General features: G+C 36.4%; 4 protein-coding genes across 4 annotated transcripts; 1 reads left to right on the top strand and 3 right to left on the bottom strand.

The window, feature by feature from the left end:
- The first annotated feature begins 622 nt into the window (after positions 1-622).
- LOC110774872 (THO complex subunit 1) lies at positions 623-18,160 on the top strand. Its single transcript, XM_021979467.2, has 21 exons — positions 623-776; positions 895-978; positions 2,003-2,077; positions 2,465-2,558; positions 3,168-3,313; positions 3,412-3,483; positions 6,025-6,097; positions 7,361-7,426; positions 7,533-7,579; positions 8,453-8,524; positions 8,639-8,764; positions 8,859-8,924; positions 10,121-10,162; positions 12,632-12,748; positions 13,041-13,117; positions 14,598-14,664; positions 14,793-14,864; positions 14,961-15,011; positions 16,966-17,025; positions 17,128-17,277; positions 17,567-18,160. The coding sequence occupies exons 1-21, from the start codon at positions 774-776 to the stop codon at positions 17,816-17,818; spliced, it is 1,812 nt and encodes a 603-aa protein (XP_021835159.1). The 5' UTR covers positions 623-773; the 3' UTR covers positions 17,819-18,160.
- Positions 18,161-18,993: 833 nt separating this feature from the next.
- Positions 18,994-25,698, bottom strand: LOC110774879 (tRNA (carboxymethyluridine(34)-5-O)-methyltransferase). The gene is made up of 3 exons (XM_021979473.2): positions 25,454-25,698; positions 23,112-24,193; positions 18,994-19,357 (listed from the first exon to the last, which is right to left on the bottom strand). Exons 2-3 carry the CDS (start codon positions 24,188-24,190, stop codon positions 19,270-19,272), a joined length of 1,167 nt encoding a protein of 388 aa, XP_021835165.1. The 5' UTR covers positions 24,191-24,193; positions 25,454-25,698; the 3' UTR covers positions 18,994-19,269.
- A 3,483-nt stretch (positions 25,699-29,181) lies between these two features.
- On the bottom strand, positions 29,182-57,227 carry LOC110805982 (protein HUA2-LIKE 2). The gene is made up of 19 exons (XM_022011620.2): positions 56,572-57,227; positions 53,960-54,036; positions 49,210-51,390; positions 48,567-49,089; positions 47,802-47,910; positions 47,528-47,640; positions 47,216-47,403; positions 40,752-41,244; positions 39,965-40,364; positions 39,742-39,866; positions 39,604-39,659; positions 39,393-39,512; positions 36,734-37,935; positions 33,403-33,581; positions 33,198-33,274; positions 33,029-33,090; positions 31,716-31,834; positions 29,596-29,766; positions 29,182-29,481 (listed from the first exon to the last, which is right to left on the bottom strand). The coding sequence occupies exons 1-19, from the start codon at positions 56,692-56,694 to the stop codon at positions 29,449-29,451; spliced, it is 6,351 nt and encodes a 2,116-aa protein (XP_021867312.2). The 5' UTR covers positions 56,695-57,227; the 3' UTR covers positions 29,182-29,448.
- Positions 36,580-38,112, bottom strand: LOC110774885 (divinyl chlorophyllide a 8-vinyl-reductase, chloroplastic). Its single transcript, XM_021979481.2, has one exon. It carries the CDS (start codon positions 37,971-37,973, stop codon positions 36,693-36,695), a length of 1,281 nt encoding a protein of 426 aa, XP_021835173.2. The 5' UTR covers positions 37,974-38,112; the 3' UTR covers positions 36,580-36,692.
- Positions 57,228-60,948: the final 3,721 nt, after the last annotated feature.

The following is a 60,948-nucleotide window of genomic DNA, read 5'->3' as shown; positions in this document are numbered from 1 at the left end:
TTTGGTGGGTATGGGGCAGATACATCGCTGGTTACCAGCGATGTAGCCTCCCTCATAAAATCATCTTATTTAGAGGGAGGCTACATCGCTGGTAACCAGCGACACAATTACCCCATACCCGGGGTAAAATGGTAATTTTCTCTCATGAGTTGAAAAGTCAAATAAAGTACTATATATGAGCAACAATGACAGTAATTAGTTCAACAATGACAGTATTTTAATACAACAATGACAGTATTTATGCAAACGATGACAATACTTATATAACACTTGTATACATACTTTTACCCATTCATTTAATATGCAACACTTTTATCCATTCATTTAAGTGGTCTCTTTACTTTTTATATTTCATTACAGTTGTATACATAATTTCCTTTTTTTGGGTGATTGTGACAGTATTTTAATGCAACAATGACAATATATATACAACAATGACAATACTTATATTAGAAATGACAGTATATAACAAGTTAACAACAATTTTACACATTTATTTAAAGGTGGGCCATATTTCCAAATTTTTGTATTTTTTAAAATGAGTATGGGGTCCTTATTTCGCTGGTTACCAGCGATGTAGCCTCCTCATCTTATTTATTGACATTTTCTTCATTAAACTTTTTTTATCACACACACTAGAGGGCGTTTTTTAGTAATTGCCACACTTTGTTAAAAGCCGTATAGCCCAACCCCCCAACTCAACGCAGCGAACTCAGTTGCCGGAGTTGAGATTTTGATTGGAACCTCCTCTCTGATTTCGCGAACCAAAAACCATGGTAAGCAATTTTCTGCTTCAATTACTTCGATACTACAACCAAAATTCATATCAACTTATTGTTTTAGGGCAGTTTCCAACAAATTTGAAGTTCTGACAATTTTTTGGGTATTTATCAGGAGATTTTTAGGAAAGCCTTGTTAAATTTGGAGCCCCCCGAAAAATTTGCTCTTCAAACTGTTCAGGAAGCCATTAAACCCCAGGTGATTTTATTTCCCCACATTATTCAATTGCATTTCTTGTTAACAGGGTTATTATTTCTGCAACTTTCGATTTTTTCCCATAGAAATACTTGTTGGAGCATTGTATTATCTATGTGTTTTAATGGGGAATTCATACTTTCTGCGAATCGTGTAGATTAGCTTTTTTGCTACTTCAATTGATGAAAAAAAAGAAAAGAAATGCAAAAATGTTATTTGGTTCCTGCTGTGTGTAACTGGCAATGATTTAGTTTTTATCCATTAAGCTAATTAGAATTTACAATTTTTTTTTTAATGTCCATATCAATGGTGACTCATTATTTCGATGAATCATTTCTTCGGGCAGAAGAAGATTATGTAAACACTTACTCGAAATCTCACTTATCAGATTCCATGGTGGGAGAATTTTCTTTTTGTTTCTTGGTGGAGTTTGGCGAAGTACTAGCTTTCGGCATGTTGCATTTATAAAATACACATACTCCCACTGTCCTAAGAATAGTCACCTGTAGTAGTTTAGGATTTCTGGAAGAAGTCACTTTTCCCAGTGTAGTGTTGGCTTATCATTATTTTACAATATGCCACTACTTAGGATTTCTTGAAGAAGTCACTTTTCCCAATGTAGTGTTGGCTTATGATTTATTTTACAATGTGCCACTACTTGTATGAGTGACGGGGAGATGATGAAAATGGTTCAACTATTTCCAGATGGAGGGATTACTTTTAGATTGTTAAGGAGACCGCCCTATAAGGATATGAGAACAATTTAACATTTATCTCCTTTGTAATATATCTGAAGTTCTGAACAATACACCAACTAGTTGCTAATGTAACTTTTGGAATGGTGATGTATTTTTTCTTTCTTGAATGGTTAGTGGGTAGACTAAATTGCTCTTACTCATGTTTGCCAATGTTTAGGCTATCAAATTAGTGTTTGTTAGATTGCATTGCCTGCTCACTTTCACAGGTATTTGTATTTTTCATGATATGTATGAATATGCTTAATTTTAGTTAAAATTGTGCTTTGCAGAGGCAAACAAAGTTAGTTCTGGATGAAAATCAGTTGCTAGAAAACATTCTACGGACGTTACTCCAAGAGTTGGTGGTATGGATACTTTCAACTTGTTTGACATTATGTTCTCTCATTTACGTGGCTTCTATGGCTGCAGTTCTATATTTCATCCTCAATTCTTTAATTAATTCAACATCAAGTGACTAGGTCATGAATCATAGATGAAACGATTATTTTGTTTAGGTAGAATATGCAGCTGAAACTTTCAGTTAAGTTCCAGATAGTTTAATGGAAAGAGCCATTCTTCTTCTCCTGTTACTCTTTCAACTGCTGGTATTCAATCTTCCATGGGGGGACAGATTGTTCACTTGTTTCAAAAGGAACACATAACTATTTGTGATGATATTAGTCTGTAAGTCTTTCTTATAATTTTTACAAGTGTTACAGAAGTTTGACTTGTATGCTGGTCTCCTGATGCAGTCGTGTGCAGTACAGTCTGGAGATCCAACCATGCATTATGGCCAATCCATTGCTGACGGAGATAATGCAAACGGTCAAATTCCTCGCCTTCTGGGTATGATCACACTTTTGCTAGAGGTTTTGTTTCAGATATATGCATTATTTTATTGGAATACTGTTAATGTCTGGCCTTTGATATGCAAATTGTTGATGCTTATCTGCTGTCTAATTTTGTTATCTTCAGCGTATCTGCAAAATGAATGTGTTGTGCTGGATACTTTTGAGTTTTGTCCATTGTGAGACTTGAAAGCCTGCTTTGATATAGCCAGTTTATTCTGTTTGGAAGCTCGGTTGAATAATTTTCTCCATTTCAAAATTGATTCCTTTTTGGAAAATATAAACATGAAGAAACAATGCCTCTTACATTTTTATGCGCTTTGATCTCTCCTAGTATGTGCTTGAGGCTTTAGGAAAGTGTTATATGTGTAATATGAATATTGGAGCGGCTTTCAATACTCGTTTGTTTCAAGAGATGGCATAAAAATCAACTTACGCACAATTTGGTACTTTTGAGGGAAGGGATCATATAAAGGGAGTAGGGGACTTGTTATGAGATAAGGGGGTACATTTATTTTTTTACTTAATAGTTTGTTTTTCCCTCCATCCTGCTATGGCTTCAATTTTAGTTCTCATAACAGACTTTTTGTTTGCCTCTCCAAAATAGATATCGTATTGTATCTCTGTGAGAAGGAGCACGTGGAGGGTGGCATGATATTTCAGCTATTGGAAGATTTGACAGAAATGTCTACCATGAAGAACTGCAAAGATATTTTTGCTTACATTGAGAGCAAGCAAGACATACTTGGAAAGGTAATTTTATGTTGTTGTCACATTTGTGATTCAAGTTACTAAAGTGTATTACCCCCTGCTTAATTTTGTGTTAATCAACTTCATGGTTGCTTGAACAGCAAGAACTGTTTGCTCGTGGCAAACTTGTGATGCTGAGGACATGCAATCAACTGCTTCGTCGTTTGTCAAAGGTTCTAATATCTTACTTTGGCTGTCCTACATTGTTCTAAAAAAATTTCGCAGCTTAGATGCTTTAGATTTGATCTTTGTTTTTGCAGTATGTGATTTGTTAAGGAAGAAAGAGGGCTCTAGTTGTTTTATAGTTTGTATGATTAGTATGTGATCTTAACTTCTGCAAACATGCGAACTGACTATATTTCCTAGATTATAAAATCAGAAAGCTATATAACAGTTTTAAAGGTTTAAAAAGTGGATTTACATTTGGATGATATGCTCATTGCATATGAGTATGTAGGTCTCTTGCTAAATCTAAATATAATGGTTTGTTGTGCATGCTAGATTTAGAATAGGTTTATGATTATGTTTCTTGGGATTTTGATGTCAATTAAAATCACAATTTATTTTTTGCAAATGGAGGGATTGGGTTCTTTTTTGTATTTCTACAACTCGTTTTTAGTGTTAGTCTATGGCAGCCCGCAGGTTTCTCTTCGAGCTCTTGTGGGTTGTGCTAGGGAGATCCACTCTCTCCATTTTGCTTCACTATTGTGATGACATCTTTGAGTAAATTGGTGATGAAAGCCATTGAAGACGGACTCTTTTATGGTGTACGTATTGAAAACAGTGCATCACAGCATCTCATCTTTCTCTTATCCTCTTCGGTGGTGATACTTTAGTACATTGAAAACATGATGAGAATATCCTGGGTTACCTAAGGCGCTCTTTTAATCATTGGAGCAATGTGAGTCTTGAAGGGTCAATTTGCAGAAGGGTGCACCAATTCCGGTTGGCAAAGTTCCAAATTTGGAGTCTTTAGCTGATGTCTTTGGTTCTGGGGATGGAGTTTCTTTTTTCATCCTATTTGGGTTTTCCTCTTAGTGTTCTTTTCAAGTGCATTTCTGTTTCGGATCCTATTGTTGGGAAATTTCAAAAAGACTTGCACCATGGAAACCAAAGCTTTTATCAAGAGGAGTTAGATTGGCATTGGTCAGAAGCACTCTTTCCAGATACCTATTTACATTATGTTCATGTTCACTACCCTGGCCATTGTGGCTTCTAAGCTAAAAAAAGTTTGATTAGGTCTTCCTATGAGCTTATGATATCCTGGTAAGAGTCTTCATTGGGTGAAGTGAGAAGATTTTCTCCATTAGTACGATGAATGAAGCTTTTAATTCGATGTGGCTTTGGATACCTGAGAATGAAGACAGCACATTATGGAAGAACATCATCAAGCTCAAACTCTCAAAGACAGTGGTGGAATCAGACATCTTCCCTGGAGTTCACATAGGAAACCCATTGTTAAGGGTTGCATGTTTTTGAATTTTGAGTCCTTGGTTAGTTTCAAGATATAGAGTGCTCCAAGGGGTCTGTTTTGGCATGACATTTGGTGGGATCCACCCTGAAAAGCTCTGTTTCCAGCTATATTATGATCTATTTTTTTATGAAGGGTACTGTTTCTGGAGGTTTGTGCGAAATGATTTCAGGAGCAGCGTAATATTTCTTTTTTGGGACTTCTTAATGATTGGAAAGAAAATAAGCTCTTGAGGCTTTTGGAAAGTCTCTTTGTTGAGGGAGTCAATTTGGAGGAGAATTACAAGATGGAAAGTCTCTTTTTCTGCGTTTGTAATTTCCTTGAAAAATTAATCTTGTTTTCTTGGCATGGGCATTGTTCAGAGAAGGAACCTTCTCATTGCAGACTGTTCTATTTTGTCTTTTAAGGAGAAATAGTCTGTTAATAGTCGTTTACTCTTATATATACGGGTCCTTTTTCTTCGACGCTTTATTGGCCTTGTTCGGGATGAGTTGGGTGCAGCCTTCTGTGAAAGATTGTGTAGCTTGGGAACAAGGATGAGAAAAGGTTGGCTTGATGAAGCGCGGAAGATGGTTCTGTGAGCAATCTGGTGGTGGACTTGAAAGAAAGAAACCAACAGATTTTTGAGGGATAAAGCTTCCTTGTGTCAAGGTTTAAAGTCCTTATTTTTATTTTAAGGCTTTTGTATAGGAGTCAAGTACTGCGGATCAAACATCCTTATCAATAGTGTTCTGAATGATGCTTGACTTTTCTTTGCTTTGTAGATTAAAGTCTTCAATGATAGCTTTAGGACTTGAGTTTATCTGTTGCTAGCCGTTCTTTTGTACATGACTAACACCTGCTGGCGTCTTTCTAATATATGTCGTCATTACTTGTAAAGGGAAAAAAAGAAATTCAACGTTTTTCACTTGTTAAGGAACTAGGTATCTTCCTGTGCAACTGTAATTAGAAGGTTAATGAAATTCAAGCTTCCTTTTCTCATTAATTTTAGTAGAGTACAAATAAGCTTAAATAACCTTGACATTATATTTGCAAATCCATCTGTAAATTTGGCATTACTTGTCTTATTGAAAATTTTGAAGGTTGGTTGGTGATAATACCCTATTTTGTTGAGCAATAGACCTTAAAACTATATTTAGATCCAAATGAATTAAGTTTGAAGTAGCTGTTCATATAGTGGATGGAAAGTGACTTATAACAATTGATTGTGATGGTTGAACTATTTGAGGATGTATTATTGCAGGCAAATGATGTGGTATTTTGTGGACGAATTCTTATGTTTCTGGCACATTTTTTCCCGCTATCGGAGCGCTCAGGTATGTGCTTGTTGTCTGTTATGTCAGTTGTTTTGTTTATAAGAATACTAACATTGTTAAAACTGCACAAACAAAAGTAAAAGTACATCAAGAGGACAAGATTTTCTTAGAAAGAGACTGGAAATCAGAACTACAAGTTAGCCAATAGAGTAAGTTGGGAAATCCCCGACCGCCTTAGCCCATAAAGAACCTAACAATGTTACACTATTGCACAATAGATCACGTGGGGAAACAACACCATTAAAAATACGACCATCCAGACTCACCACAAAGTAGCCATTATTGCATTTCGCCTAAGCAACTTCTTCGCCTTCCTTGAATTAAACCCTGCAAACGTATCTGCAACCATTCCAGTATACTTGAAGGTCTGATCCATACTCTTCTTAAACTTCAAAGAGTATCATAGTAAAGGACTTAAGGAAGATATCTGAGCACTACTCATTATTAGCCCCATAAGAAAGCAAATATCAGGTGATGTTGCCGTTATTGGCCACTGCTTATGGAACATATAATTCGTATCCAGCCTCCCCAAAGCTAAAGTCCTCACCAAAGCTCTCACCTTCTTTGACTTCCAAATGAAATTCACTGAAGGAAAAGAGCGATATCGCTGAGATGTAGGGCCGTAGGGGTGTAAACTGAACGAATTAATAAAGGATATTTATGAAAAAACCTCAGAAGTATCTCCTATTGATACTCTTGAACCTTCACATCCTTTAATTGAATGTCCAAAAGGTTATACATAGACATGATCTCCTCTATCTCTCAGTCATTTGGTGGTCTCCTCAAGTGTAACTCCCACACATTGCCATTATTAAAAATTGACACTGGAGCATTCTGCAGAGAAAGATTAAGGCGAGGATAACGACCACAAATAGTCTGCTCGCTAATCCATTCATCTTCCCGAAACTGAATTTGCTTACCGTCCCTTATTTTGGATTTCACTAATGGTTAAAGTAGAGTAGAAACATACGAAATAGATTTCCATAGACAGTTGTTAGTTACAGAACAACATCCTGAAGACCCCACCTATTTTGACACAAGCCCTGCATGCTTTCGATGACATTGTACCAAAGAGACTGGTGTTCAAGAGGAAACCTCCACCACCATTTACCCAATAAAACAACATTGAAATCACCCTTCCAAACACCAACCCTCCCTCTGATTTTGGACAACATACTAAATCCCAGCTTATAAGATGATCTTTAAATACCTTTGTGTTGCTATGTTGACGTATTTGTGAAATGTTCTTTCTGATGTATACAGCTGTGAATATCAAGGGAGTTTTCAATACATCCAATGAAACAACGTTTGAGAAAGAAGCACCTAAAGGTATCCCAACACTTATAAGAACTGAATCTTTTGTTTTATGTTTTTAACTATATAGACGCTGCTGGCTTTTATTTCATTTTGTTTCTTTTTGCTTTATTTCTCTTAGGAATTTCTACTGATTTCAACTTCTACAAGACGTTCTGGAGTTTACAGGTGAATACTACATAATTTATAATGTTCTTGAGTGGTGGTAATATGTTTTCTTTGTTTGCTAAGACATTCTTTCCCCACCTTGCGAACTTTCACTTCTTGATAGCAGAAAAAATTTAGTTGAACTAATATCTGAAATATAATATATGAAGTAATAGATAACAGATTTTATTGAAGGGAAGTACAACTTGCATGAATTACTATAAGGATGGTGGCCAAAGTCATTCAACAAACCTGAAGTCAGAGCTCTCAAACCTGTCGAGAAAAATGTACTAGAAGAGTCTAGAAATGACAGTGAAGCATTGACTTAAAGTTGTTTGGTTTGCTACACATGTTTGACTTGATTAGGTTCACTCAATAGCTTGTCAATATTGCGATTTATCTTCAAGGTCGAAAACATTAAAGTTTTTTGTTGCCTCCCGGATAGCTTTCTCAGATCATCGGGGAACTTGGATTGATAAAAAGGAGGGAGAATACATTTTGTCAATGAACCTTCAATCTGGTTCATTTCTCAATAGGATGATAAATGATTTTTAGATTAGATGATAAGTATGTATACCTTATTATCTGTTTGCTTCTGTGCCTTCTTTCCATATTCCATGGTCTTTGCTAATGACAAATGGGATTACTATGTACTTATGTTCACTTGCCGGCTGGCTATCTGCTGCTGAAAAATGATGCAAAACCATGATATATGGTGGATGTGGAATTAAGCACTTAAGTGTTAAGACAAATCAAGTTTAAGTAATTCTCACAATTTTATATCAACTTTGCAAACTGTTAACAATTTTATATTATTACTCTGTATAATTTTGATCAAATTCCATGTACATTTCTCTTCATTGTTATCAGCTGAATTTTTACCATCTTTTTCAGGAGTATTTTTGCAATCCTCCATCCTTGACTGTTAATCCTACGAAATGGCACAGATTTACATCAAGCTTAACGGTATTGTTCAATTTTTTTTTTTTTTTTTTGTGTTTTGAAAAATTATTGTTTGATTCACACTAATATCATCAGTGCTGGAGTTTCATTTATCTTTTTTTGACTTTTCTTTATTAGGTTGTACTCAATACCTTTGAGGCTCAACCCTTGAGTGATGAAGAGGGAAATGCTAATAATCTTGAAGAAGAGGGGGCAGCTGTCAATATCAAATATCTTACCAGTAGTAAATTAATGGGTTTGGAGGTAATTCTCTTCACCAAGTTAACAAATAATAGAAAGGAATAGAGGTCACCATATTCTACCGTGATTCACTGATCTGAACTTTTCTTTGCTGCAGCTGAAAGATCCTAGTTTCCGGCGTCATGTTCTGGTACAATGCTTGATATTGTTCGACTATGTGAAGGTAGGTAGTAGGTACTTACTGTAGGCTATGCTTCCAAGACCATTCTAAAACACGCCCGTCAGACTGATACTTTACAATCTTGTATGTGTTGGCATTAATAATGTATGTGAATGAAGATCAAATATGCGTGCAGAAGTATTAGCTGTAGTAGATATCTCCAGTACCTTACGTTATTGGTTGGGGCCTTTTCTCTTCTTTCTTCTCCCCTTTCTGTTCTTTTTGAGAGGAGGTGGGTGCTTTGTGTGTGTGTGTGTGTGTTGGGAGGGGGGGGGGGGGTGATGATCAATTGGATACTGGTATGGACTCTTACTTATCCATTTGTTACTGAAGGATTGAGCTATTGCTAGTTTCAGATTATCCTTTGCTTATCTGAATTCTGTAAACTGTATAATTATTTATCTTTCTGCACCTCACTGGTCACTATTCTTAATGTTTGGAGGAATTTCAACTTCAACTGCATCTTTTTATTTATTTATAGAAATACCCTTTTGAACGTATCTTAATCTTAATATGGTCAACAATACATTATTTATTTGCTTAAGGTTCTTAATGATAATGTGATGTTTTGTTACAAGTCTGAGGATTTTGATTTTTCACCCCTTTCTAGTTATCTCTTCATTTTTCTCGTCATTTGTTAATAATGAGCTTTGAGCGTGAAGGGCACTGTTTGGGTCATCAGGGAAGATAGGTTATTTGTGCTTTTGAATGTAGGAAAGAAACATAGCCCACTAGGGGCTGTATAAGATTATTCTTTAAAGACCCCTCTCAGGCACGTTGAGGTGGGATTTAAAGTGTCACAAACATCTAGGAACGAATGTAATATTCAGCAATAATATATTTCGGGAGAAAAAATTATTTGTGGACAGATTGAGCATTGAGCGCTGTGAGAAGCTTTGACTTGATGTTTAATTTATCATCCACTTCTTCGTAACTTTCTGATGTTCATGCATCCTTAAGGTCTTCCTGGTAAAAAAGCATGGGCAAAAGATCAAGATTGTAATTCACTGTGTGGATTTCAGTGCATTGGTTCAATTCATGCGGTTTAATATGTTTGGATAACAAAAAGTGAATCTCTCCTTAATCTGTTTATGCCTTTATTCATGTCTCTAGTCTTCACTATCTTTTGTCGTGGGTTTATTAACCTAAAATAGGTACTTTCCCGACAAGTAACATTTTCTTTCTCATGCTTTCTACAGGCTCCTGGAAAGAGCGACAAAGATTTGCCATCAGAAGCAATGGTTAGTATCTGTTGATAGTTTTTGTGGCACCCTTTCCTTTCTATCCTTCTCCTTTATGGCTCTAATAAGTGGTATCTGAAAAAGTTGCTCTCACACGAGGGTAATAGATGGGAATTTGAATTTTTAACAGAAATTGCTGTGGCTATTTGATTTGCTTCAGTATTAAAAATATAATTGGAAGTGGAAATAGGTAATGTAGAAAGTGGTGTGGACTTATTCTCCAGCTTCTACTGTTTCCCTATTTATCATTAGAATCCCAGCATCCCCTAAAAAAACAGTCGAAAGACGTCATCTGGGGTCAGCTTAAGATAATAGATGATATATTTATGTGAGTCTTATTTATCTAGTTAAGCATAGCATCTAGCTAGTTCTTGTCCTAAAATTGATTAGTAATGTTCTGGCTGGTGTAAAAGGCAGTCATGCATTACCAAGTGGGAAATTTAACCTTTTTAGCAGCATAGTTAAATTATGGTAAGTAATTTTACAAATGCTGAGCAACAAAAAATTGGTATAAAATCTTTAACCAAAGCGAAGTGGTTTTAGATTTAAGGAGGAGGTTGGAGTATTTTACTTTATCTTTTATGAATCTAACCTGCTACCTGACTCTCAAATGGTTGGTTAGTTAGTTATGGGATTTTGAACAACTTATATTCAAATGTAAAAAGTAGCTGAGCTTAGGTAGAAATGACAACTCTTCTAGTGTCTTCTCTGCTCAGATCATAGGTGATTGTGTGTGTGTGTGTGTTTTGCTCACATCATAGGTGAATAGGTGATTGTGTGTGTGTGTGCACATGTTAATCATTTCCATAGCGAGTCAGTGACAAACTGGATTGCTATCTCGACAGCCATATTTATTGTAGGTAACATGCTTGCTGCGGTTTGCTACCAAACATTTAATGAAACAAAGGATTGCATTTTTAATAGAGTCTAGTTCAGTATTCAATTTGCTTTTACCCCATAGTAGTCCTACAGGCTACAGGGAAGCTACTGTATAATCTATCGTTCACTGCTGTATGCCAGCATATGAGATTCGGAGTGCATGAAATTCCTTTGCTGGACTGAGTATTCTGAAGGGCAGAACTCAAACCAACAAAGAACTCCTTTGCAACTTCTTATTCCACGATAGTAACCTAAGTCTACTGGAATTTATACATTGTAGCTTATGACTGATGTTCGTCAAATTACTGTAGCTATGGGCTCAATCACCTCGACAGTATTTAAAATCCGGGAAATATAGGTCTTTTTACTTTTGTCTGAGTGACAATTGTTCCAAGAACTGTGGGGAAGTTGATCTCATATTAATGTGTCACCAACTCCCTGTAATCTGCTTTTATATGCCCATTCCCGGTTTTTCCGTTTCTGAAGACCAATTCTATTTTGCTATAGTTTATATTTCCTACCTGTTGTACTTGTTATATAACTCTTTTGTACCCCTTAATATTAGATTAGAAAAATCAGTATACCCCTGAAGATTTCGATATCCTTTACTTCGAATTTTTTAACCTTAAGGACAATATATTCAATCAAGTAGATCATGTAGTCACCAGCTCATCACAATGTAACATGGTTCAGTAATGGCTATGAAAGAAGAGTTATTGTAACTAATCTGTTAGCTATGAATTTTTGAAGTTAGCGTGCAAATCTTTAAGAGAATTACGAATGAGGGGAACTTTTGGTGCACAAAACAAAACTTTTGCTGTGCTTAGGGTTTCACATCATCCACATTCTGCAATTATGTGCATGAGCTTAGCATTTTTTAATCTATCTTTTCTTTTTACATTAAAAACATAACTTGTTCCCCTGGTGGTCACCGGAGTAGTATATTTTAGGTTCAGGAATATATAATTGTGTTGTTCTACAGTCCTTTAAAAAGAAAGTGATTTAAGCTTGGTTTCTCTTCCTTCATGAGATTTGGAAGATGGTTCAGATTGGGCCTCATGGGTAAGATGGTACTATGCGCATAAGGTTTGTTTGAAGTTGGTAATGTACTGGTGCATCAGTTCTGAAGTTGGTAATGCACTGGTGTCTGGTGCATCAGTTCTGATGTTAATTTATTAATGCCTTCTGGCTAATGCCATTCCAGTCCTAATAACCTTGCCTTTTACACCGGCTTTGTTCTTATGTCTAGAAGTGATCTTTTCTTCTGATATTTACCCGTGAAATTCATGCTTTGGTGCTTTAGGGTTTGTCTGAATGTTTTTAGGGATCTTAACATAAATACTTCGTATAATGGTTGAGTGTTCTTTGTTAGGAATGTGATTTAAATTTTTGCTACGAGGAAGTTTTATAAAAAAAGTCTTTGTAGTTGTAGCCTTTAAGCCTTAAATTTTCCGTGGTGTTTTTTATTAAGTGCCAAACTTCCCAGTTTGAAGCTATTTGCAATGGATAAAGTTTTGCAATCATTTTATGTATAGCATTGATGCTATTACTAATTTGAAGTTTATGACATAAATTTTGTGCTGAATGTAGAAAGAAGAAATAAAGACCTCTGAGGAGCGTGTAAAGAAGCTTCTTGAAGTGACACCTCCGAAAGGGAAAGAGTTTCTCAGCAGCATTGAGCATATTTTAGAACGTGAAAAAAATTGGGTGAGCAGATCATGATTTCTCTTGGCAGTCTTGACTTAACTTGTCGCACTTTTTACCTTCTGTAAATGAACGAAATAAAGAGGAGGTTAGTGGCAAGCTCCTCACTTTGCAACTTTGAGGTCACAAACTCACAACCTCGCAGGGTTCTACTGCCATTTCTCTCTCATGATTGCCCTTCCCACTTTCCTCTCCCCCCAAGTGAATGGCCTTTTGTTTCGGAGGTTGAAAATTTAAGTCCCCTGTGTAGCTTTCTCCAGAATAAAGAATTTTGTCCTATCTATTTTTCTTCCAGGTGTGGTGGAAGCGTGATGGTTGCCCACCTTTTGAAAAACAACCCGCGGAGAAGAAGGTAGATGGTACAAAAAAACGGTATGAAATTATCTTGAATGTTATAAATGTTAATGCCCTATCCCAAGGAGTGGATCTTTCTGTGTGTGTGTGTGTGTTTAGACATTATGTACATTTTCCCCAGTGACAAGGAAGAAGGGGAAGCCTTGTCATAAAAAATGCTCTAATTGAAGTTTTTCTTTTGTGATCTCTATGGTTATGAGTACATTGAATACATCGCTGGTAAATGATGTGGTTTTTTCACAGGAATGTAATTTGTTAACAAAGTGACTGCATCTTGCTGCATAAGGTATTCTCAGAATAAATATTAAGGTAATAGCGACACAAGGGCTTCCATAAGAACTAGAAGAGGAAAGAAGTGATAGGTTATGTACAGCAGTCAAGATTTAGCTTCATCTCAAGCATAGGAATGGCCATCAAGAGAGTAGAAAAAGTCGTAAACCTAGGCTCTTAACGAAGCTATTCACATAGACTTGCGCCATCAAGAGAGTAGAAAAAGTCGTATACTTAGGCTCCATTTGTTTTGATGGAAAATTAAACATGTTCACGGAAAATGATTTCCCCATTTTCCTTTGTTTTGTTAAGGGATGGAAAACATTTTCCTTTTGTAAAGAAGGAATGCCACATTTTACTCTCTACTCCCTTACTCATTTTTTTCTCTCTAACTTTTCTTGTAAGGAAACAAACGAAGGAAAGATATTTTACAATTCATTTAAAATGTTTCCGTTGAAACAAACGGAGCCTTAGAGTGGATAAGAGATAAAGCTAAAGGAAGCATGAGAAGAGCTATTTTCCTTGTTAAACAAGCTCTCATGTAATCCCTTATTTTAGGGTGTTTCATAAAGGTCACGAAAAGGAGGGCATTTGTGATCTCTGCTAAATAATCTGTGAATACCTGTTATAGTATTCCACATGTGTTTAATGTGGATTTCTTTTTCCGAAGAACTTTGGCTGAGTAAGGCAATAAATGCACTTTTTAATGTTTCTGCCCAAAGAATTGGGATACTCCCTTACGCTTGTACAATTAATTCATCCCTTTTTGCCACCAGATTATCCATGACCTATCTTTGAACGCTGTTGATCACATACAGATATGTGAGTATGTGATCCTTCATCATTTTGATAGAAGATAGACTAGACTGGACAAGTGTAAGATGCCTTCCATTACTAGATACCACTTCTCTTCAGTTTGAAAGTTGAAACATTGCAACACCAATACTTACGCTCAGAAGTTTATTTCATATGCCCTTTTTGAGACCCTGACATCTGAAATTTTGTTCATTTCATACTTCAGATCAATTGTAATGTACTTGTTTGGAACCAGGATTGACCTCTCTTCCTGATATTAATCTTTGGCTTTGACGGATCAAGTTACCTTGGGCTAGTTAGACTTTTGGATGCCTTATGAAGTGTGATAGGCTTATGTTTATCTTTGAATCTCAGTGGTTAATTATGGTTGTTCTGCTTCAAAATGATCAAAACCTTTTATCTTTCCTTGCAGTCGGCCAAGGTGGAGATTAGGGAACAAAGAACTTTCCCAGTTGTGGAAATGGTCTGATCAGAATCCGGTCTGTCTGTTGCACATAAACCTATGATAATGTTTTGAAGAGTGTTCTGTGTTGCTGGTTATTATTTTTTTTCTAGCTTTCTTTTTCTCTGCTTATATGCTATAACTAAAACTTCATCTTCTTTCCAGAATGCTCTCACTGATCCGGAGCGAGTTCGTACTCCTGCTGTCGTAGATTATTGGAAGCCAATGGCTGACGATGTAAGCTTTACACCTATATATTATTTCTATATTCAAAAGTACTACGAATTTTTCTTTTGTTGTGTTATTGATAAACTTTTTGTTTGTTAATAACAGATGGATCCATCTGCTGGTATAGAAGCTGAGTATCATCACAAGAATAAGAAGGTAGCTTACACTTCCCTTGTGATGAGAATAGTTGCGCATAAGATGCCGCATGTTTTAGTTTGCATTAACTCTAAGAAATTAGGAGTACAAATTATAATGCTTACGGTCAAACTAAATCTGAATTCGATATTGTTACTCTTTCAATTTTCAATGTTATCCAAAAATCCAATTGCAAATCTTTATCTTGAGACGTCTAAAATTATTTTGCTGACTGTTCAGAAGGTCAGCCAGTTCAGTAAATATCACTCGGTCTTATTTGACTTGCATATTAGCTATTTCAACGTGATGACCAACTCGCACTGTATTTTCTCATACTCATCATTGATCACTACGCTTCTGATGAATCTATTTACTTCATTTATGAGTTAAAAATAGATGAGATTGTCGTAATCTCAAATTTAGCAATGGTTAGGTTATAGTTTGGCTATCTGGATGGCTTTAGCTCGATTATAGTGCATACTAGGTTGATATTAAGTCATACAAAAAAAGGTGTTCCTTCCGTTACTTAATGGTGTACTCACTTTTTTTTAGGGTGTTTCATAAAGTTCTACCCCACCCTCTTTTCACTCACTCTTTCTTACTTAACCTTTTTCTTACACCCACCTACATTTTTACTACATCTCTCTTACTCTGTCCACCTTTTCTAACACCCACTCTTTTTTTACAAACTTTTCTAGAACAAGAGTCTACAGTAAGTAGAATATTAGGGAACGTTGGAAATATAAAGATTGATATTGCATTTCGAGGTTGTTGTTTTCTTTATTGTAGAGTTAAACACTGCAGTACGAGAACCTTGGAGAGTCTTATCTTCATACACACAAATCATTTGAAAGTGAGATTGCATGGAGATGGAACTAGAGTTTGAGAGCTCTACAATGAGTGGTCATATGCGCCCAATTGATAAAATAAATAGGAAAACAAATATTTGGGTATCTGATGGAGTGATATTACTCATATTAGCCAAAATCCAACTTCAGTGACCTTTTATCAGGTTTAAAATTATTCACTTTGTTTTCCTTTCTCCTGCATTCACAGTTAACTTTTCAACGGTTAAAAAAGACCAAGTTTCATCTACCTTTCTTAACTTGGAAAAACCACATAAAAAATCCCCACATGAATGTGGTGTTAAAATCTAATTTCATTTGGTTACAAGTTTCCAAAGTGAAACAATTTTAGAAACTTTGACTAGAATCCCAAAATTTGACAAACATCCAAAATAAACTAAAGATTTCAATTTTGTTCACGGGAGAACTTATTTAATTTTCAGTTAAAAGAACTGGAATATTTGCTTCAGTTATTATTTGATCACCTGTGCGACAACATAAAATCACTTGGGAATTGGGATTATATCAAGTCGGGATTCCCTGATCTATGATGAGTCAATGACATTAACCCTGCCGGTTTATAGCCTTGATACCTTGTTATCTAATCTTAGCCACTTATTACGTAATCTGGGGACCATTAATAAGATTCGTACCAGGGTCTATTTTCTAAGTCGTGCAGCCTTATAAATAGGATCTTGATTTGAGTTTCAGTTTATTTCCGGTGAAGAGATGAGTTGAATGTTACACCTCTTTTGGACCCTTGGGTTAAATACTTAAATCTGTTTGTTTTTCTTTGTTTTTCGAATCCTTTGTGGAAATTATCATATTTTGCCGTCATAAATCCTTCCTATGTGCCTAGATTATTAAGTTTTGTTCTTTCTTGGTGCTATTTGTTATCTAAGTCCATATCCCGTTTATTTCCCTTCCAAAAACAAACACAATGAACCTTATAATGTCATATTTTCGGTAAGGAATTTGGCTCATAATGTTGAACCCCCGTTACTTGGGCCTATTGTGGACCTTTTAGTAGTAAAGCCACGTAGGAGATTTGTATTGGTTCATGATTAAGGATTTGGTTAGTGTGGATCACTTTTCTAAAAGTATTATACTGCTTTATTGTCTTCTCGTAGGTTTATTGCTGGAAAGGTCTTCGGTTATCTGCTCGACAGGACTTGGAAGGTTTTTCTAGGGTAAGTTTTGCAGCCCTTTATTATATTCGATTATTCAAAATTTTGAAACCACGTTATTAAATAAAACGTAACCTACTGTTTATTTCATACTTTCATTTGCAGTTCACTGAATTTGGTATTGAAGGGGTTGTGCCACTGGAACTCCTGCCTGCTGAACTAAGGTCCAAATATCAGGCAAAGCCAAATGAAAAATCTAAACGAGCGAAGAAGTCTGGAACTAAGGGTTCTGTACCTTCATCTGAAGATAATCAGGTATTTTGACACGCGTTGTTTCGAATATGCTTGGAAGCTCAGTATACTCTATATGTTAAGGGAACTAATTTCTGTCCACATGACTGCATATTGAAGTACATATATTCTGGTCAATTTTGTATGTGAAATATCTTGGGATTAGGTTGATATGTCCGGCAGTGTAACATAAACCATTTATAACGGTTATCAAAAATACGACAATTTTTTTTAATTTCATTATATCTGAATGTTTTCTGAATTCTGAGTTTCTAATATTGCTATATTTTGAAAATATTTCCAAAACTATTAGGGCACAGCCTTGGAGTGTGAGATGGACGGTGAAGGAGGCCAAAACGATCTTGAAGCTCCATCAGCTGCAATGGACTTGGATTCAACACCTATTACTGGAAATAATTCTCAAGCTGGCACCCCAACACAAGATGAGCTTGAAAAGCAAAATTCTGAATCCCCAGATGCACAAGAAGCTGGCGAACTTGACGCCGAAGAAGATGTTGAACCGGGGTTGATTGATGGAGAGACAGATGCTGATGTTGATCTATAGTCAGTGTTGATTTTGCTTTTCTAGATGCTTGATCCTGTGTCATATTTTCAAGTTTATGACTTGAAACGGGAACTACAGTGACTCTTCTATCATCCATAGTTCGAGAAGCAGGAATGGCGGTTTACATCCATATTCAGAGAGCTGTAGCAAGCTGAATACAACTTGTTTTTTTTGGCTTTGCTTCAATCACACATGTTTAACATAACTAGGTATATCTACAATGCTAGTTCTTGAGATATCTTTGGATTATTGAATATAGGGCTCGAGAACGTTCACTTATTTGTATATATCTTGAATTGTGTAACTTTGTCCCCGATTTTGTGATTATTTCTCTTTTTGATTCTTCGTATCTTTTTATACCTTTTTGTGTTCGTTCTTCCAACAGTAGAGTTGTTTGAAGAGTGCTTGAAGAACGCAGTAGGCAGAGGAGTATGTTTGTTTATAAACTCCGTCGAACTGTAGCACTGAAAATTAGGCAGAGGGGTATGGTGGCGAGATTACAGCCGCAGTTGCTGATGTGTTGGTTGCAGTATGTGCAAGAATTGTCCATGAATGATGGATGAGAACAATTTCAAAGTGTATTTTAAAGCGAGTAGTTTTAACGCAAAACTTTAAACAATAGCCAAACTAGAAGTGCTAGTATGAGTGAATAAACATCTCGTCACCCGCTCTCATAAGTTTTAACACAAAACTTAAACTCGATTTATTAATCTCAACATAAAAGATCCTTCATATCGGCAATATAGGAATCCTAAATGAAGTAGAAAACAAACAAACTCATGCAGAGTTCTAATAGAACATTAAAAGATACGACTTATGCCCTAGTTAAATTAGACTAAAATTAAGCTTAAAGAGTGATACCAAAGAAATGAAGAACATATACATACATTTTAATCGATGCCCTAATTAATATACAAAATCTACGAATGGAGTCTTAGCCTGTTTGTTAAGACTGAGAGTCTGCCCACGTTTGTAATTTATTATTGCCCTTATAGCTCATTTGGACCCAAAAAAAAAATTACTCCGTATAAAATCTGTTTTGTTCCCACATACAGCTTGCGCACCCAACAAGTTCTTATTTTATTAAACCTGTATAGGCTTAATCGTAGATTTCATGGTACTTCTTGAATAAATTGGTATGGGGTATATATGAAGAAGTACGAGAAAACAGGAAGGACAGTAATACGTGTATATATGAATATCTTTACTATCCAAAATCCGCAAAACAATGCTGGAACTTAGCTCTAAAATGTGAATTTCACTGCATCGAAAAATGATGATACAAACATGCAAGCACACAGATAAACGACACAGCCTGCTTTTCTGAGAAATATATGCTGACATTCCTACAAGGAGTGATTCACTCACTACATTGGCAGCTTCATGATTTACTCCCTGATCTCATCTCAGCAATAAAATAGGACATATGCATTTTGTGCGTCTTCGAATTATCATTCTTTTTTTTCAAGAATAACACACCAATTTGATTTATCAAAGAAGCGATCCACGATCACAGCATTGCTCATTCCAGACACTAAACTGAAAGTTCATCAAAACCGAAAAAGTGGGTCAGTTACTGAAAAACCATGACTAAATCACACCTAGATAAGAAACAGTTCAGGAAATATTGCTAGTATTAGTGAAGCAGGGTGTTCTTTAAAGAATCAAGATATACACCAATCTATAATTGACATAAAGAATCACAATTTGCATAATAGGCTAAAATTAATTCTCAAAAATACTTAAGAAAGAGTATTAAGTCACCTAGGGTGCGCAAGCTGGAATTTCAAAACCATAACGAACATAGTTAAATTTTAAAGAACAAAGCAAGAGAAACAGTTTCTGGATTTGACATACAGATGATGGACCTAAAGGAAACATGCAAAGCAATAAGTAATCATGTACCAAAAGAAGTTTTATTTCGATGATGAGCGGAAATTAGGAGTCCATGGAAACTAAGCTAAAATGGAACCATATGAAGAGCTGGTCAACCATTAGTGACGTACTCTTATGTAACTGAGAACAGGATACTAACAGAAAATAGGAGTATCAGCCAACAAATTTGAGCTAGTAGCCTAGTAAGATTGGATAGAAACAAGCAAGAACTGGTCGAACATTAGTGAAGTACTTTACATAACTGAGAAGAGGATACTAACAAAATTAGGAATATCAGCCAACTATTGAGCTAGTAAGATATTTGGAACAATTGAAAATTCAATTTGAAGTTGATGCAATTATGCAATAGGGAACCACAAATGAAATCATATTGATTTGAGTCAAAAGTTGAGTGACAGAGTAAAGTGAAACAGCTTCATGAGAAATATTACTTCCTAGAAGCTCCTGAAAAAGATTTCATTGTATTCAAATTTAGGTCAATAAGATCAAAGGCGCATCCACGGATCTCAACAATGTTCATAATATAACAGCTTATTTGGTAGACAATGGTAAATGGTGGTACTGAAGTAAATATGGAGTATGTAATTTGGTAAAAAGACAGTCATGCACTCATGCCAATGTCCATAGTAATGATTGTCAACACCTTAAATCTCTTGTCTTTCATAAACTTACATTACCATCCGTTACCACTTTAACCACTTTAGAGGTGGTATTGAGCGGCTATGTAAATTTATATTTATGTTTTGGGGTTAGAGTTCCATTACCATTGACATTGGCAAGGGACTTTGTTTAATAGTCATAACAAATTCATCACAATTACCGCATACCAAATGGGCTGTGAGAAGTATACTCTTTAATTTTTCAAAATGTTTATCAAAAGGCTGCAAATTTATATAGTTTTTGAAGGAAAACATCTGGTTAGAGGAGCACTGAATATATTACAACACAAAAAGGTCAATTATGCAGTGTCATTGAGATCGGACTACTGACACTACTCTAAATAGCCATGGGTAATATTCTACTTGCATAGACTAAGTGCAAAATGAAACATAGTACACTTGCAATCCAAGTGGTGTCAACTCACAAGCAAGAACACAATACCCCCTAGAAGCTACTCAATAAGACAAGTTCAAGTGAGACAATGCAACAAAACAACCATGACACCACCAATTTTACAACCGAAGACGAGAAATTCAATTCATCCCCAACAACCAAACCTAACTAAATCTAATAAACCACATCACTTTCATAGATATAAATTTTATTTTCAATCTCTTATACCGCCTGAAAAGAAACAACTATTATTCAATTCGTCAGAAGTGAAAGAACATTTTACTTCGCTAACGACAGGAGAGGGCTTCCAGTTTTTGTTCTGCACTCTTTTCGGGGAGCAGAAAATGCAACTAATCAAATATTTTAATTTCACAGGCTCTTTTAAGTTATAAACTGATGGTAGCTCCAAAATCCACTTAGAAACTCTCAGACTTTTTGCTCCAGTTGTCCTTTGGTCTTGCAATACCTCTCCAGTAACTGGCATGTTTTCTGGATTTTGAGCTGCCTAGGCGATTCCTCACAGTGGCTCTTCAAAGTTCCATTCTGATAGTCCTTAAATACGGGTAAATTACAAACAAATCCGCCAAGTCATCCTATAATGCTCATACGATCTTTTAGTTGCAAGATCAAACCTCTTCTTGAAACTCGCAAATATTTGTGGCTTCTAAAAACTAAGACAGAATCTGTTAGAAACTACCATTTTTCTTTATACAGGTGTTAGCAACTACATAGGAATTCCTGGTTCTTATCCTACCTATTATTTGGGGCAATAATATAAAGTATTAACTATCTCATATTTGCTTTTAGGATGGACTAATTTAAGCAAATTATGAAACTCTTCTTCAGCGTATTATTAGCTCAAATTTTGAGTTAGAGGATGTGCACATAACCAAGCAACAGAAAAGCTCCAAAGATTTAGAAATGCAGAACATCCTGTTACCAACTTGAGGAAGATGCTCAATGGAAAAATATATTTTAAAACCTTAAGAAAAACAAAAAAAATGGCGTAACTGAGACTTGAAGACAAATTTTCTGCAGTCAATAGCACATTTGTCAAGCGCCAAGCTGACAGAACAGAAGAATGATTCTGGTTGGAAATGGCTCGCTATTTCTAAACAGTAAGAACTTACACATGAAGTGCATCAAGTGGATAAAGAATAAACTGCTATGTTCAAAACTTAATATTGCACGAGGAAACAAGAAACCAGGTTGGAGAGTCATGAAGGCTGGTAACTAAAACGAATTGAACTGGGCCCAGTTTTTCGAGGACTCAAATGTAAAGAAGGAATTTCTAATGACACCACTCAAAAGTCAATAGTACTCAGGTTTCATTTTTCAGCTGAGAATCTTGGAGCCCCAAAATACAAGTCAGGAAAATTTGTCAATTATTACCTACCTTATAGGTAACTTTGTCACTTACTACCTAAGATTTTTTTTGTCAATTACTACCTAGAAAACCTTCACATAATTAGTGTTGCTACCCTATTAACATTCCAGTCAAATTAGCCGAAATATGACGTTATAATAGCGTAAATTTGCGAGAATTTGCTCTAAATTGGCCGACTTAAGAGAATTATCGATAAAGTAAGTTATAAATCAATTGGTCTGCAGGCATAAAGTCGCAAAAGCGAAGCTTTTGGGTGGTGGGGACTTGGGTTGCGGTAGGTTCGTGGCGGCCAAAACAAAGTCACTTCTTCTGGACATGAACCGAATGGGAATAAGGCTTGGAAGAAGAATAAGGATTATTTAAAATCAACTTAAACAATTTTATGATGTCATATTCAAGCCAATTTGGCAGGAATCCTGACTTGGGTAGCAATAGTAATCATGTGAAGGTATAGTGGGTAGTAAATTACTACTTTTTTTTGAGGTACTAACTGACAAAGTGACTACTAAGTACTAACCAAGGTAGTAATAGGCAAATTTTCCTACAAGTCAAATGTCTCATTTATTGATGGTCAAGATTCATCTAAGACTTGGGATGGGAAATGACGAGAGCTACAAGCTAAGTAACTTAAAGTCAACTTGTGTCTTTTGACATTCACTCAACACTCAAGTACTCAACTGGTAACTTTGTACTTAATATTAACCTACTCCACAAGCAACTTTTTAAGATACATTTACCCGTCTCCGCTAAGTTATTTTACACAATTGTCAAGCAGAGTCAATTTCAGTTAGGGGCTTGTTTCACCCTGTTTGTGGTACTACTCCGATTCTAGACAGAAAAATGCATGATGTATCCTAGAGGATGGGTAACAATACAGCTACCTATAACACATTATGTTCAAGACAGAAAAGTAATAAAACCAAAGGCAAGGATCATATCAAGGAAACTGTATATTACCTTTCAAGTTCACCCTCACTAAACACATGATAATATCGGTTATATACCACAGCACCCTTTTTGTCATCTTTTCTTGCCAGACCATTTGCAACAGCAGAAGCAGAAGAACCACTAATTTCAGCTCGATGATAAGGTAAATGCCATGGAACAAAATACTCTTGGTTTTCGTTACATTTATCACCAATCGAGGTAGTTGATGTGTCGTTTTCTTGGTCATTTAACTTCATTGTTCTATCCAGCTTTTCACCAAGGGACTCATTAGAGACTGTGCATGACTCTTGAGATCCATTCTCGCTTTCAGGAATGCTTTGTAAATTAAATGACCTGGAGCTATGCACACGAGGACTACCGGGTCCAATCCACTCATCCAGGTACCTACGGGACAATGGAGTCCATTTACTCAACAAACCTGGATCCTCTTGCTCCACAGCCCAAACTGTTACTAACACCAAACCTCCCTTCCTAACAACTCGAACCAGTTCTTCAATGGCTTTTCGCCTCCTACTTTCAGTACTCAGGTGATGTAACACAGCAATAGAGATTGCTGCATCACCAAAACCACTTCTATAAGGCAAAATTACAGCATCAGCAACCAATGCTTCATGCCCTCTCTCTGCACATATACTGATTAAAGCTGGACTTATATCACATCCTACGGAAACACATTTGGGATTGAAACCTAAGTATTTCCCATTTCCACATCCTGCATCCAGGACAAGAGATCCTTGTGGCAAGGAATCTAAAAACGATGCAACCTTTGGCCATTTAGCAAATCTGGTTGAACTAAAGTGGGGAGCAATTGCATCATAAACCTGATGGACATACGTCTTCTCGATTTCAGGGGTATACTGAACATGATTCGATGAAAATCTATCCTTACTTGTCAATTCAGATGGTTGATCCCGAGTTTCTCTATCAGATTCAGCAGTCGAGAAAACAGAAGGGTGGCCGACTCTAATATCCTTCATCTTATTAGACACTGTGGAGTAACACTTGCAAACAGATATGAGAGGAGGTGAGTGCAATTCCCGCAGTATTTGATAAGAAACTCTCCAAGATTCTATGCGACCAAATATCATTACCTGAAACAAGATTACAAAGAGTAGTTGAATGGTTTGACTTATATTAACAGAAAAATGAGGTTTGGATGCTTCAAAGTCTTGGAACATAATCTCACATCAAGTAACTAGCAAAAAGGATCTTTAACATTAAAACCAAAATTTCAGAGCACAAAGTTAATAAAATAAAAATCAAGCACTTATATAGATTTGAAACTGTTAAAACTTGAAAGTATAGAAGAAATGAAGGGAAATCTGAGTGCAAGTCAAACTAAGATCAAGCAAATAGGGCGCCGTTCACGGTCTTACCTGAAGAGAGCATTAAAAAAATATGGTTTGGCAGTTTCAATAGCCTACCATTATCTAAAAATTTTAGTCCACATCACTTCACAGTTAGTTGCTCAATTGTGCATAGTTTGCAATCCCCTTAATAACAAATGACAAAACACGATTCACAAAGTAACCAAAACTTACAACCCAAGCCTCACCATACAAGGTTAAAAACATGGAAAGAGCATGCGATGCCTACACCGATGAAACCGTGATGCAATATGAATAGACATAATTCAGGAAAATAGATCGTGTGACTAATCTGACTATTACAATAGATCTACCCCTACTTGACCGCTATTCCATTTACCTAGAGGGAGACATAATTTTTCTAAGGAGAACCAACACTAAATAATGTACAGTTTATTAAAGATTCAAGAGGCAACATTCCACCAGAGAGCCTGTTCCCCTATTAGATATACCCCTGCCTAATATACTAGTATAACACCAAAGTATCAAGAGCTCGTTTAGCTACGGATGCCACTTTCAACAACGAAAATGAGACTATTGGAAGGTTGCTGATCACGCCTAGCCTCAAAACGCATTTCTTTAGACAAAGACTCCGTTTTCCCGTGTCTCTAGAGATTCCTCAACTGTCCCAATTTTTCTTTCGTCATAAAGGATAGAAAAAGAGTTTCAATAAGGCTAAACAAAGAGAATACACAGTACACACACATAAACCCTAGCTAAATGGATGTGACAGCTCAAATCTCAAATTCTAACAAAAATCAGTACACACTTAAACGAAATTATTCAAGAATTTCAAACTAAATACAATCAGTCACACAAAAAATTAAACCCCATTTCCCAATCACTCTGCACTTATACTGAACTAGCATCCAGAAGTTCAAAGCTTTAGTGAATACATAATCCAGAGAATTAAGCAAAAAAAGAGATCCAAAAACATCAATTCATTTCCTTAATCAAATCTAAGAAGGAGAGAAAGAAAGTTACCTTGAAAGATTAAGTGGGGTAGAAGCCAAAGGGAACAAGCTGTTGCACATCATCACAACGCAAAGATGAAAGCTTGAAATTGGGGATGATGCCAGGCGTTGAGGACGATTATTGAGATATGAGATGCCAACGCGCCGCGTCTTGCACTCTTGCCTTCGATCTAGGGCCTTGGCCAAGCTCGTTGATGTGTGAGGGTGTGGCCCGTGTGCACGTTAAGGGAAAACTTAGCCCCACTCCTATGTTTAGTGGGTCGAGCTCTTCTAGTGACAATTTTTTATTATAAAATAAATTAATTTTAATTCTTTTTTTTTTCTTTTATGTGAATGAGTCGTGAAGACAATTTTTGATTTAAAATATATTTAGGCAATACGCGCCTATATCTTAAGTGTTTGATGTGGGTGTCCATTTGTGATTTGTACAGCTTTTTGAGCAGTTTACCAACGCTCTATACTATCTATATTACTTTAATTAATGTATTGTTTGGTCTTTATTCGAGCGCGAGAAAGTTTGAACATTTCAAAAAACAAAAGTATAATTTTATTTACGGATTTTTCATGAAATACCCCCGAATTTTGGCGTAATTCACCAAATGCCCCTCGACTTTCAGAAATTCACCAAATGCCCCTCACAAATGACTTAATACCCAAAATACCCTTACTAATGATGCGCCGTTAGTCCTCCGTTAACCTAATTTTCAAATTCACCAAATACCTCTATTTTAATACTTATTTCACCAAATACCCTTATTCAGAAACTTAATTCACCAAATACCAATAACTTAAAATTACTCATTTTGATGCTCAACGACTAGTTTTTGTGTTTGAAAATTAGCCGTTGCTTATTGTTTGCTTATAAATACTCTTTTTCTGACGATTTATTGTAGTTTTCCTATTATTTTGTTAATTTCATATCATTTTTGTTATGAGTTTTCTTTCAAAATCATCATCCACACCCAATGAGTCCACATATGTAAGAGTCCCAAATAAATTTTGTTATCATGGGAGAAAATTTGACATCCGAATATCTGATACAACACTCAATCTGAAGCTCCGGTACAACACTAAAACAGAAAACACTCCTAAAAACACCTCAAAACGTCGCAACTCTTCAAGAAAATAGCTACTTCTTTTGTACCTTATTCTTTATGTGACCAATTAATTATATTTACCACGCAATCGGAAGGTATTCCTTTTTCAATATGGGAAATATCTTTAACATATGCAAACAGATTAAAAATAAAGCTCTTATTAATTTTATTCTAACGCATATGTTCCAGCTACCTCGGCTTCTATTGCTTCCATGCCACATATTTAACGTTAACTCCCTTTTGTCTTCTGTCTCTACTGCCTCCAAACATCTTTCTTCAATCTCCTAACTTTCTCTCAACCTTACAGTCGAGGCATAAAGGTTTTCCCACTTTTCTTTTGAGCTAGGTCCTATTGACATGGTCAGATTTATGGACAAATGTCTATTTTTGGATTTGAGGGAACAAGAAAAAAAAATGAAACTAAGGTATGTTCCAAAGCTCATGAACCAGTGAAAAAACATGAATCTTGGCACAAAGATTTGCCTCCAAACTCAAGATTTTCACATCATGAATCCAAGTTGAAATCGAGGTTGTGATAAAAATGTATGTGTTATTGAACTTGATTTCTTAGTTTCTTTACCATTCGGACAATAAGAAAATTAAGGTGTTAGCTTTAGATTGAATTACTTCAGCTTCACTTACATAAGATCCCTTTGAAAATGGGGTTTTTTGGCCTTTTGCTCAGCTAAAGTGCATTGTCTTTACTGGATGAGGCCTGAACTTATTGGATCATAATTGAAACTTACTGAGTGTTGTATCGGAGCCTCAGATGGAAATTTCCTCCCATAATATTAGAAATTGTTTGGGACTCTTACATATGTGGATTCATGGGTGTGGATGATGATTTTGAAAGTAAAACTCATGACAAAAATGATATGAAATTAACAAAACAATAGAAAAACTACAATAAATAGTCAGAAAAGGGGTTTTTATAAGCAAACAATAAGCAACGGCTTATTTTCAAACATAAAAACTAGCCGCTGAGCATCAAAATGGGTAATTTTAAGTTATGTGTATTTGGTGAATTAAGTTTCAGAATAGGGGTATTATATGAAATAAGTAATAAAATAGGGGTATTTGGTGAATTTAAAAATTAGGCTAACGGAGGACTAACGGCGCGTCATTAGTAAGGGTATTTTGGGTATTAAGTCATTTGTGAGGGGCATTTGGTGAATTTCTGAAAGTCGAGGGGCATTTGGTGAATTACGCCATAATTCGGGGGTATTTCATGAAAAATCCGTTTTATTTATTACTACATACTTCGAATTATGTTATTTCTACTTAGACATAACTTATGTTGTACGTTTGATCTAAAAATGTGTTTGGTTTCATGCAGATCGTAAAAGACGTCATAGTCATCGTCATACTAATACTAATGTCATTCTATTTTGAAGAAGTCGAAAATTTCTCATAATTCCAATCCTATCCATCAGGAGTTCCCTAATCATATTCCACGAGAATTGTCAATCTCATTCCTCGTGATTTTACCTACTCCTATTTCTTAGGATTTCTCAATCCTATTTCTTCGGGCTTCTTCCAAGTTTTATTCCTCAAAATTTGTTTTAAAATTTTATCTTATTTCACAAAATTCTCCCAAATTTTATTTTTTTAGGGAAAAATTCTCCCAAATTGTATTGCTCAATTTTTTTTTCAACATCTTATTCCTTGCGAATAGAGTATTTATTTAGGTGAAACATTTTAAAATATTTTTTTAGAAATAGCGCATGTCAACTTTGCAGCTAGTGTATTTTCGTAGGGACAAAGTTAATGGAAATGAAAGACTATAGTCCCTGTTTGGCAATTGGTTGTTTTACTTGGCTGGTTTGACTGGTTGTTTAAGTTGGCTGTTTGACTATTGATTGTTTAAAAATATGTTTGGCAAAATCAGTTGTTTGCTTTTGGCTGCAATTATGTAAAATGACATTTAAGGACATTTAATTGTTTTATTTATTTTTTAAATAAATACTCCGTATTATGTACGGAGAACAAATAAATTAAATATAAATTAAAAATAACTTACTGTATGGAGAGTATTAATTATTAGTTATTAGTTATTAGTTAGTTACTAGTTGTTAATTGTTAATTATTAATCACTAATCACTAATTATTAATTATTAATTATTTATGGAGTGTTAAATTATTAATTATTAGTTAATTAGTAAAACCAAGGATAAAAAAGTAATTTAGATAGTGAGAAGCCAAAAGCCAACTCCAAAAAACTAGTAATACTAGCTTTTTATTTTTGGCGGAAAAACTGGCTTTCCAGCAAGCTAAAAAGCCTGTAACCAAACATATTTTTTGGCTGTTTGACCAGATTAAAAAACCAACAGCTAAAAGCCACTCAAAAAGCCAGTAAAAAGGCAGCAACCAAACAGGGCCTATGAGTTGTTGGATGTGATAGAACACTCGGGGTGGTTAGAAAGAATTTGGGAACAAATTCCACCTACATTATTATCCTTTGCAAATTGCAACTCTTGCATGCATTTAAAAATTCAACTAAGTTGGCAGCAGTTTGCTTTCCAATCACAGTTACAACTTGCAAGCTTAAAAACGCTTCTGGCATATGATGCTTCAACACTCAGTGATGTCTAATTTGTTATACCATTACCAGCTAGGACACACAAACAGCAACGGCTTTCAGTTGGTTGGTATCTGGGAAACCAATACATTAAGAAATGTAAACCATGAGTTCTGGGTGCTTCTACAAAGGTCTGAGGAAATCGTATAGCATCAACGAAATATCATACACGTAGTGCCAGAATAACGACAGTAACAGAATTTATTGCTAAACAAGCAGCAGCTTTCTTTCTATACACAAAAAAATATTAATCACACAATCTTTTTCAGGAAAAGAAGAAAAAAGAATCATCAGAACTTCATTCTCTAGCCATTTTGGTGAATTGGTCCGTCACATATCCCCTAACGCTTTTTTGATATCTCCCTGCAGGATCATATCATATCAGATCAGATGTCAAAGAAGCATTCAACAATTACTTAGCTACTAGGATATTATTGGATAAAAATAGCTAGGAAGAGGAAGAGACTTGATGAGTACCTCGATGGACAGAGGAGAAGTTGTTGTACCATATCGTTTAATGACTTTCCCATCCTTGCCGATTAGGAACTTTGTAAAGTTCCACTTGATACCACTTCCAAAAATAGATGAACGTTTACTTGCTTTAAGGAATTTGTACACATCTGCAGTCTTAGGTCCATTCACGCATACCTGTCACAACAAATTGAAATTATTCAAACAATAAGGGAGTGGCCGAAATGTGATACTTCAAAAAGATTTAGAAAAATGAGAATTGATCTGTAGTGTATGTAGTGTAATGTGTGTATCCATAACTGTCACGAACATCTCTTCTGCGTTCAAAATTTTTAATACTGTAAGACGGTTTCTGTTGGGTCTGTCAAATGTCAGCATATTAGTTTGGGCTAGTCTATACATGGATAAATCCTTCATGCTCAAATCCTAACCTAAACTGTGCCGTAAATGTCTATACACTAGCTGTTAGAAGAAAAATCCTGGAGGGTTTTAATTAGAACCTCTTTACTTCTTAACAGGGAACAAATGTCAGCCAATGCATGACACCGGGTGATGATTATAAGTTTTTCAGCTTGCAAAAGGATGTTTCTCAAATTGTTAGGGCAGTACAAATCTATGTCGGAAATATACAAATTGTCATTTCACAATGCGCCAAGAAAGTATGTTTTTAGACTCGGGGGTGCCAGAAGTCGGAACTGAATTATAAACACGACAGCATACAGCACAAAAAACTCACAGTTTCAGGCATTGAGCACAACTTTACTGATATAAATCATACTCTTTAGAAAGCCATGAAACACAACATTCATGCGCGCAGAAGCATCGGAACTGTGCTAGATTAATTCTACAAAAGCATTATTGTCTCAGAATACACCAGCTGCAAAGGGAAAAAGAGATCATTGTATGTTTCCTCCTTTGTACCCGAATTTCTTCTTCAGGAAAAGAAAATTGAAGACAGTTCAAGTTGTAATTGTTGGATAAGCATGCCAGTGAGCCAGTCAGTCCTATAACATCACTGTTTTTCATTCTCATCGTCAAGCACATCCATCTAAATTTGAGATTGTTGCTTGGGCATGACCTTTCAAAAACTGATAGGATTTGGTTTTAATAGCCGTTTTAGATAAAGAAAATAATATTTGTACTTCCTCCTTTAATTCACTCCCTATTATGGAATAGATCTACTAAGATTTTATTACCCCTCTCTTCCCAATACCAAGAGGACATGAAATCCTCTAAACCAAAACAAATGTAAAATCACAGGCTCATTCAGCATCAATTAGACCTAAACCAGGAAATACGTCCATCAAAAGATGCAGGAGACACAACTCTATCCCACAAAACCCTCTAACTAGATGTTCCTCCCATGAAAATCCTATCATTCTTTTTCAACAACAAAGAAAACCAGAGAGTAAAGCATGTTGCCTGCTATAAATGTTTCCTACCGTCATACTTCCAAAATAAACAATAAATACCCACAAATTCTCAGACCATGACCAAACCTATCAATCCCAACACAATTCACAAACAGTATGAGGTATGCCAGCTCACTATGCAGGGAAATATTGCTCTCAGATTACACACCACATGCTGAAAATACAGGTCTGTGACATGATACCATAGAGAATCAAGGTGAAATCAACCAAACCACATACCCACCAAGAAAATTTTCTAAGACACCAATTCCGGCAATCTAGCTGTCCTTCCAAGGCCTGCAGACTTTTTATCCAACTACTATAAAGCATATATTATCTCTTGTATGCTCACCGTTCTAGATTAAAGTTTCTAATAATGGTTATAGCCCATTCAAAATATGTGGAAAGAGGAAGCCTATGCAGAAACAAGAAATACAAAGGGATACCAGATAAATGTAGCACTTGTGCCGGAATATTATGTCCCAGAAAACAATATTTAACATTTTACTACAATTACATGCATACTGATTCTAGAAATTCTTCAAAAGCAATCCACAACAGTCATGTGTCGAAGGTATCTTATTACATAGCATAAACAGGCTACACATTCAATTATAGAAAGCCATACATGATTTATTATGAACCTGGGAATGCTCAAAAGAGAACAAGTAAATAAGTTTCACAACAAAGAGAATCGTAACAAAAAAAACATACCTTTTGAAAAATGGGGTACTCAGCTTGGAATCTTGTACAAGCAAAATTTGCAGCATCTTCACTTGTCCCAGGTTCTTGTTTGAGAAATTGATTGCAAGGAAAAGCCAATACTACAAAACCTGAAATTACAGATGCATAATGAAACCTTTTTTTTTTGTTTTTGAATTGACAAAAAGATTCAATTGAGCATAAGCGCAGGATGAGAAAATACCTTCATTGAATAGAACACACATGACTCAACAATACTTGAAACAATTATGATTCACTATCTCTCCCCTACCCTACCCTACCCTACCCTACCCAGTATCTCTTTATGCCTCCGTTCATTCACATGTCTAGCTCTCAAGTAAAGGAATACCCGAGTAACCCGAATGCATTAAATTTCCCTTATATCCAAATGAAAGAAAGTACCAAGATCATACAGATGTAAACAAGAGAAAGTACAAAGACTTCCCTTTATATGGTCATACGTGATGTGACCTATATCGTCATCAAATGAGAAAAAGAGTAGGCTCGCTTTCCCTAATTAGCTCGAGTAGGAAGTAGGAACTACAAATGATAAATGACAGTACAATATCAAACCTGTATAATACGCACTGTGTCATCCTAGAAAAATCAGCCATTTCACGCACTTCCCATCAGAAAAAGGAGTAAGCAATAACCAAAACTAAATGAACCTCATAAGTTCTTTTAAATTTTAAGTTCTAGTCTAGCAACAGGTTCCAAGAATTTCCGGACCACCTACATAGTTATGAAGGAAGTATTAAGTCAATAACACAGTCAATAGCGCAAATGGGACGAAAGAGTCCAGCACACCCCTAGAATCAACATTGTTGCATACGAAATGAACAGGCAAACCATGTCGAATTTTCAGACATTGTATGTGGCAACCTTGAAAAAGACACTATAACAGGTATATATGAATAGGATTGAGGCTCTTATTACACAATACCGGATAGTAGCCAGCAGGTTGTCATCATACTGTGAGGCGCTGATCCAGTAGTAATCAAGTCTACCACACAACACTAATTCTAGTCATTACTTTAACCCCTTCAAAAAAATTCCTTGATTTATAAAGAGTCTAGCACATAACTCATTCCATCTCCTTAATTTTTTCGCCATTTCGCATCATAATGACCATCTCTCATTCACAACATAAAAACCTCCAAATTCTATACAACATTTGACAAGGAAACAAATTTCTAAATCTAGTCATTTTCTCAATTTCTCACACTTCGATACAAATTATTATAATTCTAGCAACAAAAGAAACTTAATAATCAGTTAATCACACTAATAAGCGAAAACCATACCTTCATCCTTATTTTTCTGGTACAATTCGGTCAACTGGGTATAATTCATATTGGTAAACCCACTGTTTAAATCAACAACAACAAAATAGACACAAATTCTTATACACTATACAACAATAATTATACCAAAAATGAACAAATCAATGTAAAAAATGTGAATCAGAATTACCATTTTGAAGCAACGTTTACAACCAGAAGAACCTTCCCTTCATACATACTTAGATCAACATCTTTTCCCCTGTTATCCTGTTCATCCATTTCAAAAAATAAGCAATACCCACATCCTAATTTCAGATTTATTAATGATTACGCATATTTTCATGAAAATTCCAAAAACAAATCTTTGAAATCAACGAAAATTATGAATCGAATACCTTGACAGTAAACTCATGGATGGATTGTTGTGGGACTGATTCAACAGCACCCATTTGAAAACCAAAAAAAGAAAGAAAAGTAAAACTCTGTTCCTCGTCAAATACTTTGGCAGTGAACAGTAGAATGATTTTGTGTGTAGTTTGGCAGCTGTTAAAAGAAACGCGGCAAACGCCAATTTAGTTGCAAAATTTATCAACGAAAGATGAGGTATTGGGTCCTAGTCTAGATGAAGAAGATGCGTTATTAACATTTCTGGTGGTGGTTGAGTGTTTGTTGCGCTTTTATTAGGAAATTTGTTTCGAGTTATTAATGACTCCCTAATTTTTTGAAGTAGAGTTACAGTTAGATAGCTAATTGAAGTTAACATGAGTAGTTAAGGGTCTCTTGCGTCTTACTCGAGACTATGGATATAGAAAAAAAAAATTAATCGGGGGATGTTGTCCATCGAAGTACTCATGCAAACTCCAGTAGAAGATTAGTCCACTCGCTAAAGATGGTGGGTACTCCTCGGAGTAGAAACAAAAAAAATTAGTTTGATTGCTATAGAGTTTTAGAAAGGTGCATTAAATTTATTAGTGTTAGAGTGAGATGCATGTGGGGCTGATTGAGCAGTAAAGAATTGTAAGAAAGATATTGCGATAATAAATTATTTAAAATAAATATTAGTAAATTTCAACTCGCTCAGTTGGTAAAGTCTTGAGGGCTGGTATTAAGACCTGATATTGAATCACGTCTACACCATTAGATAATTATCAAATAAGTAAGGTTAAATCTTATTAATAAAAACAACCGACTATAGACTCTTATCCCAAACCTTTAAAATGCATGTGTTTTGAGTACTATGCTTATCAATAGTGATATGAGTGAGGATTCCTTGAAATTCACTATTCATAAGGAGCTAAATTTCCTAACCTTCCCTTTGTAAGCTCTAAATGCCTGTTTCTTATGGTCTAAGGTTCAAATCCTACCATCAACATTTCATTCCATTTTTTTTGTTCTTTTTCTTTCTCCTTCTATATGATGACTTGATCCTTTTGTCATGTTTTTTTTTTTCTCTTACGTTCTTTTCAATAATTTATTTATCTTTATATGCGAAAATTATATATTTATATAACAAATGAAATATTAGACTCTTTCATTTGCAAGGTATTATTAGCAACCATAACACATTTACTTAACATTTGATAAATAATTTAGTCATCATCTAATTATTCAACCTATTGACTTGGTTATTTTTGCTAATGAATTCCAATGTCTCGCGCGCTAGCGCGTGGTCCAAAAGCTAGTTTGAAAAACATAGGAACCGTAAGTACCCCGTACGGCTGTACCTAGTAAATGAAAAACTTTGAGGCCTCGTTTAACATTTTTTTTGTTTTCAATTCTGTAGACAAATGAAAAAAATCTCCTAGTGGCCACCACTTCAGGCGAGTTTGAATATCGATAAATATTTTAGAGACTTGCAAACCTTATTGGCTTCACGATTAGGACACGGTAGGGATAAGATTGAGCCATGAATATGATTAGTCTATCATGAATTCATTACATATATTTTGGTAACAAAAACGATGGTCAAATTGAAGTATATCAATTTCGGAACAGACGGAAATTCAAGACCTTGTGCATATCTCAAACTTCCCTGTCATTCATTTCCTGTACATTATACAATTTAGGTTAGACATCAATTGTTCTGTCGCCCCTCCAATCCATAACACCAAAGTGGACAGGTAAAGGCGAGGAGAAATCGAGTTTGTGGTTGACTGGCTTCCATTTAATCTGTGTGATGCTGTAGCATTAGGTTCAAAATTACTCCACTTCTTATATCTACCCAATACATATGTAACATGTAAGTATAAGCAATACATAATCACAAATAGTATACACCATTAACATAATAACACCTATGCTAATAAAGACCATAAAACTATTAACGTTAAGCAGCAGAACTAAAAGCATAACAATATTCTAAACTGCTAGCTCCTAAAAAACACAACCGGAAAAACAAAAAACCCAACAACCGTGCTAGTGGATATCGAGCCATTTGTGCCACAAGGGATACTTTCAGAAGACAGTAACATAAACAGAGAACCAATTTGTGGTTGCAAAAAACTATCAATTATTTTCATGGAAAGAGCATACTTGGAGACCAGACAAAATAAAAACAAGTGTTAATAACAGTCTCATACATTATGAACTCCTCAAGTCTCATTTTCCCCTTCACTATTTAAATAAAATGCTTCATCTGCTTTCTTATCACAGTCAGTCAACCAAATTATATCATCTAAATAAGCTACTTCCATGACATTCTGAAACCAGCAACAACAATCTTCCTCAGTTCCAAAAAGATGAGTTCGATAAATGCAAAACAAAAATACCAAATTAACAATTCATGATTCTCTATGCACTATAGCTTATTGGCTTAACTATTTGGTCCAACTTTTTAGTTAGGAGACACTAGATCCTAATTCTCTGCATAAAACCATTACAAAGGCATAAAACCCACATACTGTCCAGTGCCAGGAAGCAACAACTTCTAGTTATAGCTATGAATTGTGAAACAATCAAAGGAAAGAGAAGTTGTTGAGAATATTACCTGTGGTTGAGAAAAGAGGATGAGCTTTGCAGCAACCAGAAGCCAGCAGAAGCTCTCAAGTGGGAATAGTGGTGGTGCCCAAAAATGTAAACAGTTTGAGTATTTTGGGGTGAGGGGTATAAAAAGCACAAAAATATAAGTGAAAGGCAGCAAAGTCCAAAAAAAACGTAACGAAAAAATGAAGTAGGTCTAATACAATTGTAGCTATGTACTGCAGTTTTGTAAATATCTATGTATCAGACTATCAGGAGCTGTATAGTGAACATTTTGGCACATTGCCTTTGATTGGATTTCACTCATGTCATCAGCCGTGTCAGTGGAAATACATTGACACTAAAGGAAGACAATCTAGATCAACTTTGAAATACTACAGATTTAGATATGACAGTGATAGATTTACACATTAGTTAAGGTTTAAGGTTATGGAGAATAGTGATCTTGTAATGGTGAACTAAGAATAAAAAGACATCTTATCGATTGATTTGTAAAGGGGACACAAACATTTGAAACCAACAATTGATTCATCAAGTTACTTTTGGAGCAAAAGTGAAAGGGACTCAACTCAAGTATTATCAAGGTCATGCAATACAAAAAAGTCTCACTCGTTGTTTTATCATTGCAAATGCATATAGTTATACATAAGGTAAGAACAGGATGTACATATATAATGAATATAGTTATACATATGGTAAGAAACAACTAGATTAATGTCTGGTCTCCCAACTCTTGGCCAGCCATACCTTCCGTAAGAACCTTCTGGAAGAACTCCTCCAAAGTGTCTCTTCCATAGCTTGGAGTTTTCTCAGCACTGTAATCTCCAGTCTCAGGATCCAAAACCAGCATACTCTCGGCAGCATAATACCGCCCAATTTTCCCAAACTCCGCTGCATCTTCCAACGAAGGGAACACCTTAACTAGAAAATCAAGAACACCAATTGCGAAATCCATGATCTCAATAGGAACTTTGATAAACTTTGGCTCTTTCCCCAAGAGTTTAAACAACATTTCTCCCTGCTCTAATGGGGTAAGTGCTTTTCCTGGCCCTCCAATGGGTAAAACCTGATTAATCTTATCCTCATGTAAGACAGAATCCACAATAAACGAAGCTAAATCAGGCTCACTCATTGGTTTACAAGCACACAATTTCCCATCCCCAAACATTACATAAGGCTTCCCATCTTTCACAAGCTCAACTTGCCCTCCTAAACTCTTGAAAAACGCAGTAGGCCTCACAATGCTATAACTAAACCCCTCATCTTTTTCAGCTTCCTGCATCAACTCCGCCTCGAATTTCAATTTGGCTCTCTGAAACTCCAAAAGGGGTTTTTGCACACATATTGCAGAAAGCAACACAAAGTGAACAGCCCCGAATTTCCTTCCAGCAGTTAGACTGTTCTTTGTTGCCTCATAATCAATCAACCACGAGTCCTTAATCCCCCCATTTCGACTCGCAAGGCATGACACCACCACATCAATCGAACCAACCCCAAAATTTTCCAAATTTCTCTCCAATTCATCCAAATCAGTAACCCCAGAGAAGCACACATTAGCTCCATTCAATTGACTAAGAGTCTCTTCTTTACCATACTTACCCTTAATCCCACTTTTCTCTCTAGCAACAGCAATCACATTAAAACCCCTTTTTACCAACTCTTTTACAACAAATTTGCCAATGTACCCAGTTGAACCCACAACCAATACATTAATATCCTTTGGATTTTTGCTTCTAAATGCCTGGTTTGTGGGAGATTTTTCTACAGTTGAAGTGCTACTACTTGTAATTGAAGCATTAGTTGGTTGTAGCAGTTTGTTATTCTTGCTAAAATTCTTGTACAATTTTGATGAACAAGAGTGAAATGGGAGAGTGTAAGGAAATGGGTTCACCTGAATTAAGCTGAGATTTTGTGGGTTGCTTCTGAAATGATCTTGTGACTTTGCTAAGCTGAAAGTGTGGCAAGGTGAACTTGTAGAAATTGACATCCTCTGCTAGAAGGCGGAGCAACGACGGTGCTAACGGCGGTCAGAAAGAGTGGATGTGGAGGAGAGAGAAAATTATGGAGATTGAGTGAGTGGCAGCGGGAGGCCGTAAAAAATCAATATGCTGAATCGTATTCTTGGTTTTTGTTATTTGTCAACTTATTTGGTTAACACTGGATCGGTCTAGACGTATTGGACCGGTCTCTGATTAGGTCTATAATTTTTCAAAAACAGGTTTGAATTTTACCGTTTTGACCATGTACATTGCGAATGCATACTTTTAACTATTGATACTTTTAATTTCGTAGTAGTAAAATTATAAATATTTGATATTTTTAAATCACTAATTGAGATGAATCAAACAAATGAACAAATGACTGTTTTTTACTTTTAATTTCACACATATATGACTGTTTTTTCTTATATGTTAAGAATAAATTAGTAGATTATTTCAAATTCTAAATAGTTGCAAGATTCCAAACATGAAAAATTAAGAAACAGATGAAACAAAAAAATTTATAGGAATAGCTAATTTTGATACAACCAATCCCGATTTTGGATCGATTATTCTACTCCACTTCCTTCCAACTACAACTAGTCCGATCTCCGAGTTTTAATTATTAAAATTCCGGTCCTCTTTTTTCGGTCTTGCACCATTGAACAACAATATGACGTGACACGATATAAACTAGTTCACAATTTATACGTGTGATTATTAAAGACATGTATTGTTCAAATGAGTGAAAGGCATGAAATATCCTGTTCCTGATGGAGCTCTAACGTTAATTTAGCACACCAACCCTTCCAACGAGAAAATTACGCCATAATTACTCCCTCCGTCCCTTAATACTCGATCTAAAAAAGATCGAGTATTAAGGGACGGAGGGAGCAATTGCTATTATGGACCTCTGCTAATTCGTGGACTACAGACACGAGTGTACAATACTCGTGTACCAAAAGAACACATTAAACATAACTACAAATTGTGCCATAAAAAACATCAGTTACCCTTGAATCTCAATTGAAATTAACTTGAAAATGATCAAGTTGAAAGGACCTATAAATTCAAAAGAAACATATCCACTCATCTACCGGAACGGGATTGGAATCTTTAAGAATACATTAAAGGCATCTAAATATTTATAGACAGCAAAAATTTCTTTACAACTGTGCATATATCGGACGGCAAAATAGAGAAATTGGATATGTATTACAGCAGCCCCAAAAAATTTAACAATTTCCTAAAAAGGGCTTTCTTCGTATGACAACACTATCGCTAATTCATCTTTGGGAGAGTAGAGGGGGGAAGAGGGAGAATTATGATGATACATGCTAAGCAGGCTCGGATTCAGTCTATATGTCATTGACTGTCACAGGCGCAAAGAAATAATCAAAATGTTACTCAAATACATGTTTATATACAAGGAAATAGGCTTGCTACTCATCCTCAGTATTTGCAACTTGGAAATTCTATTGCACATCAAGGAGTCCCTCAATCCTTTGCACAAAGCCGGATTATCTGGACCAAAAATTCTGCCTAACCTGAACATATATATTATATAGAATAAAATTAAGAAAAATGTGTTCAGAAAAATGAAATTAAACAACTTTCTGAAACTATGCCAACACTTACCGCCGTTGCCAAATGGCTATACTACAATGCTCATCTTGGTCGCCAGTAGCCAGGACCTGCAACAACAGTTTTTTTTAAATGAACCAGCTTGAAAAACAAAGCAAAAGGACCGTTACACCAAGTAAACAACGAAAAAACAATGGAATGAATTAAATGGCACAAACCATCACAAGGTGGTCCACTAGGAATATGATTTCGATGGTGCACTTGATGGGGAGGAAATCCCCACCCATGGTTAGGAGGTCTCATTGGTTCACAAGGACCTAAGAATGGAGGACATAATAAGTTAACATTTTTGCAAATGATAATGCAGAGTAAATCATGGAATATCAAAACCAAGGTACAAAAACATTGCAGTTACCTGGATATGGGGGTCTAGAATAACCCCAACCGTCTGTCAACTCATGTCTAGGCGGTCTGACATTATCTTGGTCACCATAAAATTGACCACCGTCTACACTCTGACCAAAGCGGGACCGGTCATAGTAGGGTGGGGGTGGCGGAACCTCCCTTTGTGGCCTGACTTGTTGATCTGCCTGAAGGTAAGAAAACTGATTGGACGAGGATGGGGGGTATGGTGGCCTCACGTTATAAGGTTTGCCATACAAGTTACCATCCATCGGTTGCAGATTATTCCCCGGTGCTACAGGATTATGCATTACAGGATAGGAATTGTAAGAGCAGCTTGTTGATGTGGGCATCTGCATTGGATGGTGCATTCCAGAAGCCGGCGGTCTTGATGACATTGCTTCTTGCATACTCTGCAACCAAAGAGTCAAATAAAAGCAGAAAATCAGTAACACTAATCCATCCACAGAATAATTTGAGAAACAGAAAGAGAAATGAATAGATTCCCCTCCAAAGAAGGGTAGGCCAATTAAGGATCTGGAGTGCAGAAGGATCCTCATAACTCCAACACTAAAAAAAATCCACAAAATATTACATATTCTAAGGGTTCCCATAATCTTCTATATCCCTCTCAACAACCCCCTCGCCCCAACCCAGGAAAATAAAATTCATATAATTGAACTCTTTTGATGTCAAGTAACGAGGGACTGCAGGCCACTAAACCCACACTGAGGTGATATAAGAAGCCACAAGGGGGGTGGGGGGAGTAAAAAGCATCATAAATTATAGTTCAGACATACATTTCGACCAGCATAATGCTGTGAATCCCCATCGACATGAGGCATTGTAGATACAGATGGAGGAAGTGGAGGAGGAGGCGGAGGTGGTGGTGGTGGTGGTGGCGGCGGAAGAGGCGGCAGTGGGGGTGGGGATGTCGGCAAAGGAGGTGCTCGAGGAGGTACATCGTGAGGTAACGGAGGGACAAAAGAGGTAAACTGCTCTTTACAACTGTGTGCATCAAGAGAAGCATCAATAGTAATAGCAGCAGTTGGATCCATTTCAATATCACTTGAGGGTGCCACATCCTCCATTTCAAGCTCGCCATCAACATCCTCTAAGATATGTCTGTGCTTCTCGGTTGCAGCCACAGCAGTCACTTCATGTGGTTCTTGATCTTTAGAATCATGCTCCGGAGTAACAGCCTCAAAACTTCCCCCGTCAGAATCACTACCATCATCTTCTTCCTTAAGCATACGGGGCATGCAAAATCCAGGAAGCTGAAAACTTGAATTGCTGAAGAAAAAGAAAAGGAAACCATTTTAAATATCTATACTATTTCCAACAATTGCAGCCGAAAGATTAACTAAACTCCACTCTGTATAAAAGATAGCAGAACAATCACCAGGGTTGTTTGAAGAATGGAGGGGTGGGGGAGATAAAAGAAGTGGGATGGACAATTTAGTGATACGAAGGTAAAAGGTTCCCAAACTAAATGCCAATATGCAGTACCACTCTTTAACAACATTTTCAAGGACCAATACTTGCAAAAGTTCAAGATTTGGCCAGATATCTCACTCCAATTGTACACAAATTCCATTAAAATCAGCATAACTCCAAGGTAATATAAAAACCAATTAAAAGGGAAATGAATTATGTCATTTTCTTAACTATTACCCCTCTTCTATATGAGCACAGTGATTTGTGAGAAAATACAATGCCTGTGTAGTGTTGGTCTAGAGTTTTCATGAGATTACAATGACAACTCCATATCATACTTCAATGCAAGCTCTGTTTAGACAAAAAAAAAAAAAATTGAGCATAACGGGCCATTGCACATAAAAGCCATGTACAATTTATATTTCCTCTGTTCGTTTATTATTGCAACATTAGGAGCACCATTCACTTACCAACTTTGACCATTTGTATTACAAATAAAAATAGAAAATGCCATCATGTAACACTTCCACCGTTTCAAAATATTTGCTACCTTTTCCTTTTACAAAAAATATCATATTACTTGCAATCAAGCTTAAAATGGAAAGTTTCTACACATGTTACAAATATACCCTTATTTTGTGAGTGAGTGGGTCTTTCACATCTCTCTTTGCACTTCATCAAATAATGACATGGTTTAACATACCCCTTTCCGTTTCATCTCCGTTGTTTATGGTCCAATTCACTGGGTTGCAAAATACTCCGTAAATAAAAACGGAGGAAGTATATTGTCGGATTTATCTCGAATATATATTTTCAAAATATCAAATTTTTATAATTGCTAGTTACAGATGCTCAAGAATACTAACGGAAAAATTATGAGCTGGCAAGTGAAAGTCCAAAATGTTGCAATAATTTAAAAAAAAAATGGAAGTATAATACTGCAGAAAACCTTTTTCTGAGAGCTATAACCAATAGCAAGAGCACAATTTTTGTTCCTCAAATCTCAACTGAGAAAGCAACAACCAAAGTGAGGCAGGAAGCACAAGGTGGTCCTGATTATGTCGTATACATAATCAGTATCGATCTCCAAGGAAATTAGCTTTGCATGTATTTATCTTGATATCTATCCTAGGTACTAAGCTTTGTATTCCTTGTAATTTCTTACAAACTCTGTTTGATTGATTTGGTTCTTTGATACTCTCGTCTTGCGAGCTTTTAGCATTCTTCTGTAGCATTGTTTAGCAGTTGAGTTAATAATTTGTTTTTTTTCCCTTAAAAAAAGACGGCTAATGAGGTTAGGGTAAAATTGAGGAAGACGGGAGGGAAATTAAGAAAGAGGGAGTAATTGCAGAAGAAGACCAGAAGAACAGAGGAATAGGAGAAAGGGGGTAGGAAACCAAATGAGCTCAATAAGAATAACCACTTGATAGTCAATGCCGGAAACTTGACTTTGACTCGTTGGATTCCGTCATAATATATGGCCTGATAATAATGCATACCAATATAAAAAGTAGCTTCCGACAAAGATAGATAAAAAATGGTAGTTCCCCAATCCCCACAGATCAACCCTTTAAGAAAAGGAAAAATTGACACCGATACTCCAACCTTTATTCAGTCTGCTTAAAATGGTCCTAACTCCCAAGTTTAATTAACTCGAAATACACCAACCTTTTTATCTTATATTCTTATATTGGTCCAGAGACAGGGTAACCGGTTCAGTAGGTAAACCAATTGATGATGTGGATTACTTTCCCTTCTAAGCAATGAAATATCCCTGCCTACTTCTAATAATCATCTTCAACCTTTGAAAACCACCCCTCCATTACTGTTATTCAGAGTTCTCTCTCGTACTGCCAGTCATCTCAGTTTCATCTCAGTTTGGTGATGCTCAAAATTCTCATCTCTCTTACACCACCCCCCGTATCGTTCTCACCTTTCCTTTTCCGGATGTAAAATCTCTGGCTCCTCTCATCTTCCACGTCATCTCTGAAGATGAAATTGGATAATTTGTGGGGGATTAGGGAGGTTAATTTGACGGCGTGCTTGCTCAAAATATCGAATTGAAATAACATGTCCAGATTCAGCATTGATTACATCCATTAAATGGTGGATTTTGGAGAAGATTTTTGCCATTTTTGATTTCGAGGTCGTGGACTCGTTTCTTCTTGCTCATGTCTTGCAAGTGCTTGCTTGTTCATTTGACTAACTTGAATTTGGTGGTTGTTTAAATTGAGGGTGTGGTTGTAAGAATTTTCTTCCACTGATTTGTTTGCTGGGTTTGAGTTTGTTGGTTAATCGACTTATATGTTCAAAATTCAGCTATTTAATTGTGCAAATTAGGTGATAATTTTTTGTGAAATTGCATTCGAGTGCCCAGAATGTGTTTCATGGTATGCCTCTTTAATTTGACCATGGATGGTTAACATCAAATGTGTTCCACTGGAGATTTTATAAAGGATAAAAAAAGAGAGAATAGCGTGAGGAAGGACATGAAGAATGAGAAAGTTAATCAAAAGAGATAGGAACAGAGAAGGAAGGGAAGGTATTCTGATAATGACAGAGTAATAAGGAGGGAGAACAGAAAAAATACACGAAGTATTAAAATAAACATTTAATAGCTAACGGTCATTGACACGTAGGACGGTTACCTATTTTTGCAGGTCATTTATGACCAAGGGATAATACAAGAAGATAAGATAAAAAGGTTGGCACCATTTTAAGCAGACTGGGGAAAGGTTGGAGTATTGGTGTCATTTTTCCTTTTGAAAATACTTCTTCAAAATTTTCTTGATAATTATTGTTGCAAAAATTTGTGATGGTAACTATAACAATTAAAACTAGAATAACTACAGATACTATCACTAATAAGGAATTTTCACCGTAACGCCTGAAATTTCAAAGATGCATGGGGTAAAATGAATCGCACTATATTCCCCTGAGGTTTGCGAACTTTCACTACAAACTCTTAATGAATGATGGACATTAACTTGTCAAATATAAACCCCAAATCTACACAATAAATCTATCTTCCCCATCATCCATCTCTTCCCTTTCTCTTCACCCATTCACCAAACCTTTCTCCGATTATGAGATTTCACTCATTAAAACACCAAGAATTCGTGTAAAAAATACTTTTAAGAGCAATAACATAACAAAGGAAACCTAAGGGAGATCAGATACAAAAACAATTTCTCTCCTCTCTAATTGTCTCTCATTCTCTCAAGTTCAAAAACACAATGTTTACAGCAGTGGAAGTCCTACATGGGCTATATCAGTCATGAAAACCAAACAATATCCTCAGCACCAATGCCTTAAGACCCCCCCCCCTCTCCTTCTTTCACAAAAAGCTCAATTGAAAAAGAAAACAAGAAGAAATTCAATTGAAATGTACGTTCCAAAAATTAAGGAACCCATATTTTTTGGTAAAGAAGCAAGGGAAATAAAATCTCAATCCTAAATTGAGAAACCACACACCCACACACATACACAAAATCCGAACCTTCCAGCAGCAATGGCAGCTTAGAAATAGGACAATGGTCTCACTTAGCATCTAAAAAGCTTTGTTACAATCCTTCATATCTCGACGTGGCTTGACTCTTAACATTTTCTTGGTTGACTGACAGGCATAGAGAAAATGGCAAAGAGAAAGGAAAGAGATAGATTAAATGGGTTGTTTGGAGTTAATTAACTAATTTGGGGTTTTTGGATTCATAGAGTTAACTTCTATCAATCCTTCAGGATACACTTGGAATATTAGCAAACCTATCTGGAAACAATCATGTAAATCCATAAGAGGAATGGTCTTCAAAAAGGAGCTAGAGAGAATTAAGAAAACCAAACCATATAAATCTAACTATTCAAGAGAGGGGTGTGTCTCACATACACGCCTAGAATTGTTGGAGGCGATGAAGCCAGCGTCTCACTGCATTAAAACTAAGATTGTGCCACTGCATAATCCTTAACCCACAGAACTTGTAAATTATAGATAACCATAGATGATTCAACATGCATACTATATATACTCCCTCCTCTCCCCCCCCCCCCCCCCCCGGCTAACTTTTCTTTCTTGTCTCAATGAGTTTGCCCCATACCCTTTTTGGAGGAGAGAAAGAAACGAAAATTAGGAAAACCGACAAAAGAACAATCCTAAATGACAAAGATAATTGGGAAAACCGACAAAAGAACAATCCTAAATGACAAAGATAATTGGGACTGATCCTTGAAAAATACTCCCCCCGTATTTTTTTAAGTGTTACACTTTGACCGGCACATAGTTTAGGAGGTTTGAGTTGACCTTCACATAGTTTTTAAGTATCATTTATGGGAAGAAATTGATTGTAATTGAATTATTTATGGTGAGAAAAAAGATGGTGTGACCATAAGGGAGAGAGAAAGATTAATATAATTGGAAGAGGGAACCATGGATGGAGAGAGAGAGATGGTACTTTAATGTAGAAATTTACTAAAAAGGGTAGGGTAACTCCTAAAAAAATACGGCATGAAATAGGAGGTGTAACACTTAAAAAAAATACGGAGGGAGGATGAGAAAATACAGAAGCTTCTAATATCCGTATGAGATTATTCGGACAATTTTGACACATTTGAAGAATCCAAATAACCATAGGTGACTCTTGTCCTTTAGCACCAATTACAAATAGATGGTATGTTTGACGGGAAGTTGAAGAAAGCCCAATTGTTCCTATCTCCTTCCATGTATCTTATAATTCCAACTCAATTCAACAAAAATTCTCCCTGAATTCCTAAACTCACTCACTTTGTTTCCCAAATTCAAATATTAGAACCAAAGAGGACGTGGAATCAGAATTACTTTCCCAACAAAAATCGAGATCAAAATATGAGGTTTACACCAAAAAAGAACGTGTATTTATTCCAGTTGAGGGCTGAAAACTAAAAATTTGGATAGAAGTTGATATAATTCAGAGAAAGCCTCAAAACGGCGACCAATCAACGTGACCAATCTGTTATATTACCACTGAGTACTACTAATGCTGACAATGAAGATGAAAACTATAATGCTATATGCAAATGTGACAATGCTATGTAAAAAGGCCATATGGTTGTCAAAGTTCATGCTTGCTTCTGCAAGAATTTCCGCCACCTCTAGTAATGTCCTAGGAGTTCATTTTACCCCTCATAATGTTTCAATAGTCTCACAAGCAATTTTGGACCTGCGCTCATTCTGGAATTAAAGAACGGAAAAATGCACATCAAAAGCATTTATGTGTAGCATAACCTCTACTCAACCCCTGATGGACCAAATTTGCATTCTCTGATATCATAGTCCCATTCGAGATTAGACTGCTTTAAGTCTTTAAAGTGTAGCTTAGACCATAATTTATTCCAATAAAGTAACATAAAAGTTAGAAATTTTGATTAAAATCAGACAAAAAGATTAGTATTTGTCATCTTAAAAAACAAGATTGTTATTTGCAATTAAACATTGACACAGTGTACCACATTACCACTGAAACAACCACTGTATTGGGAGCTACATGGGAAAGTAAGGGAATCCCACCCCAAAAGTGCCCCTATTGAAGCTTGATCCCATAACTTTGAAGTCATGAGGCCAAGCCTTGATGGTTGCTTGTTTACGTACTTGGGAAAGAGTGTAACGAATGGAAGTTGTAACAAACTAACAACGGTATTAAGACATGCATACAGAATTTATGTAGGATTTTTAACAATTCACTCTTATCCAAAGACAAAGTTGAATACAACAAAAGTATAATCATCCAAAACGTCTAACGAACCGCACTAAGTTTATCGTACGTAGGCATGTCACTGGTTAATAGAGAGAATGTATTACCTCCCATACTCGTCAACTAGCATCCCTTCCATGTCTCGTAAAGGATCATCAAAAGATCTCTCTGTCCTTGACATGCGCCGAGAATAACCGCCAGTAGAAGAGGAACAGTTAAGTGAGTCAAGCTCCCGTATATGTTGACAAATCATGGTTTCCGGGAAGATCCTTCTATCTAGCCAAAGTCGTAAGACCTGAAACAAAGGACAGAGGTCAATACAAACCGAAATGACCACAAGTATGACAGTAGCATAACTGGAGATAACCAGATCTGAACTCAGTGTAAGCGAGGGAAAAGGGGTTTCTTGTTACACTTGCCTTCAAACATTGCCTACGGTTTTCTCTTCCGGCTTGACCAGGTGGAGCAGCAGCTGATAAAATGCGTGCAAGGTTCTCCTTGACAGCTGAGATATAGGTACCACCTACTTCACCTGGATATCATATTTTCAGTTAAAACAGCCACAAAATCCATATTCAGTAAGTTCTTGCAATCAGAGACAATTCAGTAAGGCCTTGCAATCAGAGACATGCTGAGTACAAAAATGGAAACAATCATGAGTATGGCATGACAATCATAGTGATGCATGTGTACCTTTTAAACCTCGAGAGCATTGGGCAATTGAATCCACAAGAAAAAAGAGATCAACTCGCCGATACATGCTTGACTCTTTCTCCAAATAGAGTGCAAGAAGGTCTACCACCTATGCGCAAATCGTTATCAACATTATAACATGTCTCATTTCAACATGTAGAAACATAATATATACCTCCATCCATCCTAAAGTAAACAATATTAACATTTTTTGTTTCTAAAAGAGGAGTTGTTAGTTAATAAATATTAACCAAAGAAAAAGACTCCAGTCCTTCATACCTTTATATTTTAATGAGCTGAATATTTGCGAAAATACAGCTGTTAATTCACCCTTACATGGCATTAATGCATTACTATTGCACAGTCCTTTTATGATTGATTATTGAGCCGGACGAGGGACCAAATATTTCAACAGAAAAAGACCATAAATGTATTGAGTTTATTATACAATATAAAAAATGGAAGTAGGCTTCTATCATATAACTGTGTTTCCCCAGCTATCATATACTTCTTATACCTATATTTCCTTGGCTTGGACTTCCAGTTTGGAAATAGCGAATCCTAACTAATAAATTATATAAATGTAACCACCACCACCACCCCCCCCCCCCCCCCGACCGCCAAAAAAAAACCAGAAAACTTCAACCAGATTGAGCGGTGCACTGGTGAAAAGGGGAGTAATATTCATGTAGAAAAAAATTATTATATGAATCTAACAACTTCACACAGCATCAGTTAAATATAACAATTAAGAATTGATAATACCTCAACAGCACTACCAAATTTAACACAGTCAACTGCTATTCGGGTTGCCCGGCCTATGCTTTCCTTGGTTCTCGTCAATGACCCAAGTGTCAACTCAAGAGATGCAAGAGCAGCTTTCACTTCTGCAAGATTGGTTCTTTCCCCTGGCTTACCCTGAAGACGCATACCAGTATCTACAACTTTACTTTCACCAGCATCTGCAGCCAACTTCCCATGAGGTAACATCGCATAAATGGTTTCAGCCTCCCTATGCGGAGAATGACAACTGTTATCTGAGGCAGCCATAAGGTTATTTGGAAGAGAAACATGCTTCTGCTTATCTACCTCAGCAGGAAGGGTACTTGTGGTTTTACTATCATCATTCAGATCATTTGACAGACCACAAGAAACTGAGGCACCATGACAAGTTCGTTGTGAAGATGCATTCAACAGAGGAGATGAAGATGCATTCAACGGAGGTGATGAGGAGGCATCCATTCTTACATCTGATGTGGTATCTTTAACTTTGTCGGCAGTTTCACATCTAAGATCAAGCAAAAATAACACACAACAAATCAGATAAACAAGCCACATAGAAGAAAAGCATATAGTAAATTAAAAATACAGACCGAAAGAAGCAAAAGTAACGAGCAAAACAACTTACATACTACTAGCTTCAGTAATTTCGCCCGCCGCAACCTTCAAATTGTCACTTGCTGCACAACTGCCAGCCTCTTCTTGACAGAAATTTGCAGCAGTACCATTACTGCATCCTATATCTAGAACTTTATCTTCCCCTGGTACAGAATTTCCGTCTCTTCCAGAATGCAACTTATTCTCTGACTTTTTACATTCTGTCCCACTTTCATGAATTTCTTCTTTTCCTGTCTTGCTTAAAACCTCCACATGAGGCTGAGACAGTTCAGTAGTCATTGATTGCAACAAGGATCCCAACTCGGTAACACTGCTCAATAAGGCTTGTGAAGCCTTATCTGGGAGAGCATTGTCAGGCAACATAGTAATCTCTGATCCGCTAGGATTTTTATTATCTACACAATCACCCACTTCCTCAGCATTATTTTTAAATTCAGCCTTTTCACTGTCCAAAATCCTGTCAGGTGAGTCCGACATCGACACTTCTTGAAAAGACTTAGTTATTACTTCATAACTGGTTGGGTTAGAAATGTTAGAAAGTCCAGAGCAATTTTCAAGCAAAGCATTATTGCAGTCCAAAGAATCATGATGTGATTCTAAGTTACTGTCAGTTGCACTATTCACAAGCATGTCGGAGTTGGTCTCTGCGAAAGGAAGATGAGACAGTTTATTTTCTACTTCTGTTGACAAAGATACCTCTGTTGGTGTACCCCTCTCATCCGCAGCATTAGCTGACATGGCTTCTAAGGCCCGATGAAGGCGCTTTGACGGAGGCAAAGCAGCTTCACCGTCAAATACACAGCCAGACGGGAGATTTGTCTTAGCCTTCCAAGGCTGAGGCTTGTCATCTGGAATGTGGTTACAATTATTCGCCGGTGAACAGGCTACTAGCTCATTAACAACACAAGAGGCAGATCTATCCTGAGGTTGAGGCTTATCCTCCGCAACCAGACCAGAATTATCCACGGGTGAAGATACCATTGATTCATTAACAGTTAAAAAGTTCTTTGGTGGATGAATATCATCACAGTTCAAGGAAGTGCTCGCCACCGTACTTGCACTTACTGGAACAAAAGCTAAGGATTTCTCCTCACCCTTCACTAGAAAATCTAGCTGCTGATGGTCTTCAACTGGCATTTTTCCCATTCGAACTCTAGCACGTTTTACTAGCGGTAAGTGTTCATCACCTTCATCCTTGGGATGACTGTCAATCAATTTCCCACACGAGGACGGCAATTCCATTGCATCTTTCAGGACGCGTACCTCATTAATAACTTTATGATCAGATCTGGACGTAGATTCTAGGCCATCAATTTGAACTCGTTTTCTTCCTGGGTTCCTTTTCTTTCTCACAACAATAGTCTTTGCTTGAAAACCAAGCCTTCTGCTTAACTCAAGACTTCCTTCAAAGCTTTCACTAAGAATATCTGATTGTTCACGTTTATGGTCAGACTCAATGGCACTACATTCATTATTACTGAGGCTCTCGGAATCAGCCATAGCAATTTCGGATCCATTATCTTCCACAGTTCCATTGGAATTACAAATGGGCGAATCCTCAACACTGGGAACAGTCAAATCAGGTGATCTTTTGCTCCTCTTGGCTCTTCTCAGTGGACCATCCAAAAACCCATTTATGCCAACATCATCCAAGAGTTTGCTATCACAACATTTCAAATCACCATTTTGTAGACCACCCGGATGAAACCTCAATGAACTTCTGGACCTTTGAATAGATACTTTCTTTTTATTAGCGGACCGTTGAGGCTGACTGCTTCTGGACTTTTTCCTCAAAGTGTAGCTATTAGGCATCGAGAAGCTGGGTGCAACAGCATTATTATCCTGGTCTTCTGATGGCCCCCTTTGCCGCATAGATTCCACCTCTGTGAGAGCTCCAACATCTTCCAAAACAGTGCCCGGTTCATCTTTTGGTCTACAAGAATTAGATGTTTTGACAATGGAATTATGTGTTCCATTAGTTGCATTAAGTTCACCAGTTTCGGCATTTTCAGCAGGAGCAAGACCAGCGCTCAGCCGGTCATCCCGATCGCTCTCCTTCAACTTGTCGTAACAATCGACAATCTCCTGCACAGCACGGACAAAATCAGCACCTCTCCCCTGACGCTTGCCTAGAAGAAGGTCTTTCTTCTCCTCTGTAAACTCTTCCACGTCAGCAGGATTGCAGAACGCTCTGCATGTAAGGAAGAATATCATCAAAATTGGAATCATATGATGCATTCTGTACAGAATTATCTAAGTTTAGTCCTAACTATATAATAAAAAATCCTCATAAAAACAAGGTCTTTACAAAGAGCATACAACTAGCTCATGTCGTGTCATACAAAAGGCAGAAAAGGAATTTATACAAACTAAAAACTTTGAGTACACAATTCGTTCCCTGCAAAATATCGCTTCTACAAGCTTCCTTGCTCTTGGTTTGTGTCTGCTATTCTTTAGATCCGTCTGTTTTAAAATACATCTGTCTGACCATCCAAATATGTTTGTCCATGTTTTTCCACTTAAGAAAATATACAAGACAAATTATTTTCAACGTTTAACTTTAAATTAGAAAACTTAAAAAAAAAAACGAATATTTTTCGCAGCAACTTTACATGTAACACGGTAAGTCGGTAATCGGACCACGCAACTATTAGGGGCCATTTGGTATTCAGTAAATTGTTGTTTGTAATGTCAATTCAATCATTCCCTTTACCCCCACCATACCCCCAAACTCCTCTGCTTTAATTCCTCCCATTCCCCATGGTATTTCCATTCCCTTTCCTAACCACCGATACACCACCACTAACCACACCACCGAATACAATTGCCACCACAACATCATCCACCCACTGACAAATGCCACCCTCACTGTCACCCTCGTTGTCGCCGCTTCACCGCCACTAACTTTGCAAAACACCACGACACTCCACCACAACCACCATCCCAGCCACCGACAACCCCAGCCCAATTGCCGAAAGAGCCACCCCATCCCCGACAAAGCCATTCTCTCAACCGAAAACCCACCACATCCACCAAAACACTACCTCCGTAACCCAAGAAAAATCAACCACCACCCACGAAAACCATCCCCACCCATCCGAAAACCCACCGCCACCCCTCTGAAACCCAACCCAACCACCAAGAATCCCAGGCCACCAACCACCCACGAAAAATTTAGATCCAAGATAGTATGGGTTTCTTTTCGAATAAAGAAAATTTGAGAGGGGATTGGCAGAGGCGACAATGGAGGGTAGTCGTCGGCTACATGAGTAAGTGAAGGGTCCCAACGGTAAAGGAAGCAATGTGGAACGAGTAGTGGTAGAGAGAAGGGTAATGTGGTGCTGGTGGTTGTGTTTTGGGTGACCAAAAGTTCCCAAACAGCAACTTAAATCAAAGGAGTAGTTTTCCTTTCCCTCTCTCTTTGTTGATTTCATTCTGTTTACCCAATTTGAACCAAACAGCCCCTTGGTATATAAAAGATAAGCACAAGCGTAGATAGTATGTCACACTAGAGCTAGCTTTGAGGATAAATATCCCCAATTCCAAATTCAACAAAGAACCAGACAAAGGAAAGAATAAAGTTTCACAACAAGAGATCACAATCACCTAATAACAGTTTGCTTGTGTAATATGGCCTGCTAAACAGCATAAAAAGAAGCACAAGGGGGTTTTTAGTGCCCTTGCAACAATTTCGTTGATGAGGTCAGTTTGATAAACATTGGGTTCGGTTACTCAAATGTGCTAGGAAAAGGTCTTGTCTCTAAATTTTGAGTCCAAATACATTAGCCAGGATTTGGGCTTGGCAATGTCGTTACAACTCTTGGTCACCTTAACATCCACCTCTAACATCATTCTAGATGAATACATGAAAAGTAATGTTGCATGTTTAAAGGTGTTTGTGTGATTACAGGGCTTGAACAAGATTATGTAAGTCAAACAAAGTTGCGAGAGAAGTTCATTTACACATGGGGGTAACTATAAATGAAAATATCTCTATATTCAGTAAACAATGCTTGATGCCAAAGTAGAGTTTAGGAGTGTCGAGTGTTCCAATAAGCCACCACAAACCCGTGTTAAAACTTAGTGTTGAGCAATACTCCGCATCATAGTGGGTACATGACTTGTTTCCCTTGTTTCTGACTTTCTTCCATTTATTTTGGTAACTGAACTTAGGATTACAAGTTCATTAAGATTAAATAAAGATATGTGCATTACATAACAGAACTGATCAGAATTGTATGGACCTATAGATGGTGCAACAAAATATTTAACTTCTTCAACGTGTTTTCAAAAAAGCATCATTTTTCTTCTTGTTAATACTATTTTGGGGTCCGGAGATGGCTCTATTGATCCTTGCTTTGTGCTAAAAAATCTTAGTACATATATATCTGTTTCCTTGTATCAGTTTCTTGTAACCAAAATCCATAACCAACTTCACATATTCTAAACATACAAGCCCCTAAAAACATAATCTTTTGAGGAAAAGTATTTGGAATCAACATTTAAAAACCTTTCATTTGGGCCCATCATGCATTAACTTACATCCAAACAAACAAGTCCTGACAATAGTAACAATAGTGCAAAGTTCCTCGATAGCCAAGTGCAAATCTTTTAGATGATCAACAATCAGAATATATCAAATAAAACACTCGCCAAGTTAAGTCTCAACAACACAAAAAGACCAAATCCAAAGCATCATGTCATTATAGTCTAACAAATATAAACATACATCAAATATTCTATACCAAAAAACTACTCACATTTGCTTTGTCCCAAAGAAGTAAACAAGTACTTTTTTCCAATCAGATGAATATCCCCATTTCTCCGGCTCACTTACCTAGCACCAAAAGGTAAAAATCCAAGTGTCAGAAATCGAAAAAGCCATACTACAAGATTTGTGAAACCAAGGTGAGCTAAGATAAAAACGAGTCTGAGGCATAAAGAAGGATATAAGAAGAGGATAACAAAATGTAGCATGCCAAAGTTCATGCAGAAACACGACGTAAGCATTAACTCGATCATTCAACACTAAGTTTTCCGTAGACCAATGATCAGAATTCAGACACATGCCTGCACAACAGATGTAATTTTAAGGCTTCCAAGCTTTTATCTTGTATATCTGGCCAATAAACATCTCCTGATGCCCACACATTTTATAAATTCCACTATCTCCATATCAAACAAAAATCTAAACAACCAATGAGTTCAGAACCCTAACAAAGTCATCATAACTCTCTTTCATTGCATTCACTCTTTGTGTTTGATACATCCACCAAAAAATCCTCATTTTTGATTCATTTAATATGATGGTTGAATATCATATACCAAAATTTTCATGAACCAAAGCCTAATAATTTCAACAAAATTGGTCAAAGCATCATTATATCCATCATAACATCTCCATAAAAACTACATTACATGTACGTAAGGTAGTTTATAAGATAAAAAAAAGTCAAAAGAAAACATAACTGCGAATTCAATCACACTTTCTTCACTTTGATACACCTATCCCAACACCCTAATTTTGTTCCTTTTAGGTCAACAATGTAGGACATACGTGTTAAATATTCGAAAGAAAATCTTACACGTGTTTAATGGTCACATTTAATGATTTTTCCTAAATAAAGTTCTTCCGAGAAATGAGAAAGTGGCTATTACAAATCCAACTATTCAAGAAAGGAATTTTATTGAACTAACAACATCTGATTTTGCAAAATATAGAGCTATAAGAGAGGTATATGAAGACACATCCCTACTTCTAATTAGTGATAGTTACTTCATGAAATGGCTCACCAAATATCCAATTTACGAAAATCCATAATGACTTCATGAAGAAATTCACCTGGAATAGTGTTGATTCTACAGAACTCAAAAGTCGGAACTCTAAAAATCACTTTTGACCTCATCACTTCATAAATATCAAACCAGCATTCACTCCAAATAAGAATCAGAGTATTAATAACCCCAAATATTTTGCCATGACCTCATCACTAAGAGCATCAGAGTATTAATAAGCCTAAAGCAAGATACAAAAATTCGGCCTTACTCGACTTTGATTCATATATATGACCCTACAATACAATACAATACACGTAAACTAAACCTCTCTACAAAACTGTAAAACTAAGTGGTAGAGGAAACACAAAACCCTCTGAAAACTTCAAAGTTTTGGTGTCAATTTTTCAGCACAATATTAGAAATAGGAAACAGAAACGTCACGGGAAAGAGAGAAAACATAATTTCCGTGGAAACCTGAAAATGCAAGAACTGGAGTGATAAAGTTCAGAAGAATAGCATTCTCTCATAGATTAGAAATATCTTGGTCAAAATGCATCCTGGTAAACATCCTAAAAAGCAATTAGACTTTCTCAATGAAAATTATATTGTTTACTCCAATCATCTTGGGAGGTGATTACCCTATAGGGTTACACTCAATTCTCATGGCCACATGATAGCCGCACTGCCATGACTATTCAACTAAACAATAATTTACTAATTTATTCCCCCATACTAAACAATTAGTAGGATCATCATCTTAGAAACTAAACTCACTGAATTAGAGCTTTATGTTTGCTTTAAACAATTAGAGCTTGTTTAAAGCAAGAGATGAAGCTTCTTACCAAAGAGATGCAAGTGCTATTGGTTGAAAGTGTAGTTATGACATACAGGTACTAACCAAGAAAGCCAAGGCAATTTAATAAAAAAGGGCAATTTTAAGTAAAATCATGTATAGAGGTATAAGCAATAACAACCACCACCCTCTATAAATCCAACCATCAAATGTTAACCATTTCAAGATGATAGAGAGACTGAGTGAAACATCACACTAAATGGAAAAGAAGAAAGCCCTTCACAAAAAGCAACCCGCTCTCACATGCACGGATGCACCTACTAGCTTTCTAATTTCTATACACTGATGAAGAAAAGATCGCGATTTAGTTACTTTAACAAGCGGAAAATGCTCCTCCTTTAACACCAACCACGCTCATCTATGCATACATTCCGATTGTACATCGCAACAGAATGTAAAAAAAGTTTGCTAGGAGTTCATTAAAAGCAAACAGTTAAGTTTCATAAAACCCTGTTCAAACCATACAACATCATTGCACAATGATCTGCAGGAAATCAAAGAGTCTAAAACAAACTTCTTTTGTAACTGGTGCTCATACGCAGAATAAGAATCAATAAATTTAAACAAATTTGAAATTTAGTTAACCTACCAGATCCACCAATTAAACTAGTAAACTGAAAACCATCAATTTCACAACAATTGGCAACACACTCAGAATATACTTTTTCTATAAAAACCCACTATTAGAAAGGTTTATAAGTGCCCTTAACCAAAATAAAATAGCAAAGCGTAAATACATACCGTAGCAGGCCAAGCCGGAAAACCTTTGACCTTAGCAAGAACAAGATCGCCAATTTTCCACTGCCGGCGAGCCGCAGCAGCAGCAGCAGCTTTGCTAGCGCTCTTCCTTCGACTCGGCGCCATAGATTAACAACTCTCCCCGATCAAAAATCCAAAAAAAAAAAAAAAAAAAAAAAAACCTAAAACCCCACTTTCAATTATTAACAGAAACAAAATAGGGGAGCCAGAAAATCCCTCTTATGTCATGCCGAATCAAAATTCAAATTGGGGAACAGAATGAAAAAACGGGGAACCCGGAAAGCAACACGGGCAGCCCCAGCGCCACAAGGCGAAGTTGTGCAATCACTCAAAACTCTAGCACCAGAAGTTCCAGCAGCAGCCGAAAAAGTCGGTAAATTTCCAGGCATTGAAATATCTCAAAACCCTAAAAATTAAAATTGAAAGAAAATTAGTGATGTAAATTCAAATTTGAAAAGGGAAATGGGAATTGGGTGGTGAAGAAAAGGGGGAGGAGAGACAAAGAGGAGTGACTGCGGTTGCAGATAACCCTAAACAACAACGACACAGAAGAAGGGGAGGAGAGAGAAAGTGAAGAAGAAAGAAATTGTAGAAAGGAAAAGAAAATTGGGAGGGGGGGAGGCGTTACTAACGTGCGCCGCTGTGAGATTTTTTTTTAATTTATTTTTATATAATGTTCGTGGAGGGTCAGTAAGGTAAAGTTACTTTGTGGTTTACTTAGGAAAATACTCGTACAAGTGAAAATGGAAGCTTAGAAATGGGAGGATTGCATCGTCGGCGAAAAATGAATAGCTTAGAAACTGACTGTTATGACTTATTAGTGTTGCGTTGAGGATTTGAGATTGTGTCGCCGGATGTTTCATGTTCGTGTGTTGTCTCCTTTTGTTTATTTTGTATAAATTTTTTAAAACTGTATTGAAACCATGATTGTGTAATACGGTATTGAATTCGTGTTTTATTTTCAGAAACTCTGTTTTATGTCATGTCGATTTAGGTTACTTTGTCAGGCAGCTTTTACTTTTACAAAAAAAAAAATTAATAGATAAGAAGAACGGACCTAACTGAACCAGCAATCTAACCTAGCACAGGTTAACCAACCTGACTACGCAGGTCTTCTACTTGAGTCACTCCCAAGCATTTTGCAGCTGATGGGGTTCGACCATATGACCTCCAAGTCACAAGGTGAGTTCCCCAACAACTCCACCAACTTATGTTTGTTAACTGTTACTTTTACAATACGTGTATTGTTTTACCTTTTTTTTTAGCACTCTTTATTTCTCTGTATTCTGTATATTTTTTTACTATATTTTTACCAATATATGAAGTATATTAGGAATTAATATTAGCATGTAAAATGATGTTCGAATAGTTTAATTTTATATTTTTAAAATATTTTATTCTCTTTTCTAATAAATATACAAAGAAATTAATGGTTAAAGTTGTGTGTCATACGAAGGAAAGCAGGGGATTATGGAGTTTGACGTGCATAATTTATTTAAGGTGACCATCAAAGAAACCGATAGACAACTAAAAAGTTGTGGTTTTGAGGGACGTTGTGATTTGAGGGACGCACAAGTCATATGTGTGTGTTTATTTAACTTCCTAAACCGATAATATAAGCTAATAAAACCATCAAATCAACCCAACCTGAATTCTTTAGTAATTACATGGCCTTTAAGTAGGTTTACAAAGTCGGCTAGATTTCTAAGAATCTTCATGTTGGGTTATAAGCAACCTAATTGAACGAGGAAGCAACTCTAAAACGAATCTCATATAAAGACATTTGATTAACCAACTAGTTTGTGGCTCGGACTATACACATGTGCTAATTTGAATAGTTAAAATTCTAGAATTTGAATAGTTTCTTGACCTTAGAATTTGATCCAAAAAAAATATAATCCGCGAAGAGAAAAGATTTACTCCGTGTAAAGTTTATGAAATATACACGCACATTGAGTCAACTATCATGTAAAGTATTTTTTTAATTAGGTCATTTATGTTTTTTTTTCCCTTCTTGTAACGGACCTAGCTAAGTGCTTCAAATTAATTAATATTCACCGTTTAAATATATATGCAGAGCATATCTATAATTGAAGCTTATGAAACTTCTATGACGACATGTCTCTTTATGGTTGTCCTAATTAATGCTTTTTTTTCAAAATACTTCATACTCCGTATATACTAAAAAATTCACATAATTTTGTGTTATTTTAGATTTCATTTTAATATATACTCCATATTATAAATTAATGTGAAAAGAAACCCACTCTTGGCGGCATTTTAAGATGGTAATGTGTGTCAGATGTTCGAACCTCGATCATTGTATTGATCTTTGTCATCCACGACACATAGACATTCTTAGAAAGTGATTTATTTATTTATTTTGCTAGAAGTAATGATTGAATTAAACAAGTAAGCGCAAAACTGGATTATGTCTACGAGTCCAAGCCCAAATAGACACAATCTAAGAAACGTTTTACAACCAAACAGGAAACGCCAAAACACTAAAAGACTATTAAAAAAATTACAAATCTTCAAACCATATTACATCAGAATAGAGTGAATTCGCCCTTTAACATCAGCTTGAATCTTCATAATAGAGCTGCTAATTGTCTGCACACGCTTGTCCCAGAACGCTTCATTCTATACCATCCAAACTTGATACAAATAAGCACAAAGGCCAGCGTACATGGTTGCTTTCTGGAATTTAGATAATTTGGTTCGAGCAATCCACTTGCAAAGATGATTAAACTGCAAACTAGAACATGCGATACTCAACCAAGTCTTACAAACCAATAATGTTCCTGCTATAAGAACACTAAAAAAAGAGATGAGTATGGGTCTTAGGGAGTTGAGCACAGATGGTGCACTTGTCATCATCACTGACCCCAATGGTAAACAGGTTAGCAGCTGTACGCAGCCTACCTAGAACACCTAACCAGCATATGAAGCTATGACGAGACACATTCAGCCTATTCCAAACCCACCTATGCCAATTTACCTTTAAATAGGGACCTTGCATCCATTTGTAACCAGAGCTAACAGAGTAGAGCCCACTTGGGTGTTGAGCCCAAGCGTTACCTCCATACCCTGTAGCCATAACATTTTTGACAGAGAAAATGGATCTCCAATACCAACTTGCTGATTTCGGTGGAGAATAGCTCCACCAATCATCATCTTTCATATAAACATGATCCACCCACTTGACCCACAAACAATTAGCTTTAGAGGCAACATCCCACACATATCTAGCAACAGAGGCAGTGTTCCAACTAAAAATGTTGTGAACACCAAGACCACCAGCAGTCTTAGGTCTGCAAACCAAATCCTAGGCAACAAGAAGAACTCTAACCCCATCAGCTTTTCCTTCCCACAAAAATTGCCTACACACAGCCACTACTTTTCTCAAAATGGTTTTAGGCAAGATAAAAATACTAGCCCAATAGGAATGCATTGAAAGAAGCACAAAATTCACAAGTTGCACTCTGCCAGCATAAGAGAGGGATTTAGAACCCCAACATCTCACTCTTAAGGTGATTTTATCAACCAAAATATCATAATCCTTCACATTTAGCTTTTTAGAAGAAATAGGGACACCAAGGTAATTGAAGGGCAGTTTACCAAGCTTGAATCTGGACAGATCGACCAAATCATCTAACACATCAGGTTTCACATTGGCAACGTAGATAGAAGACTAACTAATAGGGGCATCATAATGTGATGTTTCAACCACGAAGAAGTTGAAGAAGAATTGTAAGACTAAAGCTTCTATGAGTCAACCTCGACCAGAAGACCTTCAAACACACCATTTATAGCACTCACGAAGGAAGAGCGCGAACAAAACTTCTACAAGTCAACCTCGATTGAAAAAATTCCCAAGATCATCAGTATCCCAACATTGTGCTCATTTTTAACGAGCATATTGTACATGAAAATGAACATCTATAGCATTCTTAGTCCATTTGGATGCAAGCATCAGATAATGTTGCATCACCCAATTTCAATGTAGTATGGACTTGGGGCTTTTGCAAGAGACACAAAGACATCAATACTTCATGTTTCTAGCTATTATTGCTTGCCTTATCTTCTTTTGTAAGAGTTAAGTAAGTTTGGTTGTCAAGCACATCTAATGTATAATATCTATTACATAAGTATAGTATTTAGGTCAACTCTTTATATACTTGCAATTCTCATTTTGCGCTTTCCCTAACCCTTCTTATTATACAACTTATACATATTTGCTTTCACTAATTAATTTTACATCCTTGGGGCCATGAGCGATACTTTGCAGAAGATCGAAGTGCTTTCTTCTTCCCTCTTTTCCAGTGTGGCTCGTTGTTGACAGGCTTAAGTCGTATC

The sequence above is a fragment of the Spinacia oleracea genome, chromosome 1, assembly GCF_020520425.1.
Source record: "Spinacia oleracea cultivar Varoflay chromosome 1, BTI_SOV_V1, whole genome shotgun sequence".
NCBI classification, from domain to species: domain Eukaryota; kingdom Viridiplantae; phylum Streptophyta; class Magnoliopsida; order Caryophyllales; family Amaranthaceae; genus Spinacia; species Spinacia oleracea.
The sequence above is the reverse complement of the archived record's forward strand: the minus strand, read 5'-3'. Positions and strand labels throughout refer to the sequence as shown.

Excerpts from the sequence above, each read along its gene's own strand:
- LOC110774872 (XM_021979467.2), top strand. Across the intron at positions 12,749-13,040 it reads TAGAACGTGAAAAAAATTGG|GTGTGGTGGAAGCGTGATGG; the intron begins GTGAGCAGATCA and ends TTTTTCTTCCAG. Across the intron at positions 17,026-17,127 it reads ACTTGGAAGGTTTTTCTAGG|TTCACTGAATTTGGTATTGA; the intron begins GTAAGTTTTGCA and ends TTTCATTTGCAG.
- LOC110774879 (XM_021979473.2), bottom strand. The coding sequence starts at position 24,190 with ATGATATTTGGTCGCATAGAATCTTGGAGAGTTTCTTATCAAATACTG. Across the intron at positions 19,358-23,111 it reads AGTGAGGGTGAACTTGAAAG|TTTAGTGTCTGGAATGAGCA; the intron begins GTAATATACAGT and ends ATGAACTTTCAG.
- LOC110774885 (XM_021979481.2), bottom strand. The coding sequence starts at position 37,973 with ATGTCAATTTCTACAAGTTCACCTTGCCACACTTTCAGCTTAGCAAAG.
- LOC110805982 (XM_022011620.2), bottom strand. The coding sequence starts at position 56,694 with ATGGCGCCGAGTCGAAGGAAGAGCGCTAGCAAAGCTGCTGCTGCTGCT. Across the intron at positions 41,245-47,215 it reads CTAGTTGACGAGTATGGGAG|CAATTCAAGTTTTCAGCTTC; the intron begins GTAATACATTCT and ends CTTTTTCTTCAG. Across the intron at positions 37,936-39,392 it reads AGTAGCAAGCCTATTTCCTT|CTTAGCAAAGTCACAAGATC; the intron begins GTATATAAACAT and ends CCACACTTTCAG.